The sequence below is a fragment of the Lontra canadensis genome, unplaced genomic scaffold (genome assembly GCF_010015895.1).
Source record: "Lontra canadensis isolate GAN:19392208 unplaced genomic scaffold, GSC_riverotter_1.0 scaffold1, whole genome shotgun sequence".
In the NCBI taxonomy this organism is placed as follows: domain Eukaryota; kingdom Metazoa; phylum Chordata; class Mammalia; order Carnivora; family Mustelidae; genus Lontra; species Lontra canadensis.
This window is the reverse complement of record NW_022630995.1, coordinates 22,653,405-22,725,493: the sequence shown is the minus strand read 5'-3', so window position 1 is coordinate 22,725,493 and position 72,089 is coordinate 22,653,405. Positions and strand designations below refer to the sequence as shown.

Here is a 72,089-nt window from a genome sequence, read left to right as displayed (position 1 = left end):
TATAGTTAAGAGCATGTTTTTGGGGGGTGTCTCTTTTTCTTTCCTTTGTTTCTCTTGTTTCTTAAATTTCACATGGAGCAAATCATATGGTATTTTTCTTTCTCTCACTGGCTTATTTCACTTAGCATTGTACTCTGTAGATCCATCCATGTTGTTGCAAATGGCAAGATTTCCTTCTTTTTTATGGCTGAGTAATATTCCTGTGTGTGTGGGGGGGGGTGTGGGTGTGTATGTTTTACATCTTGTTTAGCCATCTATTGATGGAAACTTGGATTGCTTCCATAGTTTGACAGTTGTAAATTATGCTTCAGTATACATAGGGGTGCATATATCCCTTTGAATTAGTGTTTCCTTATTCTTTGGGGAAATACCCAGTAGTGTGATTACTGGATTATAGGGTAGTTCTATTTTTTTATTTAAAGTAAACTCTATACCCAGTGTAGGGCTCAAACTCATGACTTTGAGCACAAGGGTCATTTGCTCTACTGACTGAGTCAGCCAGGCATCCCAGGATAGTTCTATTTTTACTCCTTTTTTTTTTTAAGGTTATTTATTTATTTATTTGACAAGATCACAAGTAGGCAGAGAGGGAGGCAGAGAGAGAGGAGGAAGCAGGCTCCCTGCTGAGCAAAGAGCCCGATGCGGGGCTTGATCCCAAGGCCCTGGGATCACGACCCCAGCCGAAGGCAGAGGTTTTAACCCACTGAGCCACCCAGGCGCCCCTATTTTTACTCTTTCGAGGAACTCCATACTATTTTCCACAATGGCTGCACCAGTTTACATTCCTACCAACAGTGCGTGAGGCTTTCTTTTTTTCCCATTCTTGCCAATACTTGTTATTTCTTGTGGTTTTGATTTAAGCCATTCTGAAAGGTGTGAGGTGATAACTCATTGTGGTTTTGATTTGCATTTCCCTGATGATGAGTGAATGTGTTGAGAGCATCTTTTCATGTGTCTGTTGGCCATTTGTATGTCTTCTTTAGAAAACATCTGTTAATGTCTTCTGTCCATTTTTTTAATTGGATTATTCTTTTTTTGTGTGTTTTGAGTTGTGTAAGTTCTTTATATATTTTGGATACTAATTCTTTACGGGATAGGTCATTTGTGAATATCTTCTTCCATTCAGTAGGTTATCTTTTAATTTTGTTGTGTTTTGTGCTGTGGAGAAGCTTTTTATTTTTGTGTAGTTCCAATAGTTTATTTTTGTTTTTGTTTGCCTTACCTTGGCAGAAGTATCTAGAAAGATGTTGTTATGGCCAGTTTCAGAGTAATTGCTGCCTGTGCTATCTTCTAGGATTTTTATGGTTTCAGGTCTCACATTTAGGTCCTTAATCCATTTTTAGTTGGCTTTTGTGTATTGTATAAGAAAATGGTCCAGTTTCATTCTTTTGCCTGTTGCTCTCTAGTTTTCCCAACACTATTTGTTTTTCCCATTGCATATTCTTGCCTCCTTTATCCTAGATTAATTGACCATGTAATTTTGAGTTTATTTCTGGGCTTTCTACTCTGTTCTGTTGATCTGTGTCTGTTTTTGTGCCAGTACCATACTGTTTTGATTACTACAGCTTTGTAGTATAACTTCAAGTCTAGAATTGTGCTACCTCCAGTTTTGTTTTTCTTTTTCAAGATTGCTTTGGCTTTTGGGGGTCTTGTGGTTCGATACAAATTCTATAATTGTTCTAGTTCTGTGGAAAACGCTGTTGGTATTTGGTAGCTATCGCATTAAATCTGTATACTGCTTTGGGTTGTATAGATATTTTAACAATATTTGTTCTTCTAATCCATGAGCATGTGATGTCTTTCCATTTCTTTGTATTGTCTTCAGTTTCTTTCAACAAAGTTTTATACTTTTCAGAATACAGGTCTTTTGCCTCCTTGGTTAGGTTTATTCTTGGGTATTTTATTATTTTTGGTGCAGTTATAAACGAGATTTTTTTCCCTTAATTTCTCTTTCTGCTCCTTTATTATTAATGTATAGCAATGCAAAGATTTCTGTACATTGATTTTGTATCTTGCAACTTTGCTGAATTCATTTATCAGTTGTAATAGTTTTTTGGTGGAGTCTTCAGGGTTTTCTATAGTGTCATGTCATCGGCAAATACTGAAAGTTTGACTTCTTGCTTACTGATTTGGATGCCTTTATTTCTTTTTCTTGGCTGATTGCTGTGGCTAGGACTTCCAGTATTATGTTGAATAAAAGTGGTGAGAGTGGACATCCTTGTGTTGTTCCTTACCTTAGGGGAGAACTCTCAGTTTTTCCCCATTAAGTATGATGTGAGCTGTGGGTTTTTCATATATGGCTTTATTATGCTGAAGTATGTTCTCTCTAAACCTACTTTGTGGAGGGTTTTTATCATGAAAGGATTAATTACCTTGTCAAATATTTTTCTGAAACTGTTGAAATGATCATATGGTTTTTATCCTTTCTTTTATCAATGTGATGTATCATGTTGCTTGATTTGCAATTATTGAACCACTCTAGCATCCCAGGAATAAATCCCACTTGATCATGGTGAATATTTTTTTAATGTATTGTTGGATTTGGTTTGCTAATATTTTGTTGAGAATTTTTGCATCTATGTTCATCAGAGTTATTGGCTTGTAGTGCTCTTTTTTGTGGTGTCTTTCTCTGGTTTTGGTATCAGTGTAATGCTGGCCTCATAGAATGAATCTGAAAGATTTCCTTCCTCTTTTTTGAAGTATTTTGAGAAGAATAGGTATTAACTCTTTTTTAAATATTTGGTAGAGTTCGTTTGTAAAGCCATGTGATGTGGACTTATGTTTGTTGGGAATTTTTTGATTACTGATTCAACTTCGTTGCTGGTAATTGGTCTGTTCAAATTTTTATTTCTTCCTAATTCAGTTTTGTCAGGTTATATGTTTCTAGGAATTTATTTATTTATTTTTTTAGTATCCATGTCATTTACTTCTGCTCCAATCTTTATTATTTCCTTTCTTCTGCTAGTTTGTGGTTTTGTTTGTTCTTTTTGTAGCACCTGAATGTGTATGGGTACGTTGTTTATCTGAGATTTTTCTTGCTTTTTAAGGAAGGCCTGTATTGCTATAAACTTCCCTCTTAGAACTGCCTTTGCTATGTCCCAAAGATTTTGTACCTTGTATTTCCATTTTCATCTTTCTTCATGTAATTTTTGATTTCTTGGTTGACCCACTCATTGTTTAGAGGCATGTTATTCAGGCTCCATCTATTTGTGCTCTTTCCAGATTTTTTCTTGTGGTTGATAACTAGTGTCATGGCATTGTGATCAGAAAAGAATGCATGGTAAGTGAGTGAAATAGAGAGAAAGAATGCATGCAATGAGTTGGGGGGAGGGGCAGAGGGAGAAACAGACTCCTGCTGAGCGGGAGCCAGGTATGGGGCTGGCTCCCTGGGACTCCAGGATCATGACCTGAGCCAAAGGCTGATGCTTAACTGACTGAGCCATACAGGCACCCCTTCCTCCTCCTCCTCCTCCTTCTTCTAAAGTAAACTCTATATCCAATGTGGGGCTCCAACTTATGATCCTGTGATGAAGAGCTCCATGCTCTACTGACTGAGCTACCCAGGCACCCTATCCATAATGTGCTTTTATGACTACAAGGAAACCTCTTTGTAATCCAACATTTTCCTCATATTTTCTTCCTCTCCAATTCCATCATTAATTTATTACCTTGAGACATTGCACACAGGTTTACTGGATCTATTAACACTGTTCAAATGTCACTACAGGCTCTAAGAATAAGTGAATTCTGATCTCAGACAGGCAATATATTGGGATGATCAATATCTAGAAATGTATCAACTGCAGCCAGATGCCACCAGAAACATTTTTCTAGATATGTCTCCTGAGGCAAGGGAAATAAAAGCAAAAATTAAACTGTTGGGACTACATTAAAATAAAAAGCTTCTGCACACCAAAGTAATCCATCAACAAAACAAAAAGGCAAGGGGCACCTGGGTGGCTCAGTGGGTTAAGTAGTTAAGTGGCTTCCTTTGGCTCAGGCTGTGATCCTTGGTCCAGTTTTGGGATGGATCCCCAAGTTGGCTTCCTGCTCAGCAGGGAGCCTAGTTCTCCTTCTCCTCTGCTGCTTCCCCCTGCTCGTGGTCTCTCTATCTCTCTCTCTCAAATAAACAAAACCTTTTTAAAAAGGCAAATACTGGGACACCTGGGTGGTTCAGTCAGTTAAAAGTGGCTACCTTCAGCTCAGGTCATAATCCTGGGGTCCTGGGATTGAGTCCCCCATCAGGCTCCTTGCTCAGTGGGGAGCCTGCTTCTCCCTCTCCCTCTGCCCCTGCTCATGTGTGCCCTCTCTCCCTCTCTTTCTCCCTCTCTTTCTGTCAAATAAATAAATAAAATCTTTAAAAAAATAAAATAAAATAAATAATAAAAAAGGCAAATACTGACTGGGAATAAATATTTGCGAATGATGTATCTGATAAGGACTTAATATGCAAAATATGTAGAGAACTTACCCAACTCAACATTCAAAAAGCAAATAATCCAATTTAAAAATAGGTAGGAGATACAATGAACAGACATTTCTCCAAAGAAGATATACAGATGTCCAACAGACACATGAGAAAGATGCCCAACACCATTAATCATCAGGAAAATGTAAATTGAAACCACAATGAGATATCACTTCATACCTGTCAGAATGGCTAGAATCAAAAAGACAAGAAATAAGTGTTGGTAAGGATGTGAAAAAAGGACTTTTGTTCATTGTTGACAAGAAAGTAAATTGGTACAGGCACTGTGGAAGACAGGATGGTGGGTCCTCACAAAATTAAAAACAGAAATAACATTATGATCGAATAATTCCACTACTGAGTATTTAACCAAAAAAACCTTAAGTACCATTTCAAAAAGGTATTGCATCTCTGTGATTATTGGAGCATCATTTACAGTAGGTAAGATAAGGAAGTAACTCAAGTGTCCATCAACAGGTAAATGGATAAAGAAGATGTAGCATATATACACATATTGGAGTATTACTCACCATAAAAAAGAATGAGATCTTGCCATTTGTGAGAACAGGGGTGGACCTAGAGATTATTATGCTAAGTGAAATGAGAAAAATACCATATGCTTTCACTTATATGTGGAATCTAGACAACAAAGGAACAAACAAACAAGAAGGAGAAATAGACCAATAAGTATAGAGAACAAATTGGTGGGTGCCAGGGGGAAAAGCGGTAGGGGGATGGGCAAAAAGGAGTGAAAGCGGGGAGCACCTGAGTGGCTCAGTGGATTGGACCTCTGCCCTTGGCTCAGGTCATGATCTCGGGGTCCTGGGATTGAGCCCCATGTTGGGCTCTCTGCTCAGCAGGGATCCTGGTTCTCCCCCTCTCTTTGCCTGTCTCTCTACCTACTTGTGATCTCTCTGTCGAACAAATAAATAAAATCTTAAAAAAAAAAAGAGTGAAAGAGAATGGAAGGTACAGGCTTCCAGTTATGGAATGAATAGGTCACTGAGATGAAAGGTACAGTATATATAATGGTATATGCTGAATATAGTCAGTGGTATCGTAATAGCATTGTATGGTGAGAGAGGGTAGCTACAATTACGGTGAACATAGAATAACATACAGGGTTGTCAAATTATTATGTTGTACACTGAAAACTAATGTAACTGTGTGTCAGCTCTACTTCAATTAAAAAATTGATCCTATTGAATATGATTTGGATAAATAAAGAAATGGGAAAAAATAGAAGCAGATTGACTACAGTGTTTGGAAATTGATTAAGGTATTAGAATGGTTTAACTTCATTCCAAAAATTCTTTCTTGATGATAGCTCATAACTGCTGATATAATTCTGCTGCCCTTTATTTTTCTCTCTCTCATTTTTTTGATAAGTAATCTCTATACCCAATAGGGGGCTCACACTCAAAACCCCAAGATCAGGAGTTGCATGCTCTACCAACTAAGCCAGATAGATGCCCCACTGCTGTTATAATTCTGATTAAAATATTTATATTCAGACAACCACTGGGATCATAATAATGGGGTAACAATATCCTTTACATTAAAATGAAGGTGAGATCATTGAGAGCAATAAGTGAGAATAATAAATGTATCTATCCAAAAGGATTGCAAAATAACCAGCTCTTTCCTATGCTTTTTCTATTCTGGGTTGAAGGATCTCGAAGCAGCCTATCGTATTACAGATATCCATGAAGCGTTGGCATTGTCTGAGGTGGGAAATGACAGGAAGATGTTCTTGTTTGGAACCCAAGTGACTGAGAACGGCTCAGAAATACCCTCCGTTATGCAAGATGCCAAAGACTTGATTGCACACCTGGCTGCAGATATGCAGTGACCACGCCCAGACCCACTGTGCAGCTGTCAATCTAAATCTCACTAGGGACTGTCGAGTGACAGGTTTGAAGCCGAAGGTTTCCTCTGTCAAATAAAAAAATAAGCCATTTCCTATTTTCTTAATGCATGACATATATAAAGGATAATGTTAATTGATTAGGAGCCTCTCTGTGTTTAGATTTCAAACTTTAAAAATATTGGTAAAATAATATATTTGGGGGGATTTGGATTTTCACCAACAAAATTAAAGTGAACATTAGTAAGCATTCAAACCATTTGTAGTTTTTCGATGGCATGAGATTTATAGTAAAATATTTTAATAAACTACCTACCTCTTTTCAAGTAAAAATCCAGGTGTCTTTCCTTAAGTAGATTAACTTAATACTGTAAGGAAAGAAATATCAGGATAAGGCAATGAGAAAAGTAAACATTATCAGACATACATAGAAATAGAAATTAATAGCATTTAGAAAGATTTAGAAAAGGCTTCTCTTTTAAGAGCCTGATATATACTAGAACAGGAACACTGAGGATTTGATTTTTAAATACTTGAATTTTGCTCTTATACATAGATAAGCTTTCTTCACTAGAAATATTTTATGATAACTCTGTTCATCTACAAACATGTTATAAATCCAATTTTTAAATTTAGTGTCTTGTCTTGATTTTTAAAAATAAACAAACAAAGGGCTCCTGAGTGGCTCAGGCGTTTAAGCATCTGTCTTTGGCTCCGGTCTTGATCCCAGTGTCCTGGGGTGGAGTCCCACATCAGGCTCTCTGCTCAGAGGGGAACCTGCTTCTCCCTCTCCCACTTCCCCTGCTTGTGTTCCCTCTCTCATTGTGTCTCTGTCAAATAAATAAATAAATAAATATATTTTAAAAACAAACAAAAAGACTTCAGTTTCTAGTCAGTATGTAAGAAGCTCAGAAGCTGCCCCTCCATTCTAACAAGTAAAAAGCTAAACAGACTAAAAATCAACAACTCTTCTAAGATCCATAAGAGAGATGAGGACACAAGGCAAACCCCTGCCCCCGAGACTGAAGAAACCAATACGAGAATACAGAGAATAACAATTTCCTGGAGCAAAGCTTCATGAGTGGAAACCAACTGTGGGAACCAGTGCCAGGGTGGGAAAACCAGAACTGTGATTGACAAATTGCTGGAGATTCAGATGGATGACTATGAGTAAAAACTCTAGGGGATCCAGGCATAGTGGGGTCCCTACAATTTTGTGAGTCTTAGCTCCACAGGTCTGATGAGGATCCCACAGCAAATATCTGGAGAAAAATCCCCTAGTGCTTCCAGAAGAGGGAAAAAGGAACCATTTAGTAATGTTCCAAAGCACTCTTTCTTTATTAACAAGGACTGTCTTCACGGAAAACTAGTGAACCAGAACCTAACTTCCTGAGGTATTATCAAACCCTAACCGGGGGAAGAGAAATACCCAACTCCAGCCCATTCTAGGCATTTTGTCCCACATAAGCAAAGAAGAAAACGAAGGCAGACATGTGAAGTTCATAGTCCAGAGGCACAGGCTCACTAAAAGACTAAGACCAATCACAGGACTGCAGAACACTTCTCCCTCCCACACCTCACCACCACATTACTGAAGGTCTGTTTATAGCAGTTTCTTTTACTTAGTACATCATGCTTGGCTATCAAGGAAAAATTATAAAACTTACATAAAGCCAGTGGGATGGTTGGTTGACTGTCTGACTCTTGATCTCAGCTCGGGTCTTGATCTCAGGGTTATGAACTCAAACCTTGCATTGGGCTCTGTGCTGGAGGTGGAGCATACTTAATAAAAAACAAAACAAAACAAAAAACAACCACACAGGAGAGACATCAGAACCATATGCAACATCAGGGGGAAAAAAAAAACAACTCAGAACAGAATATCTAGGGACTGTAGGACAACTATTAAAAATGTAAGATGCATGTAATGGGAATACCAGAGGGAGCAAAAAGAAAAAAAGAGATAGAAGAAACATTTGAAACTATAATGAGTGTGCAGATTTCCCCAAATTAATGCTAGGCATCAAACCACAGATCCCAGAAGGTCCAGAACACCAGTCAGGATAAATGCCCCCAAATTACACATAGACGTCTCATTTTTAAACTGCAGAAAATTAAGATAAGAAAAATTAATCATGAAAGAAGTCAGAGGATAAAAAACCACCTATAGAGAAATAAAGATAATTACATTGTACTTCTTCTCAGAAACTATGCAAGTAAGAAGAGAGTGAGTGAAACATTTAATATGTTGAGAGAGAAAACCCACCAACCTAGAATTCTATACTTTGTGAAATTATCCTCAAAAGTAAAGAAGACTTTCTCAAACGAAAAAAAAATCAAGGGGGGCACCTGGGTGGTTCAGTGGGTTAAGGCCTCTGCCTTCGGCTTGGGTCATGATCCCGGAGTCCTGGGATCAAGCCCCATATCGGGCTCTCTGCTTGGCAGAGAGCCTGCTTCCTCCTCTCTCTCTCTGTCTGCCTGCCTCTTTGCCTGATTGTGATCTCTGTCAAAAATAAATAAAATCTTTAAAAAAAAAAAAGAAAAGAAAAAAAAACAAGGGAATTTGTTACCAATAGACCTGCCTTGCAAGAAATGTTTAAAAGAAGTTATTCAGAGAGAAGGAAAATTGTAGAGGTCAGAATTTCACATCTACTTAATTAAAGGAAGAGTACTGGAAAAGAAATAAGTGAAGGTAAAATTAAAACTTCTATTTCTATTTAATTCTTTTAAAAAAAGATTTTATTTATGTATTCAGCATAGAGAGAGAGAGCATAAGCAGGGGGAGTGGCAGGCAGAGGGAGAGCCAGAAGCAGGCTCTCTGCTGAGCAGGGGTCCCAATGTGGGGCTTGATCCCAGGACTCTGGGATCATGACCTGAGCCGAAGGCAGACACTTAACTGACTGAGCCATCCAGTGCCCCTATTTCTTTTTTATTTTTTAATATTTATTTATTTATCTATTTGAGAAAGATATTGAGCATGGAGATGGGGAGGGGCAGAGAGAGAAGCAGACTCCCTGCTGAGCAGGGAACCTGACACTGGGATAGATCCCAGGACTACTGGATCACGACCTGAGCAGACCATGCCTAACTGACTGAGGTACCCAGGCGCCCCTGATAAAAGGATTTGTTCTGCAAATCCTTCCTTTTAAAATTTGGGATTTGTGGCAAAATAAAAAACAAATTGAGTGAAGATGATTACCCCTTTGAATATTAGCACATAACCTCCACTATCTAGTATTGGATTGAAATAAAACATACTTAAACTTAGGCATTTATGTGCAAGATGTTAATTGCCCTCTGAAAGATGAGATGTTAGAGTGATACTTTAAGGTTACTGACTTTCTCACCTTCAGAGTTGCAGAATAATGTTGAATAGTGTCACATCACAACAGCCACTTGGGTTTCTAAGGTCAGTCAGACCTTCCTTTATCTGCCCTATGGAAGCTGGATCGCCCAGTGATTCAGGATTGTCAGAAACCCTGGATTTCAGTCTCAGCCCTAAAGATTGCCAAGTACCGCCCTTTGGACAAATCCCTTAACCATATTGTGTCTTGGTGTTCACTCTGGAAAAGGATTAAATCAAATGCAGATTACTTCCAGCCCTAAACTCTGATTCTATCTCTTCTTTAGATTTTCTAAGGTAGTTGGGGGTATATATAAGTTCCTGGATACTTATTTCAAAGGTGATGCCAAAAGCTTTTTGGATAGGGAATGATAACTCTGTTCAGTCTTGTTTTTGTCACACTCTGATTTTAGCTTCTGCATTTTGGTAATAACTGTTGTGGCTGGAGTTTTTTCCCTCAGTGAAGAGCTATTGAATGGCAACATGACGGTGGCTGCTTGATGCTAAGGATGATTAAAGCAGGGACTTGAGGGGCGTCTAGGTGCCTCAGACGTTAAGCATCTGCCTTCTGCTCACGTCATGATCCCAGGGTCCTGGGATCAAGCCCCACATCGGGCTCCTGGCTCAGCGGGAAGCCTGCTTCTCCTTCTCCCACTCCCCCTGCTTGTGTTCTTTCTCTCGCTATCTCTCTCTCTCTGTCAAATAAAGAAATAAAATCTTAAAAAAAAAAAAAAAAAGCAGGGACGTGAGATGCTCTCCGGCTAGCAAGGGAAGTATATATGACAAAGGCGTTCCTATTGAAATGACACTCAGCCAAGACAGGTTGTCGAAGAGGCTGCTTGATTGGCTGCCAGTTTTCCAATAGGGCCTCATCAGTGGCATTCATTACCTTAGAATAATGACCATTGCCAGCTTCCCAGGCTCAGAAACTTTAAGTGTAGTTAGCACACAAGAATGAATCTGTCTTTTCACTTATTGATTTAGTCAACATTTATTGACCACCAACTATATGCCAGAACTCTTGCAGTTAAAATGATGGAAATTCAACTTAGATTTGTGTGTGCCAAAAAAAGGCATTTTGGGAGGGGCTCAGTATACCGGAAATCTAAGGGATGGGCAGATTCAGGAGTTCGGAGATAACAAGGCTGTCTCTCCATCTCCTGGTCCTGCTAACTTCTCTTTGGTTTCATTCTCAGATTCCCTCTGCAAGGAACTGCTCTCAACACTAGGCCTACAACATCCTTATAGCTCATGATCCCAGAGTAAAATGGATCCTCTCTTTTAATACAGCCATCCAGCAAATCTCATGGAGGGGAGACTGGTTCTGCTGAACTCACATATTGATCTCTGAACCAATCCCTGTTGCCAAATTGCCCAGACCTCGTGGTGGGGTGGAGGTCAGGATTAACCCCCTCAACCGTGTGGAATGAGTTCCCCACAGAAATAATGGGTTCTACTTTTAGAAGAAGGAGGAAGGGATTCTAGGCAGGAAAACAACAGAGAGAATGATAGCTGTTCACAGCTGTCCACTCTACTTAGCACTGAGCATGCACCAACTACCAGGACAGAGACTGTCCCTGTCATCAAGGAGCTTATATTCTAGCTATGGAGGCACACACAAAAACAAAAAAGCAGATGAAATAATTATAAATTGTGTTGAGGCAAGGATCTGAGATAGAAAGTAATGGCAGGCAGAAACATTTTAAAAATTACTGTGGGTTGGAAAGACTTGAGTGGGTGATATTTAAGCCAAGCCCTAAAGGATAGAAAAGAGCCAGTATGTGAAGAAAGGGAGGAGTGGGCTCCAGGCAGTGGGGAGAGGTGTAGTGAGATGCTGAAATGGGAAAGAGTTTGATATGTTACAGAAGACTGAGGAGGCTGGAATGTAGATAGCAGGGTGGGGCAAGCCCACAGTAGACTGGAGAGAGAGAGGCAAAGACCAAGATCTTGGGGCATCTTGTGGTGCAAAGCTTGAGATTTATTCTAAATAGTTTGGAGGGTCGTGATTGTCATTCCACCAGTTTGAGGGCACTTCAGAATCCAGAGACATGATTGTGGCCTGGACTGGCATTGCTAAAAGGACATGGAAAGAAAAGAATTGATTAAAAACACCTTTGAAGGATGAACTTGAGTTGCTGGTGTACCGGAGGTAGGGAGAGGGGTGAGAGAGACAGAGAATCCAGATTGATTCCTAAATTTCTCCTGGGAAAGATGTAAGTCAGTTTAATGAGATCGGTGTATAAAATCAGAATGCAAATAGGTAACTGTGATATGGACCAGAATTAATTCTGTGTGATCCTAATCTCTCCCAGTAATCGAAATCCCTGCGAAGCTGGGTCAGGTCAGAAAGGTGCCTGGTGAGCATGGATCTGATGTATGGTGGTGGCATCAGGTCACAGATCCATCTCGAGAGGGCCTGAAGAACTGGCCGTATGTAAGGTTTGCAGTCTGTTGGCTTTGCGCTCTCTCCTCTCTGCAATTTTTGAACAGACATAACCACTAGGATATGATACTTGAAGGCATTCCATTTAGTGGTGGACTAGTACAGATTTTGGAGTGCCTTTTTAAGGTGAATTTACAGAACTCTTGCCTCATTGTTCACGTGTTGAGTTAAAACACTTTATTTCTCATTTCTCCAAGTATTTGGGATATAATTCTTGAATTTCCATACAGTACTGCACATGTTTATATCATTTCTGAGGGAGCAGATTTCCTGATTCAAATATGTCACTCTCTTCTCATTCTTCTAGATGACATCCACAACCCAAATATTTCTAACTTTTTGCATCTGTGAGACAGAGTATGTCCAAGGAATACCCATAGTGTGCAAAAAGTGTACTTGGGTTCATCATGTACTTGGACAGATTACTTATTCTTGAATACCTCTAGTGTCTTCTACCAAAAACAAAAACCCCACATCAGGGAAACCCTACCACTTCTTTTCTCCTCTACCATATCATCATGGCCATGAAAATTGGCTAAAAGCACTCCTCCAGATTGGGAGAGGGCCAGATGACTTACCTGTTAAAATCTCTTAGTCTAATAACGATTTAAAGGGGGGGGGGAGTTTGCCAGGTACAGGGCTATAACAATTCTGGTATATTGTATTTAAATACAATTGTACAATCTTGTACATATGTATGTATGTATGTATTTATTCTCACCATAGCACATACCACAATCTTATACTTAAATACAATGATAATTACAGGGTTTATGAAAAACAATGATTTATAGTGCACTTTAGTAGACAGGTGCCATGTAATGAAACACAAGTTGTGGATGAACGTCTTGTTCTTGTAATCCCGTGTTTCTCTGTGACTGTGTGTAGAACTTCATGAAAAGAAAACTTAAAAAATATGAATTTGAGGGGCGCCTGGGTGGCTCAGTGGGTTGAAGCCTCTGCCTTCACCTCAGGTCATGATCTCAGCGTCCTGGGATTGAGCCCCGCATCCGGCTCTCTGCTCAGTGGGGAGTCCGCCTCCTCCTCTCTCTGCCTGCCTCTCTGCCTACTTGTGATCTGTCTGTCAAATAAATAAAATCTTAAAAAAAAAAATCTGAATTTGAGATTTTTCCTGAATATTAAGTTTGGACCAGATGATATGTTGGTGTCGCCCATCTCTCACACCCACATTATGACTGTTGTGCATTTATTAGAAACTGATGGCAGTCAATCTTAGTGATCCAGGGCCTTAGAATATTACCCCTCCCAGCACGGTTAAGGAACAAAGGCCTCTGGAGAACCGGTGCCACAGACCCTCTGAACCCAACAGGGACCTGGTTCTGCTGTCTGAGCGGTGCCATAACTAGACCGGAAGCTGCTATGTTGTCCCCAAGGCCTGGGTAACGGGAAGCACTCCAGAGTCCCTGCCCTTAACCCAAGGAACAGCTGGGTCAGGAGCCTGCCTGTTCCTTTGCGCAGGCGGGCGCCTAGAGCGAGACGCGTCCCCTTGGCAACCGGAGAAAGTGTGAGGAGGGCCCCAGAGCCCGCTGCTTGGGGTGGGGCGTGGGTGGGGCATGGGTGGGGCATGGGTGGGGCGTGGGTGGGGCATGGGTGGGGCGTGGGTGGGGCGGGGCGTGGCCCCTTCCGCTCCGCAGAGGACACAGAGCGCTTCTGCGCCCCGCCTCGACGATCAGCGCGGTGCGCAGCTGGAGCTTCTAAGCACTAATGGAGAACGAGGAGTTTTTAGACTCCTCTGCCTTTCCGGATGGGCGTGGCGCGAGAAAAATATCCGCTCCCTCCGAAGCCCTTCGGAAGCCCTTAGTACTGAGGCTCCTGGAGGCGCACAAGCTTGAGGGGCCTGAGGAGCGGGAGGAATCTGAGGAACCGGAGGAGCCGGAAGAGGCCAGCAAGCAGAAGCCCCGAGACCAATGGGACGAGTTTGATGAACCCGAGGAGACATCTGAACCCCACGCGTCCTATGAGCTCCACGAGCCCTATGAGCCCCATGAACCCTATGAGTTCCACAGAGCCTACGAGCCTCAAGCACCCCGCAAGCCCCGTAAGCTCCGTGAGCCCCGTAAACCCCAGGAGTCCCATGCTCCCCGAGAGCTCCACAAGCCCAACGAAGTCCAGTTGCTTCCCAGAGCTGCCGCCATGGTGATCTCCCCTTCTCTGGTGACCTCCCCTTCCCTGGTGACTAGGATCCCGCCGAAGATTCCGCCATCTTCCCTGAGCGGTAGGTGTGGGGGCCCCTCCCGAGGCACCCCGCCACCCCACCCTGTCTGGAACTGGAGTCCGAATGTGAATGCTTGCGTGCAAGAGCTCGCTTTGAAGAAAGATAATTTTGGGGTCATTTACCTACTGCTTTGCAGTCATCTATCTTTGGATCATATGTGACTCTGATGGGTAACTGAGGACTTTGGTAAATGAGAGAAACTGAATTTCTTCACTCTCTCCTCTCTTCCCCTGATGACCTCCTAGCTGTCCTTGATTATTCACGGTAACTTCTTTTTGAAGCTCTTCTTGATTCTTTCCTATAGTTAATCATTGCATTTACTCTGGGTTGCCACTTTGAACATTATCTCTGTTACAGCACTTAAGATGCTCTTTCTCCCCAATTAAAGGGAGGTATCCTTGAAGGGAGGATATTTTCGTCAGTGTTTGGCACTTAGTGGCACTCAATAAATGCTAGATATTACATTATTAAAGTTGTAGGGACAAAATACTCATTGAGCAAGAATTCAAAGTGTACTTGCTAAATGTTTACGGTCCTCAACAAGTTCACAAGATACCTTAGAGGGCTAGTGGGTCTTGGGTATAAATATACCTTGCTCTAACCACCTTGGTTCACTTAGGACTTTTCATTGATGATCCCACCCTAAACAATTCTTTGTCCACACTGGGCTTCCAGTACCTCAGCTGACCACTTTTAATCTCATGTTTTCCTTGGCTCCTCTTTATTAGCCTCCATTTTGTGGTTTGTCTGTTGACTCTGGCTGTCTGTTGACTCTTGTTCTCCAAGCAAAACCCCAACCCTGGTTAAACCTAACCATCCATCCTCTGCCTACACCTGAGCAGCTGACTCTTACTGAACAAAATCCCACAATGATAACGGTTTCTTTTACTTCAATTTCTTGACCACACATCTTACTGGTTGCTTGATACTTCCTAGCTAGCCCACTTTATTCATCTGGTAAATTCTCCTAATCTCTGAGAAGATAACTAACTGTCCTCTTTACTCTCCTCCAAATGTTACACTTTCAACCCCCCAAAACAGCTAAAGACTGTCTCCTATTTTATTGAGGAAATAGAAACAGTCATGAGCTCTCATCTTTTCTTTTTTTAAAAAATGTATTTGACACAGAGAGAGAGGACAAGCAGGGGGAGCAGCAGAGGGAGAGGGAGTAGCAGGCACCCTACTGAGTGGGGAAACACATGCAGGGCTCTATCCCATGGTCTCAGGTATCCTTGGGACCATGACCTGAGCTGAAGATAGACCCTTAACCAACTGAGCCACACAGGCACCCCGAGCTCTCTTATTTTCTTACCCACTAATCTACTTCTTTACCTAAATATACACCTATGTATTCTTTTTACATATTTCAAAGAACAGTTGTGCCTTTTTCTGTGAAAAGCAAAGTCCTCCACTCTGCTTTGGATTTTGTTTTTGTCTCCTGAAGAATTTTGTTCTTGCCATCATCCCCCTTCTCTCCTACAGATTTAATTTCTCCATTTCGAATGCATCAGTCCCATGAATGCTGACTTATACTCTATAAACATATTCTCAAGAAAAAAACCCTTGATCCCATGCCTTCTTCAGACCCCTCCTTCTCCCACCATGGCCATCATTTTTCTGTTCTTTCATTGCAGAACTTGTCCAAAAAGTTGTCTATACTCACTCCCATTTTCCCACTCCTTATTCTCTCCTCAACCCACCTAGTTAGCTTTATTTTCCCTCCACTCCACTGAAAATGCTCTGATTTACTGCCTTTCTCTCCACCACCAACCCTGTTACCATGCATGGAGATTTCAGTATCCATATGGATGATTCACTTGGCTTCTCAGTTCTTTGACCTCCTCACTTTGAATGATGGTGTCCTTCACCCCATCTTGGGCATCTACTTCTCTAGCCTTTGTAATGTCAATTGCTATGCTGTTTCCAAAATTTCTGTGTCAAGGGCTCTAATCTCTAACCCTGCCCTATCTTTCCAACTCACTCACTCCTCCTTGTACCCCCTCTTTCAATTCTTCAGCTTCAGGATGACTTTTAACCTATTGATGCTATTAAACTTTCATTATGTATCACCACCTTTTGTCTGCCGTCTCCCTTTACTCACTTGATAGTCCATGGTCCACTAATGGAATCACTCCCTTGCAAATATGCTTACCTCCCTTGTTTCCCTCTGTCATTCTTGCCCAGTTAATTCAGTTCTTGCTTGCACTTGAAAAGCAATGACAAGAGAAAAACAACTATGCTGGTTTTATTTTTTTATTTTTAAATTGTTTTAAAGGTTTTATTCATTTATTTGACAGACACAGTGAGAGAGGGAACACAAGCAGGGGGAGTGAGAGAGGAAGCAGGCATCCCACTGAGCAGGGAGCCCAGCAAAGGGCTTAATATGTGGAGCTTAATCCCAGGAGTGGGGGGTGGGGGATCAGGACCGGAAGGCAGACCCTTAACAACTGAGCCACCCAGGCATCCTGCTGACTGATTTTAAATTAATGACTTTGAAATTCAAGTGGGCTCTCAATGCTGCTTGGCAAACATACATTTCTCCTGTCAACTCATTTTCCAACATAGAATCTATCAAATTACAAGCATCTGTACATATATAGTCTGCCTTTTCTCCTGTTAATGATGGATGAACTGTCTTTATTGCTATGCCATTCTCTCAACCTGTATGTTGGATCCCATCCTATTAACTTTAAGCTCTTTGCTCCTAAAATTAGCATCATTTTATTTTCTCTGCTGGGTTATTCAGCACATGAACATGCAGCAGTAATTCCCATCTTTAAACAAAACACCCTCCCTTAATCCCATGTGCCCCTCCATGTACCACTCCTATTTTTCTGCTACTCCTTAGAGAAAAATTCCTCAAAAACAGTTGTTATTATTTCCATATCCTCACTTCTCATTCTCTTAAGAACCACTTTAACATTCTTCTCTAACTTGGCTGAAGTTGCTCTTGTTGAGGTCATAATGACCTCCGCTTTGCCAAAATCAATGGTTAATTCTTCATCCTCATCTTACTCATTTGACACATTCACTCCCTCTTTCTTGGAAGTCCTTCTTTACTTGCCTTCATTGTCTTCCTATCTCATCAATTTTATCTGATTCAGTTTTCTTTGAGTCAGGAACTTCTCTTCCTAGCCTCTAGGCTGAAGTGAGAGATGGCTCGTTTTCTCAGATTCTTTAGAACTTTCCTTGTTCCCTAGGCAACATCCTCACTTCCATGGTTTTAATTGTATGCTGGTAACTTCTCAAAATTTTCCCTTGAGTTCCAGAGTTTTCTAACCAATTGTCTATTTAATATCCCCACTTGAGTACTTAGTAGGCATGTAAAATTGAATGTGTCCTCAATTTTGAGCTATATCGTGACTGAACACTTATCAACATCTAAAACTTCATCATCTTTCTTTTTTTAAAAGATTTTATTTATTTGACAGAGAGATCACAAATAGGCAGAGAGAGAGAGGGGGGAAGCAGGTTCCCTGCTGAGCGGAGAGCCCGATGCATGGCTCTATCCCAGGACCCCAAGATCATGACCTGGGCCGAAGGCAGAGGCTTAACCCACTGGGCCCCCCAGGTGCCCCTAAAGCTTCATCATCTTTATAAGCCACTATCATCTCTTGCTTGATCCACTACAGTAGCTTTCAGCTTGCTCTTGCTTCTACTCTTGCCCCATTCCCCCGCCCCACTCCAGTTTATTGTTCAAACGGCCATCATGGGTCTTAGAACATAAATTAATTATATGCAACTCTCCTGCTGTCATCCGTCGAGAGGGGGTTCTCATCTCACATGGTTGGTAATCTAAAGTCCTCAGCAACCCTGCAGCCCCACATGATCTGGCCCCTACCTGCCTCCCCATTCAAATGTCCCACCATCTCTACTCTCCAACCACGTGGGCCTCCTTGCTCCCACCTCACAGTCATTTCATTTGACTTTTCTTCTGCCAGGACACCCTTCCCTCAAGTATTTGTCTCCTTATGAAGATATACCAGATCACTCTATCAAAAAGAACACTCTCTAGCCTGCTCCTTTTCTTTAAAGTACTTGTCTTACTGACTGTACAATATTATGTGTCTGTTTGTTTACTGTTTAGCTCACAGAGGGCAAAACCTTTTCCACTGTTTCATCCTTAATTCCTCAAGTAGTGCCTGGAACAAGTTAGGACTTAGCAATTATTGTTGAATGAACAATTTCTTCATTCAGTCTCTATCACCAAGTGCAATGGTTCCTTCTCTGTCCTTAGGGTTGTTAAGAAAATTAATTGAGTTAATACCTGTGAAACATTTAGAGGCAGATTGTGGTACTGGTAGGTGCTTAGTAGATGTTAGCCATTATTAGTAGTGGTGTTAGTATTTTTATCTTATTTGACCTCTGGGCAGCATTTAATACAATTGACCACGCCCTTCTTGACACATATACCTCTTAATCTTGACCTCTGTGACACAACAGTCCCTCAGTTTATCACCTATGTGACTGTTTGCTTCTTGGGCTCATTTGCTGAGCCCTCCCTATTTTCCTGAACTCTAAGGAGCGCCATTCTGACCCCTTTCCTGGTTTTTTTTTTCCACTTTTCCCTTCCTGGCTGTCATATGTACACTTAACAGCTTTAAATAGCATGTCTGTACTGCTGCCTCCTAAATTTACATATTCCAGCTCTACTCTCTTTTCCTGAGTCCCACACTCATGTATTCAAACTGCCTACTGGACATCTCCATGGATATATCATAGGCATCACAAAAATAATATACTTTGAGATAGAAGTCTTGATTTTCTCCCAGTCTTGTTCCTCTTCACTCCTCCAACTGAATGCTTCCAGAAAATGGCAAATAGATTTCAGGGGAAACACACAGAATCAGGGAGACTACTTGAGAAGCTCATCTAGAAATCCAGATGAGAAATGGCTATAATCAGGGTGAGGGTGTACCGATGGAAATGAATGAATTCAAGAAATAGAAAAAGTAACAACTTGCATTGGATGCATTTGATTTGAAGGTGAAGGAAGGGGAGTTAGGGAGCAATAGTGGATTTTTGGGGGCTTGATCAAACTGGATGATATTTTATAAAGTAAGGATGCCACCCTTACTATATAATCCTGCCTGTGGCTTCCCATTGCTCTTAGGATAAACCAGACCTTTGCAGGAGTCTGTAGAATTCTGTGGGCCCTCTGACCTCACTCCCTTCCATTTCTGCCTGCTTACTCTGCCCCAGTCATACTGGCTTCTTTTCTCTTCTCTAAAAGGCCAATTCCATATTTGTCCCTGCTTCAGAATCTGTATTTGTGGTTTCCTCTCCCTAGATGGTTATTATTTTTCCAGAATTGTCTCATAATTATTTCCTATTCAGGTCCCAGTCCACATTTTTATTTTCTTTCTTCTTTTTAAATTATTTGTTTATTTATCTGTCTGTCTTCCAAGTTTTTATTTAAACTCCAGTTAGTTATGGGGTGTCTGGCTGGCTCAGTTGGTGGAGTGTGTGACTCTTGATCTCTGGGTTGTAGGTTTGAGCCCCACATTGGGTGTAGTGATTACTTAAAAAAAATTTTTAAGGGCGTCTCGGTGACTCAGTTGGTTGGGCAACTGCCTTCGGCTCAGGTCATGATCCTGGAGTCCCGGGATTGAGTCCTACATTGGGCCCTGCTCAGCAGGGAGTCTGCTTCTCCTGCTGACCTCTCTTCTCATGCTCTCTCTCTCTCAAATAAGTAAATATATTTTTAAAAGATTTTATTTATTTGACAGATCACAAGTAGGCAGAGAGGCAGGCAGAGAGAGGGGGGAGAAGGCTCCCTGCTGAGCAGAGCCCAATGCGGGGGCTCAATCCCAGGACCCTGGGATCATGACCTGAGCTGAAGGCAGAGGCTTTAACCCACTCAGCCACCCAGGTGCCCCAATAAATAAAATCTTAAAAAAAAATTTTGTAAATCTTTAAAAAAATAAATTCCAGTTAGTTAACAAATAGTGTAATATTAGTTTCAGGTGTAGAATTTAGTGACTCAGCACTTCCATACAATACCAGGAGCTCTTCACAAGTGCACTCATTAATCCCCATCACCTATTTCACCCATCCCCCACCCATCTCCCCTCCGGTAACCAGCAGTTTGTTCTCTATAGTTAAGAGTCTGTTTTATGGTTTTCCTCTCTCTCCCCACCCCATGTTCATTTGTTTTGTTTCTCAAATTCCAAATATGAATGAAATCATATGTTATTGGTCTTTCTCTGCCAGTCCACATTTTAAAAAGGTGGGAAAGCCTAGTCTTAGAGGGCCTTCCCTGTTCATGATGTCTGTAGAAACCCTCTCAGAAGTAGCTTTATGATGAGACTCTCAAAAGTTTTCAGACTTGGCTTTAGAAAATACTGTTTGTTTTTTTTAAAAGATTTTATTTATTTATTTGACAGAGAGACACACAGCGAGAGAGGGAACACAAGCAGGGTGAGTGGGAGAGGGAGAAGCAGGCTTCCTGACGAGCAGGGAGCGGGATGTGGGGCTCAATCCCAGGACGCTGGGATCATGACCTGGGCCGAAGGCAGATGCTTAACGACTGAGCCACTCAGGTGCCCCTAGAAAATACTACTTTAAAATTTCTTATCTTACCCATTTGTTTTTTAGATTTTAGATTTTCCTTGTTAAAAATCCCATCTTTACTGGGTGCCTGTGTGGCTCAGTTGGTTAAAAATCCTATCTTTACATTAATTCCCTCAGTAAAGCTTAATAAGTGTCCAGCATATTTATACAATATTTATATAAAATCATGTAAATATTAGGAAATGTTTAGTCATCATGTCACCTTGCTTCTGCTCAATAAGATTCCTTCCTCCAACAAACATTTGTCACACATCTGCTAAGGCACTCTTTGTGCCCTGTGGGGCTGTAAAGATGACTGACACATGGCAGTTTGGTTGTGTGTATATTTTAAAAATGTATATTATAGAATAGGGCCCATCATCTATCACCTGACTAGTGTATCATCACCTAATCTTCAGTGTCCCTCTTGAAATTTATAGAGTACTTACTATGTTCAGGGTGTAGACACTGAGCCTTAGATAAGTAAGACAAGGATCCCATCCTTGAAGGACTGTCAGTGTGGTTGGGGAGGCTGAACACATCTGTAACAATAACACATCCACATAGCATACAAAGTAAAGCAGATTGGAGTATCCCACAGCACAATCACTTAATTTCCTGAGTTGAATGGCAATACTAACCTCTACTTTTAATGGAGAAGAAAGACTCAGAAAAAAATAGGACCAAAGTATTCATTTAAGGTACTTACATAAAATAGGCTGAAATAGAGATTAAATATTTACTCTCAAAGTATACAGAACTAAGAGTACTTCATTTGGGTTTTATTTGTTTGTTTATTTATTTATTTATTTATTTAGGCTCCATGCCCAGTCTGGAGCCCAGTGTGGGGCTTGAACTCACAACTCTTAGATGAAGACCTGAGCTTTGATTGAGAGTCTGATGTACTTAGCTGACTGAGCCACCCAGGCTCCCTTTAATTTGGATTTATAAGGGATTAGGGAAGTGATTTAAAAGAAAGAATCTCAGGCAAGAGTGGGAGTATGGAGGGAAATCATATTGAGTAAACTTTTAATTTAAAACTGTTTTGAAATTTGTAAGACATTTACATGATGAAAAAACCAAAACAATCTTAAAAGACTACAAGGAGGGGTGCCTGGGTGACTCAGTCCCTGAAGCAGCTGCCTTTGGCTCAGATCATGATCCCAGGGTTCTGGGATCAAGCCCTGCATCGGGCTCCCTGCTTGATGGGAAGCCTGCTTCTCCCTCACCCACTCCCCCTGCTTGTGTTCCCTCTCTTGCTGTGTCTCTTTCTGTCAAATAAATAAAGTCTTTAAAAAAAAAAAACTACAAGGAAATGCTGCTTTCCTACTCTGTCCCTCTGTCCCCTTTTACAAGTAGCCACTTTCATTCATTTCTATGCATCTTTATATAAATACAAGAAAATACTGTACAAGCTTATGTATGTGTTCCTCCTTTCTTACCAAAGAGTAGCACATGCTATCCTCTTCTTCACTTGACAGTATAACTTCCCAAATAACTACATAGGGAGTTTCCTCATTTAAAAAAAAATCCAATGCTTCATATTTTATGGCATAGTTGTGCCACTACAAGTTTAACACCTCATTTGTTCCAGGATGTTGCTGTTATTACAAGCAATGTTGTAATAGATAAACGTGTACATGATGTCATTTAGTACACATCATACAGGTGTGCCTTTAGAATAAATTTCCAGAAGTGGGTTACTGGAGGGTAAACACACCTGGAAATTTTTTTTTTAAAGATTTTATTTATTCATTTGAGAGAGAGAGCATGAGCAGGGGAGAGAGTCAGAGGCAGAGGGGCAGACTCCCCGCTGATCAGGGACCCCCCCCCCCAATGCGGGGCTCAATCTCAGGACCCTGGGTTCATGACCCGAGCCAAATACAGACAGTTAACCATCTGAGCCACCCAGATGCCCCACACCAGGAACTTTGATTTAAGAAAATGGCCTTTCATGAGAGTCGATGCATTTCGTACCCCCAATGAAAGTGGCAATGAAAGTGTCTGTTCTCTTACAGACTCACCGTTGTCGTGTGTGGTTGAACTTCTGGCTTTTTAATAATTCAATTGATAAAAAACTAGTGTGTCAGTTAAGTTTTAATTTACATTTATCTTACTATGTGAATAACATTAAGCATCCTTTTTGATACATATTTTTTCATGTCCTTTGCCTAATTCCCTTTGACTTGCTAGGTATTTTTCTTACAAGGAGATTAGCTGTTTGTCTAGGATATGTATGACCTGGGTATTTTTTTTTTTTTCTGTTTGTTTGTTGGTCTCCTTGTTTTCACTTGTTTTTATTTCATTTTATTCTGCTACAAAAATATTTTTATGGTAAAATCTGTCAATCATTTCTTTTATGGCTTCTGTTTGGAATCATAATTAGAAAGGCCTTTTTCCACTTCTAGGTTATGAAGGAATTTCCCATGTGTTTTCTTTTATAATCTTTTTTTCCTAAAAACATTTACATCTTTGATCTGTTCAGAATTTATACTGATGTTTGGCGTGATTTATACATCCAGCTTTCTTAGCAGCTACCCAAGTTGCCAGTGCTATCTTCACATAGATGAAATTGGGTAAAAAAGAACATGAAAAATAGATTTGAAATAAGAGAAAAAAGGTCACAAAAGTGTACATGTGAGAAGAGGCACAGCTTCATAGTTAGCTGGAGAATGTAACAGTTTTGAGCTCTAGTTTGCACAGAAGTCCCTGGTTTCTGTTGCTGTTGTTGTTTCACCAGATGGAAGGACTTGTCCTTTCTGCCTCTGCCTTCTCAACCTCAGTCTCCTATCTCTTGCCCATGACCTTGAGCTAAGACAGTGGGGAGAGCACAGTGCTCTCAGTAGTGATGGATCACATGGCTTATTACATCATATTGAAGAACATCCCACTGTCTGTTTACGTTGTCATACCCAACGTGGAAGTGACTGCTTCACGGCCAATCTCTAAAACAATAGCACACATAGAGCAAGCACAGATTTTACTTCAAAAAGCCTTGAAAACTAACTAAAGTAGATCTTACTGAAGTATCTTACAGGCAAGTAACTGTACCATCGATCATAGAGTGAAACCTACTAAAAATGTTGAGACACCACTTTTCCAAGTCCCAATCCTCATGACAGCTAATCTCCAAAAATACCTCTTCTATTTCTCTCAAGTTCCTGCTTGCCTCTCTCTTCCCTCTTCCTGTGCGTGCCCCCTAGATCTCTTCTGAGAGGGGCTTCCTGCCTTTTCTTTGTAGGTCAGTGGTACCCCATTCAGTACAACCCAGGGCTCTAGGCTGAACATCTCAAACGTGGGCTCTTTAGGAGGCAGAGTGGAGGGCCAAGTGGACATTTCATCCTTCTGTATTACAAAATGCTTTACTCTGCTTGCAGTGGAACTCACAGCGGAGAGTGCTTCATCATTGCCATGAGGGAAGAGCGGGTTTCATGAGGTTCTCTCCCAGCAGATGGCAGCCTTTTCCATCAAATGGCTTGGATCATGGCATTTTTTAGCTGTAGGTGGCAACGTGAGTGGTGTAGTTTGTGTGATACAGAATAAAATACAGACATTTAAAGGGCCTACTGCAGCCATAATGTTCTGATTATCTCTTAGAGGGGGCTGGTGTTCATCATTTTGCTCAAAATCCTTTAGGGACTTCCTTCTGGTAGCATTTAAATAAAAGCCTGACTCCTGCAAGGCTCACTGGGATCTGGCCCAACCACAAATCCTGCTGTCCTTGCTTGCTCCCTTCCCTCCAGCCACCCTGACCAGCTATCTTCCTGTGTCTTTTGCTTGATTCCACCTCAGGACCTTTATACTTGTCATCTCCTCAGTCTGAAATGCTTTTCCTCTGTCTCCTGGTTAGAGGCAGGATTTGGTTTCAGCCTGTTTGATTCCAGAGTCAGTAGTCTTACCCATTAAACCTAAGCCTAAAATTGTCTGCTTTGAAAAATACCAGTGCCTGTGTTCCATCTCCAAAGATTGTGGCCTAGGGTGTGACCGGGGCTCCACAATTTTTAAAAGATCCGAGAGTGGTTCTAACGTGCAGACAAATTTGGAAACTGTTTTAACAATGCTTTGCTTGGGACGTTAGCCACCTGAGAGCTATTCTGTCCCACCAATTGGCAAAATAACATCAAAAGTATTTCTAAAATAAAGAGTGCGAGGGGTACCTGGGTGGTACAGTCAGTTCAGTGTCTGACTCTTGATTTTGGCTCAGGTCATGATCTCAGGGTCATGAGATTGAGCCCTTCATCAGGCTCTGCACTGGGTGTGAGCCTCTTGAGATTCTCTCTCTCCCTCTCTGAGCTCTGCTCCTCTCTCCCTCTGTTTAAAAAAAATTAAAAAGTACAATCTCTGCCTATGGGAGAAATGTTATTCATTCATATTATCAGTATTTGTAGAAGTGTTTTTAGGATTGATTCAGTGTTTTAGTGACTCTCTGACCTGTGTATAGAAGCTGGGGACCAAGCTTGGTGAAATACTAAAAATCCACGGGACAAGTGTTGCATCTGTGATGGGTAACAGGATGACTGGGCACTAGGGGAGTATTTGTAGACCACTCTCCCCTTTTCCTTAGGTCTGAGTCAGGTGAGCCTTAAAAGGTAGAGTAATAGATGGGGCGCCTGGGTGGCTCAGTCAGTTGGGCATCTTACTCTTGATTCCAGTCCAGGTGTTGGTCTTAGGGTCTTTAGACAGGGCTCTGCATCAGGCTCCATACTCAGTGGGGAGTCTGCTTCTCTCTCTCTGTCTCCCTCTCCCTTGGCCCTCCCCCCACTTGTCTGTGCTCTCCTCTCTAAAATAAATAGATAAATCTTTTTTAAAAAGTAGAGTAATAGAAAACATCCCAATTCAAAAATTCCATCTTTTTTTTTTTTTAAGTTTGTAACCTATCTACTACTATGCTGTAAACTCCTTGAGAGATGAACTTTTCTTACTCACTTTTATTCTCTCAACACTGGCATCATGCTGCGCATAGTAGAAACCCAGTCACTACTGGGTTGCTGTGTTTCCTGCAGTGCTCCCACATTGACACTCTGAAGTTGTCACTAATGATTCTGATCACCACTCATCTATGATATGCAGGGTACTTCACATATATATCACCAATCTTTATACAGACACACCCGTTACCTTCCTATCTAAAAAGGGAATCTGGGTCTCAGAGAAGTTAAGCAGTTTGCCAAAGGTTGTACAGCTTAGTACCAGAACTGGGGTTTGAGCTATGTCTGTCTGATACCCGAGCACACCCACTTTCCTTTACCTAAAATACTTCAGAGGGTAGGCAGTGGTACTTCAGAACTCTCAGATGTGATTATAAATTCCCAAGAAAAAACTGGAACGAGCTGTTCTTCTGAGGCCTACTATAATAGGCCTTTACGTAACTTGGCCCATATGATCTGTGTTCTCCCACATTTAGCAAAAAACATGATTTTTTTTAACTGGGCTTGATGCTGAGCCCCAGTGTGGGGCCTGAACTCATGATCTTGAAATCAAGACCAGCCAAGATCAAGAGTCAGACACCTTACCAACTGAGCCACCCAGACACCTGGGAACATGATTTCTTTTAAAGATTTTATTAATTTATTTGACAGAGAGAGTATAAGCAGGGGTAGGGGCAGAGGGAGAGGGAGAAGCAGACTTCCTGCTGAGTGGCTAGTCCAACGCAGGGCTGGATCTAGGGACCTGAGATCATGACCTGAGCTGAAGTCAGACACTCAACCAACTGAGCCATCCAGGTGCCTCTGAACCATGATTTTTAATTTTCTTAACCATTTGTTCTGTTTTGGACACTTAAGGTGTATCCAATTTTCCACTGATACCACAATGAACATTTCTGTGCATAGATTTTTGCTTTGCTTGGAATAATTATTTTTTAAGATTTTATTTTATTTATTTGAGAGAAAAAGAGAGGTACAAGCTGGGGGAGAGGCAGAGGGAGGGAGAGAAGCAGGTTCCCTGCTGAACAGGGAACCCGATGTGGGGCTGGATTCCAGGACCCTGGGATTATGACCTGAGCCAAAGGCAGATGTTTAACTGACTGAGCCCCCCAGGTGCCTCTTTAGAGTACATTTCTACAAGTAGAATTACATTAAGGATATCAGCCTTGCTGACTTATACTTCCAAATCATTTTTCATAAAGTATACTAGTTTAGGTTTCCACAGCAGTACAAAAGAGTACTCATCTCATCTTACCCATCTAGTTTCATTATCCTCTGCAAAACTCTCTCTTTTTTTTTTTGCTAATTTTAACTTACATTGTTTTAATTACAAGCAAGAGTGAACTTTTATTTGTATATCTTTATATGTGTGTTTATGTCTTCATATGTGAATTTAATTTCTTTCCTTTGTCCATTCAAGTTTTGACACATACCTTGGTATTTTTCTTATTCCTCTATACTTTTATAATCTCAGTTATCAAGACTGTTAAGCCTTTGTCATATTTGCTGCCAGATATTTTCATTTCCTTTTCAGGTTTTACTTTTTGGCACATAAAAGTTTTAAGTTTTAAATATTTTAATTTATATTAAATTAAATATTTAATTGTATTCTCTTGTCACCTTTAACTCAGATTAAAATCTAGTGATTAAGTAGATATTCTCTTATTTTAGCTCCAGTTTAATTAAAAAAATATTTAACTCCTTGATTTACCTGTGATTTATTTTGGTACATGGTGTGACATATTTAACTTAGCCATTCCCCTAGGTACTTTTCACAGTCTCTTTTTTATTGATTTGTGATGTTGTCTTTATCACATCTTTGTTCTTATCAAATCTAATATTTGCTTTAACTTTTCTTTTCGTAGAACCTGGTGTCTGTGGCATTGCAAGAAAACGGTAAGACTGTAGGGATAGTAGTATTCTCCCCGACTAGCTAGCTGAAGGGGCAGACTCCATCTGGGGCATCTGAAGGAAAAGCCTATCTTGGGGGTTCCTGTGCTTTTTCTTCGTCATAAGGCCATTTTTTCATGACAGTTCCTGTGTAAAAAGGAAATGAGAGGTAAACTGATTAAGAAGTGAGATGGGGAAAGAAGATTGAGATGCAGGAGAGCTCTCCTCAGATTCCTCAGTGTTTTACTGGTTTGCTAAATCCTAGGTGTATGTCATATTCTGGGTTTGAACCTTTAAGGGACTTGGGATGCTGCATTGACAATCTCATGTCCAGATTGTGTGAGGCTCCGGGTCATTGTATCTCCATCTCGCCTTGTCTCTATTTCAAGTACAGTAGCTAATGAAATTTCGAGAAAGTGCTCGCTATGGAAAAAAGAAGGCCTGTATGTATAGTACACAAAACAGATGCCTCCTGAAAACTGGTGCTTACTCTTTGTTTGGCTAAGAATGGAGTTAGAAGAAGTAACAGAGTAGAATCATTAAAGAGAAATACCAAAGATTAATATCAATGGCTCATCTAGATGAGAAGTAAATAATAATAATTTCATTTGTATCCATTCTTTGAATGAATGGATTAAAACATTCATATTTGTTGTTATTATTTAACATTCACAATTATTATTTAGAGTTTTTGGATTTCTTTTTTTTCTCCCCAATCCTTGAGATAAGGAGAGCTCTCTCTCTTTTTCTTTTAAAGATTTATTTATTTGAGAGTGAGAGAGTGGAAGCATGGGCAAGGGTGGGTAATGGTAGAGGGAGAAGCAGACTCCCTGCTGAGCTCAGTGCCCTATGCGAGTCTTGAGCTCAGTGCCCTATGCGAGTCTTGATCTCATGACCTGAGCCAAAACCAAAAATCTGATGATCAGCTTACTGAGCCACCCAGGCACCCCTAGAGTTTTTTGGGTTTATTTGCTATGCTTTCTAGTTTGTTTTTCCTCCTCAGCACTTACAGGAAGTAAATAGTACCACCTTATCTTTATTTAATGCTTTGCAGTTAAACATTTTTCATTTTTCTCACAAGAATCCTAAGAAGTTCATAGGGCAGATATAACCAGCGAGATTTTACTGAGGGAAAATGAAATTCAGATAAATTATGTCACATTCTCAAGGTTTTTTGGTGGCTGAATTAGAAGAGCTGGTAGAACTAACATTTACCGAGTATTACCAAGTACCCACTTAAAATACCACACCACTGCAAATAAATGTATTCTGGGTGAGCAAACTCTCCTAACTAGACAGTGAAATAGTTTATACCTGATAAGTATTATACTTAAAAAAAAGACTGTGAAGAAAGTGTTTTATTTGGGTGGTTAATTTGGCTTGATTCTATGAGAAAACTATGCTATCTTTATTATTTATTCCTGTCATCTAAAAAGAATCTTGTTAAAAAAAAAAAATCTGGTTAACGGAGTATGCTGTGCCTGATTGTTATGGAAGAAAATATTTTCTGAATATAAACAACATAGTTAAATGTAGGGGTACCTGGGTGGCTCAGTGGGTTAAAGCCTCTGCCTTCAGCTCAGGTCATGATCTCAGGGTCCTGGGATCAAGCCCCGCATCAGGCTCTCTGCTCAGCAGGGAGCCTGCTTCCTCCTCTCTCTCTGCCTGCCTCTCTGCCTACTTGTGATCTCTGTCTGTCACATAAATAAATAGACTCTTAAAACAAAACAAAACAGAAAAAACAAACAACATAGTTAAATGTAAAAGAGCATTTGACTGAGAGACTTGTTTGTATTACCCCAAAAGTTTAGACCTGCAATCATTTCCATAATTACTGCTACATAAAGGTATATTTATTGTTCTGCACCCAAGGTAAGGATTTCAAAAACTTTCTGAGCTATTGGCAAACTATAGGAAACTAATAATCAATGAAGACATGGGACAGCAATGTAATCCTCATTAAAAAAACAAAACAAAACTTAACTTTCAAGAGAGAAAACCCTTCAACCACATTCTTTTGTTTCCGTCCAGGACCCTGACTACACATTGTGAGGTAATGAAGGCGTGAAAGAAGGGGGAAACCGTGTTAAGATGAAGAGACAGGGTGGATTTGTGCTGACATAATTCACAAGAAGTGAAAGAAGAGGATAGGTGATAGTCAGACCTCCACTAAGAATTAGCAAATGTTAATGAGATTATTTCCAGTTGAAGTCACAACTCAGTTAACATGTCAATAGGAATAAATGAGGAAACTGTCATTGGTCTATAAAACAATACATTTAAAAAAACTTTATTTAGCTAGTGAAAAAAGGTAGTGAGAGAAACCTTGGCTTGGAAGTGATGACAGAAGCCAGAAGCTCACTTGTGTTCAAAGATTAAGGTACATAAGATGTTTTGTCTGCAACTCGGGCTTTCTTTTTCCTCCACCTAGCCATCCTCCCTGGAAAGTTGGCTCATGCCACGCTGAATTGATGAAGCCCTTCTTCTGCTGAATAAGAATGTAGATTTTTTACCCCCCAATTGACAGTATCTTCCTTGTTTCTAGATGTTAACAGGAATGACTTGGGGGTTGCATTATATCAGTTACATAGCTGATCACAAATGTTTTACCACCAAAAAATATTTTGTTTTTCTCTACTCACAACCACAATCTCATGTTTTGAAAGATTTTTTTGTTGTTGTTTACAAAACAAGCCACATTTATTATTTTTTAAAAAAATTAAGGGCAGATGTACATATAATCAGACCCTCCAATCAGCATGAAGTAACATGGAGATGATATAGTTCAGAAACAAACTGGGTATTTGGGGTAGCCTCTACAGCCTGCCTGTGGGTGGTGTAGGATGCCACTTGACCTTTTGAATTATTCTAAAGGTTGTGGACCCCCATTATGATCCTCATAGGTCCCTTAAGGATTTGAGAACTTTGGACTGGGAACTCATGAATTAAGCAGCATAGTCCTGAGGGACTAAAAGCAAATAGTTTAACTTCAATAGCAAAGGGGGAAAATTAGAAGAGTCCAGAGTATTAGACATAAGGGAAAAAAGAGCATGGAGGTGAGGTACCATTCTTACTAACTTTAAACCTGTGTTTTGTCTAGAAACCTATTCAAGTGATAAAGGTTTACTGACAGTTCCATGATTTTCCCTTATAAGCAATTAAACTAAGTTTATATTTACTTTATTTTTTAAAGATTTATTTATTTTAGAGAGAGCGCGTGCCTTTGCGAATGCTTGCACGTGTGTGGGGAGGTGCAAAGGGAGAGAATCTTGAAGCAGATTTCCCAAAGCATGGAACCTGACGCAAGGCTCTGTCTCTTGACCCATGAGATCATGACCTGAGCTGAAACCAAGAGTCAGATACTGACTGTCTGACTGAGCCACCCAGGTGCCCCTAAGTTTGTATTTTAAGCCACTAAACAATTTAATTTAAATCAAATAGCATTTGCTGAGCATTGACTATATACATGTTGTGAGAGGGCAAGGAAAAAGGAACTAACATTTATTGAATACTTCATGGTTAGAAGTTGCTAGGCATGCAACCCTTTGAGATGGACACAGATATTTTCATTTATAGATGAGACTGACCATACTGGCCTCCTATTGTTTTGTAACTTAAAGGCTGAAGCAGCACAAATGAATTAGAGGAACATGGAAATAGATAATCTGATTTAAGGATTTAATCCGCCTTGCCTCCTCCCACTCTTCTAAAAGGAGCTTCTTGAGGCATTAGTCACCATTTAGTTAGGGAGACCATGTCTTTCACATAAGGATCTGCCCACACTGTGTCAGGCCTGAATCCTACCTGACACCATGGCCAGTGCTTATTTCAAGACAAAGACCCCACTGAAGAAGAACTATAGGCCAATATCCCTGAAGAACGTAGATGTAAAAATTCTCAACAAAAATGTGATGACTTACTTTACTTGTTACTTTCAGTAGCAAATGAAATCCAACAGTACAGTAAAAGAATCATTCGCCACGATCAAGTAGGGTTTATTCCTGGGCTGCAGGAATATATAAAACTATATGGGGTTCAGTATTCACAAATCAATGAATGTGATACACCATATTAATAAAAGAAGGGATAAGAAGCATATGATTCTCTCAGTAAATGCAGAAAAAGCATTTGACGAAATGTTGATTAAAACCTCAATAAAGTAGGGATAGAGGGAACATACCTCAACATCATAAAGGCCATATACAGAAAGCCCACAGCTAATATCTCCTCAATGGGGAAAAACAGAGCTTTTTCTCTACAGTCAGGAGCAAGACAGGAATGGATGTCCGTTTTCACCACTGCTATTTAACATGGTACTGGAAGTCCTAGCCTCAACGAGCAGACAACAAAAAGAGAAGGCATCCAAATCAGCAAGGAAGAAATAAAACTTTCACTATTTGCAGATGATATGATACTCTATGGAGAAAACCCAAAAGACTCCACCAAAAAATTGCTAGAATTAATACATAAATTCAGCAAAGTCATAGGATATAAAATCAATGTACAGAAATCTGTTGCATTTCTATATACCAATAATGAAGTAACAGAAAGAGAAACCAGGGAATCAATCCCATTTATAACCATAAGATACCTAGGAATAAACATAACCAAACAGGTGAAAGATTTGTACTCTGAAAACTATGAAACACTTATGAAAGAAATTGAAGATGACTCAAAGAAATGAAAAAAAAATTTCATACTCATGGATTGGAAGAACAAATATTGTTAAAATGTTTATACTATCCAAAGCAATCTATACATTTAATGCAATCCCTATCAAAATACTACCAGCATTGTTCACAGAGCTAGAACAAATAATCCTAAAATTTGTGTGGAACCACAAAAGCCTCCAAATCACCAAAGCAGTCTTGATTAAAAAAAAAAAAAACCAAGGTGGAGGCATCATAATTCCAGACTTCAAGCTCTATCGCAAAGCTGAAATGATCAAGACAGTGTGGTGCTGGCACAAAAGCAGATGCATAGATCAGTGGAACAGAGTAAAGAACAGAATACAGAACCACAATTACATGGTCAACTAATCTTCAACAAAACAGGAAAGAATGTCCAGTGGAAAAAAAGACAGTCTCTTAACTAAATACTGCTGGGAAAATTGGACAGCCACATGCAGAAGAATGAAACTGGACCACTTTCTTAACACCATACACAAAAATAAATTCAAAATGGATTAAAGGCCTAACTGTGGGACAGAAAACCATCAAAATCCTAGAGGAAAACACAAGCAGTAACCTCTTTGACACTGGCTTTAGCAATTTCTTACTAAATAAATGTCTTCTGAGTCAAGGAAAACAAAAGCAAAATGAACTATTGCGACTTCATCAAGAGAAAAAGCTTCTGGGCAGCAAAGGAAACAATCAACAAAACTAAAAGGCAACCTTTGGAATGGGAGGATATACTTGCAAATGACATATCTGATGAAGGGTTCGTATCCAAAATTTATAAAGAACTTACCAAATTCAACACCCTGAAAGCAAATAACCCAGTTAAAAAATGGACAGAAAACATAAATAGACGTTTTTCCAAAGAAAACATCCAGATGGCTAACAGATACATGAAAGGATGCTTAACATCACTCATCATTGGGGAAATACAAATCAAAACTACAATGAGAGGGGCTCCTGGGTGGCTCAGTCATTAAGTAGCTGCCTTCCGCTCAGGTCATGATCCCAGAGTCTTGGGATCAAGTCCCGCATTGGGCTTCTTGCTCAGTGGGGAGCCTGCTTTACCCTCTCCCACTACCCCCACCCCCTGCTTGTGTTCCCTCTCTGACTGTCTCTCTCTGTCAAATAAATAAATTAAATCTTAAAAAAAAAAACTACAATGAGATATCACTTCACACCTGTCAGAATGATTAAAATCAACAACACAGAAAGCAACAGATGTTGGCAAGGATACAGGGAAAAGGGAATCACTTCTACGCTGTTGATGGGAATACAAACTTGTGCAGCCACTCTGGAGAACAGTTTGGAAGTTCCTCAAAAAGTTAAAGATAGAGCTACCCTATGGTCCAGCAATTGCCCTACTCGGTATTTACCCAAAGGATGCAAAAATGCTGATTCAAAGGGATACACGCCGCCTGATGTTGTTTACTGCAGCATTATTAACAATAGCCGAGTCATGGAGAGAACCCAAATGTCCATTGACTGATGAGTGGATAAAGAAGATGTGGAATGATGGAATATTGCTCAGCCATCAAAAGAATGAAATCTTGGGAGGAGAGGTAAGAGGATGGAGTAGGAGGGGCACCCTGAGCTTGCTTCTCCCTTGAACACAGCCAGATCAACATATCATTTTGAACATCTAGGAAATGGAGCTAAGGATTAAGAAAACAGTCAGCACAATTAGAGAGAGAGCATGTGGCAGATGCTTGTTTTGGAGCCATGAACTGGAGGAGAGAAAAGCCACAGGGCTGCGGAGGGAAGGGAGCCCTTTTCTTGGAGAGAAGACCGAGAGGGGAAGAGAGAGCAGCACGTAGGGTTTGCACAAGGCATCATGGTGCAGGGATCCTGAGTTATACTGGGAGAAAATGTTCTCCTTCCTAGAGTACATTTGGAAGAGGGCATATTGCCTCTGCAAGGACAAAAGATCCGCTGGGTGCCACTGAGTGGCTGTTCCACAGCCTGGGACAGGTGTGCACAGAGTTGTGCACAGAGGGCAGATACCTGGTCACAACTCTTCACTGTGCTTCATTCACCATACACTCCACGCACCTGTGCGGCCCTGCAACTGCTTTTCTGGGACTGAATGGTGCCCGTCTGGCATACTTATTCTCTGGGGGAGGGGAGCAGGTCCTCACCTTGCTGGGTCCTTTAAGATTGGGGGTTTTGAATCCCAGCCAGAGGCCGGAGATAAAACACAGAACTGTGGCGCTGGGCATGCCAGCAGCCTGGGACCAGACAGGTTGAAGACGGGTCTGACGGAAACCTGGGACACAGGAGGGGAGATTATTCACTCTTCTGTGAGGGCCTCCTGAACAGCCATGAGTTCCCCCTACCTGGGGATGAGAGAACGGGCAGATGCCATCTTCCACAACACGCAAAAGACAGAAACTTAGGCAAAATGACAAGGCAGAGGAATTCTCCCCCCAGGGATTTGCTCAAAACAGATAGAAGCAATATACCTACCTAAGAATTTAGGATAGCAGCATAAGCATACTAGCTGGGTTTGCAAGAAGCATAGAAAACACCGGAGGAACCCTGTCTGTAGAGATAAAAGACCTAAAAACTTGTCAGGCCAAAATAAAAAAATGCTATCCCTAAAATGCAGAACCAACTGGATGTAATCATAACATGGACAGGAAAAGCGGAGAATCCAGTAGGTGATATAGGAGATAAAATCATGGAAAGTAATGAAACTGAAAAGAGGAGGGAAAGAAAATTATTAGATCATGAATACAAACAGGGAATTCAGCAATTGTACAAAGCACAATAATACCCATATCTGAGGAGGAAGAGTGGGGAGAAAGGGGCAGAAGTTTTATTTGAGCACACTGATTTGAACATAACTACCCTAATCTGGGGAAGGAAATAGGCACTCATGTCCAGGAGGCACAGAGAACTCCCCTCAAATTCAACAAAAATAGGTCACCACCAAGACATATCATAGTGAAACTTGGAAATATAAAAAGAATGAAATGTTGCTATTTGCAGTGATGTGGATGGAGCTGGAGATTATCACACTAAGCAAAATAAGTCAGAGAAAGACAAATACCATATGATTTCATTCATATGGGGAATTAAACAAAACAAATGAACATGGGGGGAAAAGAGAGGCAAACCATAAAGCAGACTCTCTCTCTCTCTCTCTTTTTTTTTTTCCTTCCACAAAGCCATCTCTTAACTATAGAGAACAAACTGAGGGTTGCTGGAGGGGAGGTGGGTGGGGGATGGGTTAAATGGGTGATCGACATTAAGGGGGGCACTGATTGTGATGAGCACTGGGTGTTGTATGTAAGAGATACATCACTGAGTTCTACACCTGAAATTAATATTACACTGTATGTTAACTAACTAGAATTTAAATAAAAACTTGAAACCGAAAAAAGGAAATCTATTAAAGAGTTCAGGCGAGTTTTAGGGAGAATGCTTTTCCTTTTTGTATTAGAAGCACCTACCTTGAGTAATTTTCTTGACCTCTTGCCTTATTATCCCTTTATTAGACTTTCCAGGGGGGCGGGAATGACTTCTATTTGATGGAGTTGTGTGAGAGAGATGCCCCCTTCTGGGTCCTCTTTCTTTGGGACGCCTGTCTATGGTGAATGAATGATGTTTGTCATATGCTTTCTGTCACATAGCAAACTTAGCCCCTGCAAGGGAAGGCTTGCAGTGGGGGGGGGGGGACAAGTTTAATTCAGGGATGTCAGGAATCCACACGACTCTCTACAATACCATTTCATCAATAATAGAGAAAGTATTTTTGTTCCATGTATCTGACTTCTGTTAGTTTCTAACTGTGGGCAAAAAAGGATTTGGGCCCTTCAAACTCCAAGCAAGTACATACATAACTAGAGTATGAGTGCAGTAGCATAGGTGGTGTATTAATCTGTGCAGGGCAAGCAATGCTGCGGTAACACAATGGAAGGCTCTTAATGCAGTAATGACTTCATGCAGTAAGAGTTTGTTTCTCCCTCACGTCACAGTCCAGTGTCAGATGGCTGGCCTCTTCTATTAGCTATGCCATCTGGAATATATGGCTTCCAGAGTCACTGCAACAGGGGAAGAGGGAAATGGGGGAGGCACACTAGCTCCTAAGCTCCTAGCTTGCCCTGGAATTGATACTCCACTTTTCTGCTAAAGTTGGATGTAACTATTCACATGGCTCTAAACAAGGGAAGGCCACCTGGTGGCTCAGTTGGTTAAGCTTCTGACTCTTGATTTCAGCTCAGGTCGTGAGCCCAAGCCCCATGGAGGGCTCCACACTGGGCATGGAGTCTGCTTAGATTCTTTCTCTCCCTCTCCATCTGCCCCTTCCCCTTCTCTAAAACAAACAAACAAATAATAAAAATAAAAAATTAAACAACTGTTGTGGATGTTGGGGAGGGTACATCCTATGGTGAGTGCTGTGAGTTGTGTAAGACTGATGATTCACAGACCTGTACCCCTGAAACAAATAATACATTACATATTTTTAATTAAAAAAATTAAGCAACTGAAGGGAGGCTTGGAAATGTGGAGGAACACATATAGATATAGATATAGATATAGATATAGATATGTGTGTGTGTGTTATATATATGTGTGTGTGTGTGTGTGTGTGTTCAGAACAAACAGGGAAGGTTCAAAAGAGCAGAGTAGGGAAGAAAGGGGGCTGAGTGGTACTCAAAGCATATTTTGCCTATTTCATAGCTTTCCCAAAGCCAAATACTCTGTCTGAAATTTATCTATGCAATCTCCTCAGAATCCAGTGCCGTCAGGCCATTTACAAATTAACTTGGTTTGGGAATTGAGAGTTTTTCCCATGAAATGTGCATTTTATCTAAAGTCTTTTGGAGACAATAAATTATTGGTTTTATTGCATATTTATTGTCTTTGTTTCACTATGTTCTATATTATCATGACTTTAGGAGTGAGAATTTTGGGTCCACAATATTTTTGAATACTTTGAACTTTCAGTACTCTTCAGATCACATCAAATAGGGCTCTGGGTTCCCCCCCTCCCAAGATGGGATTTGTTTGAGTAGGAGTTATCTGATATAATCATATTTAAATATGGTTAAGCATTCTCTCTGAATTAATCAGTTGGTATTTGTTAATTTATTTTCTAGGAAGAGAATCCAAGGTCTTTCTAGACCCAAAAAACAATGGGGAACCCCAGATAGGTAAGGCAACATCACATAGTCTTGTTTGGGAGGACTGTGTTCCCTACATTAAATAGGTAAGTATTATTTTTACTTGCCCACTAACCTTGCATCCCAGGTTTATCCACTCTGTCGTCAACTGGACCCACTGAACCAATACTGTCCCCTCAGTTAAGTCAACACATGGAAGGCTACCCCGAAGTCAGTGTTCTCAAATTAGTCTGCATGTGGAATCACCTGGGGACCTATTAAAACACTGATACCTGGGCCCCATTCCCCAGAAATCCTGATTTACTTGGTCTGGAGTCCAGCCTAGGCTTTGGGAGTGTAAAAAGCCCCCAGATGATTCTAATAAGCAGACGGGTGTGAAAACCACTTTGAAATTCTTGTGTCCATCCTTTGGATTCAACTTTGCTGCTTCTAACATACCGTCTCTAAGCCTCTGCCTAGAGCAAACCTCTTCTCTAGATCTCCGGCCAGTAGGACCTGGTGACCTCCCAGCCTTGACCACAGGACCCCCCCTTTTCTTCTTTGTCTCTTGAGGAAAGCTTTAATTTTTCCCTTTTTTTTCCCCCTGATCTCCTATTGTTTTTTAAAAAATAATACACTTTATTTGTAAAGCAGTTTTAGGTGTAGAGAAAAACTGGCCAGAAGTACAGAGAGAGTTTCTGTATTACCACCACTCCTCTCGTTTTTCCCATTATTGACGTCTTGTGTTAGTGTGGTACATTTATTACAGTTGGTGAAGAAATATTGACACATTACTCACTAAAGTCTGTAGTTTACATTAGGGTTCACTTTTCGTGTTGTACAGTTCTGTGGATTTTGACAAATGCATGCCGTGTATTCACCATGACAGTATTATGTAAAATACTTTCCTTGACCTAAAAATCACCTGTGCCCTATTCATCTCTTTCCCTCTGTGCTCCCTTCTCCAAAACCCTGGCAACCACTGCTCTTTTTACTCTATCTACAGTTTTGATAGTTTTTCGATACTGTCATATAGTTAAAATGATACAGTATATAACCTTTTCATATTGGCTTCTTTCACTTAACAATATATATTTAAGGCTCCTCTGTGTCTTTTCATTGCTTGGTAGCTCATTTCTTTTTAGCACTGATGAATATTCTGTTATCTCGTTGTACCATAATTTGGTTATCCATTCATCTATTGAAGAATACATTGTTTGCTTCCAGTTTTTGGCAATTATGAGTAAAGATGCTATCAACATTGATGTGCAGGTTTTCATGTAGATAAAAGTTCTCAACTCATTTGGGTAAACACCTAGGAATGCAATTTCTGGATCATATGGTAAGAATGTTTTAGCTTTGTAGGAAATTGTGAACATCTTCTGAAGTGTCTACCAATCCCACCATCAATGAATAAAATACTTCCTGTTGTTCCACATCCCCACCAGCCTTTGGTGTTTTGTATTTTGGCCAGTCTAAAGGTGTATCGTTGTATCTCTCTCATTATTTTAATTTGTAATTCTTTGATGACCTGATGCTGAGCATATTTCATATGTGTTCAACTCTTTTGCACTTTTTAATTGGGTGTTTTTCTTAATGTTGAAATATAAGTGTTCTTTGTCTATTTTGAATACCAATCTTTTATCAGATGCTATAGACTGAATGTTGATGTTCCCCTAAAATTCATAAATTGAAAACCTAATCCCCAACATGATGGTATTAGAAGGTAAGGCCTTTGGGAGGTGATTTTTTTTTTTTTAAGATTTTATTTATTTGTCAGAGAGAGAGAGAGAGAGTGAACACAGGCAGACAGAGTGGCAGAGGGAGAAGCAGGCTCCCTGCGGAGCAAGGAGCCCGATGCGGGACTCGATCCCAGGACGCTGGGATCATGACCTGAGCCGAAGGCAGCCGCTTAAACAACTGAGCCACCCAGGCGTCCCCTTTGGGAGGTGATTTAAATCATAAGGATGGAGCACCCATGAATGGGATTAATGTCCTTATGAAAGAGACCTCAGAGAACTCCCTTGCTCCTTCAGCAATGTAGGAATACAGCGAGAAGATGCCTGATTGTGAACCAGAGAGCAGGTCCTCACCAGGCACCAAATCTGCTGACACTTTGATCTTGGACTTCCCAACTCCCAGAATTGTGAGAAATAGATTTCCAGATTGAGTTCCAGATTACAATATTGTAAGATTGTCAGATGTCAGATATGTGTCTTTCAAGTATTTTCTCCTAGTCTGTGGCTCATCTTTTCATTCTCTTAGCAGTGTCTTTTGCAGAGCAGAAGTTTTTAATTTGAATGAAGTTCAACTTATCCATTTTTCTCTTTCATGGATCATGCTTTGGTCATATTTAAAAATGAGTTGCTAAAGTTAAGTCACCTAGATTTTCTCTTACATTACCTTCTAGAAGTTTTATAGTTTGGGGTTGTACACTTAGAGCTATGATACATTTCAAGTTAATTTTTGTGAAAGATGTTTCTAGATTCTAGATCTGTATTTTTCCATTGATCTCTTTGTCTATTCTTTCACCAATACTGTTGTCTGATTACTGTAGGGTTATAGTAAGTTTTGAAGTCAGGTACTGGCAGTCCTCTGATTTTGTTCTTCTTTTTCAATATTGCATTGTCTATTCTGGATCCTGTGCCTCTCCACACAAATTTTAGAACGAGTTTGTGAAAGAATATCCACGATGTGACTTGTGGATATTCACTATCCCACAATGATTGGGATTGCACTGGATCTGTAGGTCAAGTTGGAAATAACTCACATCTTGACAATATTGGCTCTTGGTATCCATGAACATGGACTCTCTCTCCATTTATTTAGTTCTACTTTGATTTCTCTCACCAGAGTTTTGTAGTTTTCTTTATAGAGATCTTATACTTATGTTGTTAGATTTATACCTATGTATTTATATTTTTTTGGTGCTAATGTAAGTAGTCTTCTTTTAGTTTCAAATTCCCATTGTTCATTGCTGGTGTATACAAAATCAGTAGAATTTGAATATTAATGTTATATCCTGAAACTTTACTATAACCTGAAAGTTTAATTTTCAAAGTGCTTGTTTTTAAAATTAAGAACATAATATTCTTTTTTTCAAATTTTTATTTATTTTTTAAAATTTCTTTTCAGTGTTCTAGAGTTCATTGTTTATGCACCACACCCAGTGCTCCATGCAATACGTGCCCCCTGTAATACCCACCACCAGGCTCACGCAGTCACCACCCCCCAAAACCCTCAGTTTGTTTCTCAGAGTCCACGGTCTCTCATGGTTCACCCCCCCCTCCAATTTCCCCAACTCACTTCTCTCCATCTCCCCATGTCCTCCGTGTTATTCCTTATGCTCCACAAATAAGTGAAACCATATGATAATTGACTCTGCTTGACTTATTTCACTCAGCATCATCTCTTCCAGTCCCGTCCATGTTGACACAAAAGTTGGGTATTCATCTTTTCTGATGGAGGCATAGTACTCCATAGTGTATATGGACCACATCTTCTTTACCCATTCGTCCATTGAAGGGCATCTTGGTTCTTTCCACAGTTTGGCGATCATGGCCATTGCTGCTATAAACATTGGGGTACAGATGGCCCTTCTTTTCACTACATCTGTATCTTTGGGGTAAATACCCAGTAGTGCAATTGCAGGGTCATAGGGAAGCTCTATTTTTAATTTCTTAAGGAACCTCCACACTGTTTTCCAAAGGGGCTGTACCAACTTGCATTCCCACCAATAGGGTAAGAGGGTTCCCCTTTCTCCATTTCCTCTCCAACACATCTTGTTTACTGTCTTGTTAATTTTGGCCAAGGAATATAATATCATTTAAATTGTCTCTTTTTCGTGGATGGCTACATACACATATACATTGATGAGATGTATGCATTGATAAGAGATGTGTTAATGAATATTGCTAGAACTGTCAGTAATCTTAGAACACTCCTCTCCAAATTACTCCTATTTGAAACCATTAAAAAATTTGACTTTATTAGGCAATTGAGCTCAAAAAAGTTAAGTAACCTAGAGTGCAGGTACCAAAACTGGGATTTGAATCTATGTTCATTGCACACAAAGCCCATTTACCTACATTATATCACAATGGCTGTTTTAGAAAGGCGTGGTCCCTTTGATAGCATAGAGAATTAGAATCAAGAAGATTGATTTGGGGCTATTACAATAATGCAGGAGAGAAATAATGAAGTTTTGTCGTAAGAGAGTGGCTTTAAGGGTTATAGGAAAAGTTAGAGGCAAGATAGAGATGGATAGGACTTAGTAACACATGAAGAGACTGGAGGGAGAGGAGGAGTCAAATATGATTTATAGGCTTCTGGTTTTAGAAATAAAGTGGAAAATGTTATTATAACTGCAAAAGGAAATATGAGAGGGGGACAGATTTGGGAGGAAGGTACATTTTGTCATATGGGATGCTTTTGAGACATTAGTAAGCATTTGGAAATATAAATTAAACACTCAGGAGAATACTTGAGAATTCTTGGAGATACTATTTTGGAAACATCAGTACTTAGCGATACTTTTTTTTTTTTTTTTAAGATTTGTTCATTTATTTTAGAGAGAAAGAGAGCATGAGAGGGAGGGGTAGAGAGAGAGGGAGAGAGAGAATCCCAACTAGACTTCTCACTGACTGTGGAGCCCAGCACAGGGCTCTATCCTATGATCATGAGACACTTAACTGACTGAGCCACCTAGGTGCCCTATGGCCAAAATTTTCAAGCAGATAATGATCTTGTAAAGGTTCAGTCCCTAGAAGTCATCATCAGGACCATATATTTTATACTGACATAATTGCTGTGTCTAAAGTACCTTTTGCTTTGAATTTGAAACAATGAATACAAAACCAATATACAGGGTTGAACATTGAACAACACAGGTTTGAACTGCATGGCTCCACTTATACCAGATATTTTTTTTTTTGATAAATACAGTACAGTACTTAAAAGTATTTTCTCTTCCTTATGATTTTCTTAATAACATTTTTTTTTGCTCTAGGTTATTTTATTGTAAGAATACAGCAAAATACGTGTTCATTGACTGTTTATGTTATCAGTAAGGCTTCTGATCAACAGTAGGTTATTAGTAGTTAAGTTCAGGGGGAGTCAGAAGTTCTATGCAGATTTCCAACTGCATGGGGTGAGTGCCCCTAACCCCTCATTATTCAAGGGTCAACTGTATATATGTCACCTCTGCTTCCTAATCCCTGACTGCCTTAGCCTTTCTCCACCAGAGGTTTGGTATTTACCCCTAAGAAGCTTTTCCCTTTTTCTATTTCTGGCCAAGTCCCATTGTCTTTTTTTTTTTTTTTTTTCCCATTTCCATTCTTGATGTCTAAGTTATATTTGATGCTTTCTGTGTATTTGATGCATCTTCTTTTGAAATCTTCCTCTCCCATTCCATGGTGCTCTTACCTCTTTCCACCAGTCTTCTCTTTTGGAAACAAAGTTACTATCTTCCCCAAAGTCGCTCCCACTCTGGCCCTTGTCACCTGAGGCCCTGACTTCTGCTGTAGCCTCCTCTTCTCCCTGTGGTCATTGTCTCCTCTCTCCTTTGTTTTACATCACCAGCAGGTGAGTCCCCAGTTTTCACCATTCTTTCATTCATCAGACTGTGACAGGACACCTGTCATGTACAGCCCTAAACTGTCCTGGGGGAAATCTCCGAAAGATTAAGTCATGCTCCTTCCCTTCGGGTGAACTTACAGGCTGGAGCAGCAAGTGCTCTTTGTCAAAATTGTGGAGGACCTTGTAAGCCATGGTAAGGAGTTGGGAGTCCTTGTTAAAGACTCTTTAACAAGGGGGTGACTTGATTGGATTGGGGTTTAGAAAGATCACTCTGGCAGTGATGGGGATGATGAGATCTGGACAAGGAAAGTAGCAACAGGGATAAGGAGAAATGGACAGATTTAAGCCATATTTAGGAAATGAAATCAGCAGAATGTAGGGGATGGGAATATTAATTCATTCATTAATATTTCTAATGGTGACTGGCTGATGCTTGCAAAGTAGAGAAATAAACATTGTATACAAAAATATAAAGTTAGAAAAAACAGGGCCTTTTAAATAGTTAAGCTCAATTTAAGTGGCAATTTCAGTTATATGCAAAGTTAGGTTACCAAGGTACCTTCTTCTTCTTTTTTTTTTTTCATTCAACCAAATATTTATTGAGGGCCACTATGTGCCAGGAACTATTCTAGGTACTGTAAAGTTAGGTTACCAAGGTACCTTCTTCTGACACCTTCTGCCTTCCCTACCCATTGTAACAATGTTACTTAATTATTTCCCAACATGCCTCTGTCCAAACATGCCTTGACACGTACTTGATGATTTCCATTTCTCAGTTACCCCAACATGCAATATGCCTCATTTCTGGAAATCTGTGCCTTTCACTTTCTTCCACGAAGCCTTTTCAGGTGAATCCCTCACTGATTCTCCTTTTCTCTCCACCCTCTCCTCAGGAAACATGCCTAAGATCTGATGTCAGTACATAGCCCACTGCCTGGCTCACAGTATTTCACAAATGGGAGCTACTAATGTTACCCTGATCCTGTTTGATTTTCTGACCCCCTGGTATAGGGCTTCCCTCACACGGGAGCTCAGTGTTAGGTAGATGGCATGCCTCTTTTATGTTGACCTGATTATAAATTACAGTGTTAATTATATAATGGAAGAAACAGAACTCTTTCAGAAAATAGGTTCGTTTTTGGTCACCATGTTTTAGGACAGTAGGTAACACAATCTTCTTTTATTTTTATTTTAACTGTATAAGTAATTGACCTGTTTTTAATGACTGGGAATTGTTAAATTCTGTAATAGAGATAGTTCTGGAAGTGAAGTAAAATCAGTGTGGAAGCCATCATGAGCCATTTCTAAGATGTTCATTAGTAGTGAATTCCTTACCATTTGATTTTTCTGCTTTTTAACAGAAAACTGGTTTGGGGGAATCAAGATCCTATTTGCCCTATCGTCCAGATCGCTTTGAAAACTCAGCTGACCAAGAGACTAGAGGAGCTTGCCCATCCCAAAGAAGTCTCCCACCAATATGTACCTAACAGGTTAGTGTTTGTGTGTTATTGGGTTACTTTATCAGGAGTCCCTAAGGAAAAGGAACATGGAACCCAGCCCTTTTAGCTGAAAGCCGTAAATTATCCAATCTGTAGTAAAAAATTATTGAGGATTAAAGATTCTATATATTTCCTAATCTGATGCTACAGTAAACCTTTTCCAGAGCAAGACTAATATTTAGCTATTGCTAACTTGTATTATATCTTATACTGTTTTGGCTTACCAAGATTTTGAGGGGTTTTTGTTTTTGTTTTTTAGATTTTATTTATGTAAAATAAATAAAATTTATTGGCTCAGTTGCTAAGTGTCTGCCTTCTGCTCAGGTCTTGATCCCAGCGTCCTGGGATCAAGCCCCATATCAGGCTCCCTGCTCAGCTGGGAGCCTGCTTCTCCCTCTCCAGCAACCCTGTGCTTGTGTTCCCTCTCTTACTCTCTCTCTCTCTCTCTCTCTCTGTCATAAATAAATTTTAAAAATCTTTAAGAATAAAAAATTAATGCATGAAAAAAATTTTTTTTAGATTTTTTTTTAATTTATTCGACAGAGAGAGATCACAAGTAGGCAGAGAGGCAGGCAGAGAGAGAGGGAGGAGGAAGCAGGCTCCCCACTGAGCAGAGAGCACGATGCGGGGCTCGATCCCAGGACCCTGAGATCATGACCTGAGCCGAAGGCAGAGCTTAACCCACTGAGCCACGCAGGTGCCCCTGCATGAAAAAATTTTTTAAAAAGATTTTATTTATTTATTAGAAAGAGAGAGTGAGAGCAAGTGGTGGGGAGGTAAAGAGAGAGGGAAAGAGAGAATCTCCCGTAGACTCCTGCTGAGCATGGAGCCCCACATGGGGCTTGATCCCATGGCCCGAGATCATGACCGGAGCCAAAATCAAGAGTTGGCTACTCAAGCCAGTCACCCAGGTGCCCCTTGGATTTTTTAATAAATTGGCAATATTAGGCTGGGATATGTACCATCTATAACATTGTTGTGCATGAACTGTTTATCTAGGCAGCTTCTGGTGGATTTTGTATACCACCAAGGGCTTGATTACCATTAGTTAATCATTAGATGTAAAGGTAATAATCCATACCCATTGCCAGTTGGCTTTTAGTGCATGTTTGTTGAATAACTAGGCTTTCTGCTGGTTGGTTCTTTGAAGAAAGACTGTGGGGTGGGGGAGGGAATGAGCACAAGTAGTGAGGGAGGTAAAAGTAATAGAAAAAGGTGTAGATACCATTATTTATCTGAAGTTTGTTTTCTAAGATAATCAAGGCAGCCATTTTTCACCTCTTTTTGATTACAACTTTAGTCAAAAGTCAGCAAACTTTTTCAGGAAGTGGGTAGATAGTAAAGTTGACCACAAAGTCTCCCTTGCAACTACCCCAACTCCACTATTGTAGCAGGAAGCAGTCACAGATGTTATGAAAACCAGCATGCCTGTGTTCCAATAAAATTAAAATTTTTGTATCTGTGCCTGTGAGGGTTATTAGTCTGGATTTTTCTTAAAGTGTCTTTGTGGTAATGCCTTTGTTTCTTGTAATGTCTTTACTTGTTTTTGGTAATTCTGTTCTCATAGAATCAATTGGAAAGTATATAGAATTTGCGTTTCTTGTTTATGTATTTCATAGAATCCACAATGAAGTCATCTAGGTCTGGAGTTTTTTGGTGGAAAGATTTTTTTAAAAGTTTTCACTTTAATTTAATTAACGTATACTGTATTGTTAGTTTCAGAGGTAGAACTTAGTGATTCATCAGTTACATATAACACCCAGTGCTCATCACATCACGTGCCCTCCTTAATGCCCATCCCCCAGGTAACTCATCCCCCCTCCCCATCTCCAGCAACCCTCAGTTTGTTTCCTAGAGTTAAGAGTCTCTTACAGTTTGCCTCCCTCTCTGTTTTCCTCTTATTTTATTTTTCCTTCCCTTCCCTATGTTCATCTGATTTGTTTCTTAAATTCCATGTATGGGTGAAATGATATGATATTGGTCTTTCTGACTGACTTATTTCACTTAGCATAATACCCTCTAGTTCAGGTTTTTAACTATAAATTTGATTTATTTAATAGGTATACAGCTGTTATGAATATGTTAAAATAACGCTTGTTAAGTGAGGCATGGGGGTCACAGTTCAAGAACAGACCATAACAGAAATTGAAATAGAGAAAATAGAGTTCGTTCCTCACAGATCCTAGTAGTACGTGGCATGCCTCGAGGAGTCACACGTGAAGTTAAAGCAGGTTGCAGAGAGAGGCAGGACCCGGCCCATGCCTCATTAGGATCTGCCTCGGGAGTGCTTTGGGCTTCCTAGGCCAAGGCCAGACTGGTCAATTCAAACAAAAGAGCAGGGTTTTGGTAAGCTTCTTGGGACTCATATCTAAAGGATGCATAAAGAAAGGAATGCATTGGGAGTTGGGAGACTGTTGGTCACAGGGCTGTTGGCGAAGTCGTATCAGGAATGTACATGAACTTATGACTCGGTGGACTGGTATCTAGGGCATGTGCTTGTGACATGGGGGCTAAGGTCAGTTTAAGGTGCCTGGAGGCTGCTTGGTCAAACAAAGCCGGTGCTGCGGCAGCAAGGCCATGGAATTGCTTAGGAAACTTGCGACAAGGGCCCTTCAGATTATATCTTTCTGAATGAGCGTTGGTAGTATGTGTCTCTCAAAGAGTTTTATCTATTTCACCTAAGTTTTAAATTTCATTTTTGAAGATTTTGTTTATTTGACAGATCATAGGCAGAGAGAGGGAGGAGGAAGCAGGCTCCCCACTGAGCAGAGAGCCTGATTTGGGGCTCGATCCCAGGACCCTGAGATCATGACCTGAGCTGAAGGCAGAGGCTCAACCCAGGTGCCCAGGCCACCCAGGCGCCCTCACCTAAGTTTTAAAATGTGTTTGCATAAAGTTGTTCATAGAGCCTTTAATTTTCCTTTTAATATCTGTGCAAACTCTAGTGATTGTCTCTGAGAGACTAAAAAGGTATTTGGTTTTAAAGGAGCAAATTTTCCTTTTCCATTAGTTATTTTTTGGTTATTTATTTATTTATTTATTTTTAAAGATTTTATTTATTTATTTGACAGAGAGAGATCACAAGTAGGCAGAGAGGCAGGCAGAGAGAGAGAGATAGGGAAGCAGGCTCCCTGCCGAGCAGAAAGCCCGATGCGGGGCTCTATCCCAGGACCCTGAGATCATGACCTGAGCCGAAAGCAGAGGCCCAACCCACTGAGCCACCCAGGCGCCCCAGAAAGAGAAGCAGATTCCCACTAAGCAGTAGCCCAGTATAGGACTTGATTGGAGGAGCCTGGGATCATGACTCCAGCCAAAGGCAGACACTTAACTGACTGAGCCACCCAGGCCCTCTTTTTGGTCATTTAAAAGAACACAGTTTATTACAGAAAATTAATCCACTTTGGAATAGGATATTAGAAACCACCTGGAGCTTGAGGGCTGCAACCATTTCTGATTTCTCTCCATGTGGAAAATGGCTCAGCAATAAAGGGGTAAAATGTCATACCTCCTCCTAGGCCTGGAGTTGGTGGTCAGCATTAGAAATTACTGTTACTGGAATTCATACTTGTTTCACTCAGTTCTTTTCTCTTCTGTAACTTCCAGGGCTCAATATTACTACAGCTGCGGTAGAGAGTCTGTAATTTGGGAGATCCCTTCTCCTGCCCTGTTGAGCCGACCCTCCAAAAGGATCCAGAAGCTGGCACAGCCCAACAGATTCAGGAAAGAATATCTAATAAATAGGTAGAGTACCTTGATAATCTCCATAAATTCTAATTAAATTTCATTAAACCTCACAATATCTTTCTTATTTTAGTGTATGTAGTTTCATAAACTAGAAGTCAACTTGTGGTTCAGAGGATCAGGGTGAAAACTCAACTGTATGTTGCATTTGTCAGTAATCAGAGGATCATTACCAGTAATTATATTTGTGGGTTTTGTTTGTTTAGAGAGAGAGAGAGACAGCACGCATGAGCAGGTTGGGACAGAGGCAGAGAAAGACGGAGAGAACCTCGGCAAGACTCCCTGGCCAGAATGGAGCCTGACTTGGGGCTTGGTCTCACGACCCTCAGATCTGAGCTGAAATCAGAAGTCAAGACACTTGACTGAATGAGCCACAAGGCGCCCCACCAGTAATTACCTTTGACTCAAATTGTGGTGAAACTAAAATTCACTCTGAACTTAGCATTGTCAGCCAATTCAAAGGAAATAGGCAAATGAAACATTATAAATTTTTGCAATTTGTAGAACTTGATGTTTCTATGACTTTTCAGATGTTTTTCCTTTTGCTTTGAATGCTGAATTTCTCCTTGTCTTTAAAAGACAGCTTAGGTGGTACTTCCACATGGGAGCTAAGATTGTGATATGGTTGTTGGAAAAATGTTAAGTTGCATTAATGGAACAGCACTGCTGTCTAGTACTTTAGTTAAGACGCATTAAGTGTGTGTGTTCACTTATGGAGGTTATGCCTTAAGAAACTGATAATAAATCTGAGACTATTCAGAAAGAGCTGAGTGAAATACTAAGGCCTCTGGAAACTATGTTGCATGAAATATAGTTAAGAGAAATGACATGTTTAGCTTAGAGAACAGACCGAGGAAGCAGTGGTAGCTGTGCTCAGATATTGAAAGGGTCAGTGTCTGAACAAGGGAAGGAGGAAAAATAAAATTACTTCGTGTTGATCCTAGAATTAGATCTAGAACAAGGAAGTTACAGAGCAGCAGGTGTCAGCTAGGTGTAGGAAAATCTTTCGGACCAGCTCTCCAGTAATGGAAATGTTTACCTGGAGAAGTCAACTGCCACCTTCACCCCAACCCCTGAAAATGCTCATTCAAGCACAGGCTGGAATGATGAGTTTACATGGATTTTAGAAAAGATTCCTGCATTCATAGAGAGATCAAGCTGGACAACTTGGGTCTTTTTCCGTCATAGACTCCAGCAAAAGAGCCCCAATTCCTCACACAAAATTTCTTTGTTTGCTTATTAGTTTGTTCAACAAAATCTGATTTTGTTAAAATATACATATAATTTGATAATTTTAGATCTATATTTATTTATTTATACACTTATATATCTGTATATATAATCCAGAGGAATTCTTTGTTAATGTCACAACTTTTTAAAATTAATTTATTTTTAAAATATAAGTTCAGTTAATTAACACACAGTGTATTATTGGTTTTAGAGGTAGAGGTCAGTGATTCATCAATCTTACATAATACCCAGTGCTTATTACATCACATGCCCTCCTTAATATCCATCACCCAGTTACCCCAGCCCCCCACTCACCTCCCCTCCAGCAGCCCTCAATTGTTTGCTGTAGTTAAGAGTCTTTTAGGTTTGTCTCCCTCTCTGATTTCATCTTTTTATTTTTCCCTCCCTTCCCCTATGTTCCTCTGCTCTGTTTCTTAAATTCCACATATGAGTGAGATCATATGATAATTGTCTTTCTCTGATTGACTTACTTTGCTTAGCATAATACCCTCAGTTCCATCCGTGTCGGTGCAAATGGCAAGATATCAGTTTTTTGATGGCTGGGTAATATTCCACTGTATGCATAGACCACATCTTCTTTATCCATTCATCTGTCTATGGACATCTGGGCTTCTTCCATAGTTTGGCTTTTGTGGACAGTGCTGCTGTAAACATTGGGGTCCTGGTGCCCCTTTGGATCACAATTTGTATCTTTGGGTTAAATAACCAGTAGTAATATGTCACCACTTTTTGAGAGACCCGAGGTTGTTGTTTCATATAAGTGAAACCTTCTTGAATCCTAGAACTTTCTGTACTTCTGTTTCCCTACTTTCCTAAGGAGATTTATTTGCTTGAATTCGTTCATTGGCTTGAATCTTTATTATGAACATAAACTCTTATATTTCAATATGGAAAACCTCCCAGGAGCTGTTCAAGGATGAAGCACAGTTTTTCTTTAGACTAAATATTCTGACTTCTATGCTTTTAGATTATTAGATATTTGCTTATAGTTTTCCTGTCATTTTTTTGGGGGGGGGCAGGGGAATGGACTCTAACCTCTTTTTGAAAACTTTAATTCCAGTGTAGTTAGCATACAGTGTTATGTAAGTTTCAGGTATACAATATAGTGATTCAGCACTTTAATATATCACTTAGTGTTTACCAAGATAAGTGTACTTGTAATCCCCTTCACTTATTTCACTCCTCTGCTCACCCACGTCTCCTCTGTTAATCACAGTGTGTTCTCTGTTAAGAGTTAAGAGTCTGGGTTTTTTATTTCTCTCTCTCTCTCTTTTTTTTTTTACTTTATCATGTGCTTTGTTTCTTAAATTCTGCACATGGAAGAAGTCATATGGTATTTGTCTTTCTGTGACTGATTTATTTCACTTAGCATTATACTCTAGATCTATCCATGTTGTTGCAAGTGGCAAGATTTCATTCTTTTTTATGACTGAATAATATTCCATTGCGTATATATACCACATCTTCTTTAACAATTCATATACTGATGGACACTGGGCTGCTTCCATAATTTTAACTAGCCTCTTTTTTCCCCCAATTCTATGCATTAGAAACAGATAACTAAGCTTGTTAGAACTGTGTGAAGGGGAAAAAAAGCAAGCGTTAAATGAAGACACACAGGGTCTCCATTAAATATATTATATGAACTTGGACTTTGTGTCATATATTTTAACTGATTCACTAGAGGAGCTCAACAGCAGACTTGAATAGTTGGAAGAAGGAATCAGCAAACTGTAGGATAGGTTAATTGAGGCTATCTGAGGAACAGAAAGAGAAAAGAATGAAATAAAATTAACAAAGCCTCATAAACAAGTTGAATTTATCACAGGAATACAAGAATATATTGGAATCAACAGACTACAATCAACATAATACATCAAATTAATAGAATAAGAAAAGCAAAACCATGTGATCACTTCAATAGAGTCAAAAAATCATTTGACAAAATTCAACACAAGACTGTCACAATAAAAATTCTTAACAAACTAGGTACAAAAAGGAATTTCCTCAGCCTGATAAAGGGCATCTACAAAAAGCCCACCGCTAACATAATAATTAATGGTTAAAGACTGAATGATTTCTTCCTAGGATCAGGAATAAGACAAGGATGTCAGCTCTCTCCACTTCTGTTCAGCATCATACTAGAGATTCTAGTTAGAGCAATTAAGCAAGGAAAAGAAGTAAAAGGCATTGAGGTTGAAAAGGAAAAACTAAAACTATTTCTAATTAGGAAGGCACAGAATTTAAGAGCAATATACAAAAAAACAATTGTATATCCATTAGCAATGAGCAATCTGAAAATGAAGGTAAGAAAACAATTCTATTTGTAGTAGCACCAAAAAGAACATTATAATACATGTAATGCCATATTACTCAGTCCTAGAAAGGAAGGAAATTCTGACACATGCTCCAACATGGATGGACCATGAGGACATTAAGCTAAATGAAATAAGCCAGTAACAAAAAGACAAATACTGTACAATTCCATTTATATGTGGTAGCAACTGTAGTCAAATTTGTAAAGAAAGAAAGTAGGATGATGGCTGGCTGGGACTAGAGGGTAGGGGAAATTAATTGTTTACTACAGAGTTTCACAAGATGGAAGAGTTCTGCAGAAGGGTTGTACAACAATGTGAATGTACTTAACACTTAAGAATGGGTAAGTTGGGGGCCCATGGGTGGCTGAGTCCGTTAAGCATCCAACTCTTGATTTTGGCTCAGGTCATGATTTCATGGGTCGTAAAATTGAGCTCAGTGGGGAGTCTGAAGATTCTCTCCCTCTACCCCCTCCTACTTGTGCTCTCTTTCTCTCAAATAAATAAATGTTAAGAAAAAGGATGGCTGGGGCACCTGGGTGGCTCAGTGGGTTAAGCCGCTGCCTTCGGCTCAGATCATGATCTCAGGGTTCTGGGATCAAGTCCCACATCGGGCTCTCTGCTCAGCAGGGAGCCTGCTTCCCTCTCTCTCTCTCTGCCTGCCTCTGTCTACTGTGATCTCTCTGTCAAATAAATAAAATAAAAATCTTTAAAAAAAAAAAGGATGGCTAAGATGGTAAATTTTATGTTATATGTGTTTTACTAAAATTAAAAATAATAAAAACCAAAATACTTAGAAGAAGTTCAAGGCATGTACACTGAAGGCTACAAACATTGGTAAAAGAATCAAAGACTGAAATGAATGGGAAGAAATTTCCTGTTCATGAATTGGAAGTCTTAATTTTGTTATGCTGGTAACTCTCTCCAGACTGATCTACGTATTCAGTGCAATCCCTGTTGATATTCCAGCTGCCATTTTTGGTAGAAATTAACAAGGCAATTCTAATTCTAATTCTTTATTATAGAAAAGGAAGGGACCTAGCATAACAAAAAAAAGTCTTGAAAGCTTATTTGAAAGCTTGCTTATTTATTTATTTATTTTTAAAGATTTATTTATTAGAGAGAGAGCACGGGCACAAGTGAGGGGAGGGGCAGAGGGAGAAGCAGACCCCCCCCCCCCCCGTTGAGCGGGGAGCCCAGTGTGGGGCACTATCCCAATACCCTGGGATTGTGACCTAAGCCGAAGGCAGATCCTTGACCAACTGAGCCATCCCGGTGCCCCCGGAAACTTATTTAAGAGTTACAGTAATCAAGACAGCATGTTACTGACGTAACAATAGACATGTAAATCTATGGGATAGAACTGAGAGTCCAGAAGTTAACCCTTATGTTTATGGTCAATTTATTTTTGACAAAAATGCCAAAAAAAGACAATTTAATTGGGGAAGAATGGTCTTTTAAACAATTAGTGCTGGGATAACTGGACATCCAAATGAAGTTAAACCCCTACTTCACACCAAAATTAATTTTTTTAAAAGATTTTATTTATTTATTTGACAGACAGAGATCACAAGTAGGCAGAGAGGCAGGCAGAGAGGAGGAAGCAGGCTCCCCGCTGAGCAGAGAGCCTGATGCGGGGCTCGATCCCAGGACCCTGAAATCACGACCTGAGCCGAAGGCAGAGTCTTTAACCCACTGAGCCACCCAGGTGCCCCCACACCAAAATTAATTTAAAGTGGATCACAAGGGCACCTCGGTGGCTCAGTCAGAGGAGCATGTGACTCTTCATCTCAGGGATGTGAGTTTGAGTCCCACACTGGGTGTAGAGATTACTGAAAAATAAAAATATCTTGGGGGTGCCTGGGTGGCTCGGTCAGTTAAGTGTCAGACTCTTGATCTCAGGTCCATGCTGGACGTGGAGCCTACCTAAAAATTATAATAATAATAAAATTTAAAAAGTTAAAAATCTTAAAAAATAAAATGGATCACAGACCTATAAATATAAGAGAAAAAATTATAAAAACCCTTAGAAAAAAACATAGACCTCAATCTCTGCGACCTAGGCAATGGTTTCTTAGATATGACAACAGAAATAAGTGACAAAAAATAATAAATTGGATTCCATCAAAAGTAAAAACTTTTGTGTCTCAAAGGACACTATCAAGAAAGTAAAAAGACAACCTACAAATTGGGAGAAAATATTTGAGAATCATATCTGGTAAGGGATTAATATTCAGAATGTATATATATGTATACATATATATAATTTTTAGAACTGTACAAAAAAAGTAAATATAATTTAGAAAATGGACAAATGATTTGAATAGATACTTCTCCAAAGAAGACATACAGATGAACAGAAGCCACACATGAAGATGCCAAATATCATTAATCATTTTCAAAATACATATTAAAATGACAAGATACTACTTCAAACCTTTTAGAATGGCAATAATAATAATAATAATAATTAATAGAAAGTACTACATATTGGTGTGGATGTGGAGAAGTTGAAACCATCATATATTGCTGGTTGGAATGCAAAATGTGCAGTTTAATTGGAAAACCACTTTCTAGCTCCTCAAAATGTTAAGAATAGAGTTTTATGATCAGCATTCTATTTCTAGGCATGTACCCAAGAGAATAAAAGTATATGCTCACACAAAATTTTGTACTGAATATTCGTAGCAGCATTTCATAATTGCCAAAAAGTGGAAACAACTCAAATGTTCACCATGGATGAATGGATAAACAAAATGTGATAAATCATTTGATGGACTATTATTCCGCCATAAAAAGAATGCTGTGCTGATATAGGAATCTTGAAAATATGCTAAGTAAAGGAAGCCAGACACAGAAGGCTACATATTTGTATGTTTCCATTTATTTGAAATTTCCAGAATAGGCAGATCCATAGAAACAGAAAATAGATTGGTGGCTCTGGGCACACAGGGTTAGGGAATGAAGTAATGGAGAGGAACTGTTAATCAGTATGGGGTTTCTCTTTGGGGGGATGAAAACATTCTGAATTTAGATAGTGACAGTATTTACACAACTCTGTGAATATGTTAGAAACTACTGAGTTGTACACTTTAAAAAGGTAAATTCTATGGTATGTTAATTGTGTGTCAGTTTTAAAAACTAACAGACTACCCCTAGAGTGCAATCATATATTTATTTATGAAAAACTTTTTTCAAATTAGGTTTGTAGGTTTGTTGGTTGATAGATTTTTGTACCAGGAAAGGAATATGTGGGGAACAGCCTGTGAAAATTGGCTGAGTTGCTGGGAGTTATGACCAGTACCATCTCAAGCTGCACTGCAGAGGAGACTGGCTATCACAGAGGGGTCCTTGGTGGTAGCTGGAATTTTTATCTCAGCAGTTTAATACGAAGTTTTGGTAGGAAATGAAGTGTTTTTTAAACTGCAAGTCTCAATCCATCAGGGTATCATGAAACTGATTCCAGGTTTTTTTAATGAAATCAAATGAAATTTTAAAAATCTGAATACCTTGCTCAGAGCAAGCACTGTTTCATAATAATTTTGTTTTAGATACATGCACGCACACACACATACACACACACACACACAGATTTACATGTACTGTATCACAATATAACGTCTTACTGTGGACCATAGTAAAAAAAAATTTTTACAAAATACCAATATGGCAGATTATGGTAATGATTATGGGGGAAAAGTTTTCTGAAATAGGAAAAATTATACATAATTGATCAGAGGTTGAGTATAGCAATGAAAAAATGCAGTTATTTTTCCTCCAATGATTTTAATATTTCATGTTCATTTGCATATAGGCCCTACAGTGATTACTTAACAAGAGATTCTCTTCAAATCTCTTATCCTTCTGCCCGGATATTACAACTCTCTATAGCCAAAGCCACAAATCCAAACTATGTTCCTCCAAAAAAGGTAAGTGGGTCCATGTGAAACACTTCCTAATTGATTTTGTAACAACACATTTATAACTGTAACATGCTCTCCTCTTATTTCTAGGTATATTTGACTTTTCTCCCTTTCTATTTTCTCCTCTCATCAAATAAACTTTCTGACTACCTCCTCTATGCTACTGTGTCACCTAGGATTTGATCAGAGAAGCAGAACAACAGTGCAGAATTAGACCTTAGGCAAGTATGGAAGCTGATATGGAAGTCTTTGGAAGGCTTTTTTGGCTGTTGGAACTTGGGTCTGGTTATAAATCTAGAAGCAGTGAGAGATAGTAGGGATAGATCAGTAGTTAACTGGAAGGAATCTACTTCAGGGGAACCTATTATAGGTTCTTCAGGCAAGGGGACCCTAAACCCTTCAGGCAGGGGGAAAAATGGCTAGTTGTATTAGTAAGGAAGGCTCAGGAGTATTTAGGGGCTTAAAGTCCCTAGCTTTGTTGGAATATGCTCATATATCCTTATTCTAGTTTTCAAGGTCCTATTCCTTCCCAACTGTTGCTCTAACTTTAACACAGGAGACCATACAAATTTGGTAATTCAGTTTGCACTGCAATTAACCCACTCACAGAATTAGATTGTGAGTTCGGTTTTCAGAATTTTCAGCCCTATGGCCATGGAATATAAGGGTATTTTTTAGAGAAATTACAGAAACTTTCTGGTCCCTTACTCAGACATTAAGGTGGGAACTTCAAGGCCTGAGCCAGTCATTTCTTAACTGACTTTTCTCTAGTGCACTTCAAAACAACCAGCTAGGGATGCCAGGGTGGCTCTGTTGGCTAAGCGTCTGCCTTCAGCTCAGGTCATGATCCCAGAGTCCTGGGATCGAGTCCCATATTGGGCTCCCTGCTCAGCGGAGAGCCTGCTTCTCCCTCTGCTTGCTGCTCCCCCTGCTTGTGCTCTCCCTCTTTCTCTGATGAATAAATAAATAAATAAAACCAAATAATCCCATTATACTCCTTTATTTCACTAAAATAATTTCTGGCAGCCCCTGCTTGGTCACCTGAAGTCTTGTTTTTTGTTTTGCTACAGCATGCTGTGGACTACTAGTATTTTTTTTTTTTCTTTCACTACTGGCAGTAGGATCATTAATACCTTTAAATCCAGTCAGCTCAGAAAGCAAATTCCAGATAATCTAGAATCAATACAGAGAACCAGTTCTTAAAGTTGTGATTTGGCTATCTGTTACTTTCTACCAATGCACCCCCAAACTTAGTGGTGTAAAACAATAAGCATTCTATTATACTCAAGGATTTTATGAGTTAGAAATCTCTCAGCTGGGATATCTCTAATAGCTTGTTTGTCTGAAATGGTAGAGGGCTGGAAGTTCCTTCACACCTACCTTGGTCAGCTAGAGCTGCTATAACAAAATACGATAGACTGGGTGGCTTGAAAGACATTTATTTCTCATAGTTCTGGAGACCAAGAAGTCCAGGATCAAGGTGTCACCAGATTCTTGTCTTGGTGAAGGTTCTCTTCCTGGTTTGCAGACAGCCACCGTCTTGCTGTGTGCTCACATGACTTCTTTGTATTTGCACAGAGAAGGAGTTCATATCTCCCTTCTGATAAGGACTCCAATCCCACCAGGAGGGTTCTACTCTCATCACCTCATCTAAACCTAGTTATCTCCCAAAGGCCTAATATTATCACATTGAGGGTAAGGACTTCAACATATGAATTTGAGGGGGACATAAACACTCTGACCATGACAGCATCTGTATATGGGGTTGAGGCTGATGTGACTTAAAGGCTAGACTCAGTTGGGAATATTCACAGAAACATCTTCTGGGGCCTTCCCATGTGGCTTAGACATTTTTCAGCATAGCAGCTTTATTCTGAGAAGTAGTATCCTAAAATGGAGTATTTCAAGGGTGAGCATTCCAAAAGAACTAGGTGGCAGCTGCATGTTTTTTTTTGTTTTGTTTTTGTTTTTGTTTTTGTTTTTATGATTTGGCCTCGGAAGTCACATAATGTCACTGCAGTCATACTCTGTTGATTGATGCAGTTACAAGTCTGGCCAGAGTCAAGGGGATACGGATACAAACCCCACCTCTCAACAAGAGGTGGTAGAAAATTTAAGAAAAAAACCTTGGTATCCTTGAGCACGGTTTTTGTATATGGAATAGACTGTTCAGAAGTATGCTCTTGATTTAAATAATTCACAGTCCATCTTTAAAACTTTAAATTAAAAATCTGTTTCTTTCTTAGGCTTTTAGATTTAGCTTGCAAGTTTTATGACTGTTTATAATTCTAGCAGTCCTAACAATAACCTTGAAGAGTCCTGAATAATGTTTGATTTGGTTTCTAAGCATAATCAAATACCTTCAAATAATTAAAATTATATTTATTAATATTTTAATTTGATTTTTTTTAATTACCTTAATTATTTTTTTTATTTTCAGTATAACAGTATTCATTGTTTTTGCACCACACCCAGTGCTCCATGCAATCTGTGTCCTCTCTAATACCCAACACCTGGTTCCCCCAACCTCCTACCCCCCGCCCCTTCAAAGCCCTCAGATTGTTTTTCAGTTTTCTTTTTTAAGCATTTTACTTCAACCATCTACATTAGCAAACAAATTTTCAAATATTAAATAGATTTTTAAAAATTGAATACATCAGGGACGCCTGGGTGGCTCAGTTGGTTGAGCAGCTGCCTTCGGCTCGGGTCGTGATCCCGGCGTCCTGGGATCGAGTCCCACATCGGGCTCCTTGCTCATCAGGGAGCCTGCTTCTCCCTCTGCCTCTTCCTGCCATTCTGTCTGCCTGTGCTCTCTCCCTCTCTCTCTCTGACAAATAAATAAATAAAATCTTTAAAAAAAAAAAATTGAATACATCAAATTCATAAATATGGTGAACTTAAAGTTTCAATGTTATCAGAATGACATAAACTTAAGATTTCAACTTAATGTTATAATTCTAAGTCAAATACTCATATGTTTCAAGTTGCCATTGTAAGGTGATCACTCTAATGGCCAAATTCTCTTAAACATCGACATGCTTTTATTTTGTTTTGTTTTGGTTTTTAGTAAGCACTACACCCAATGTGGGGCTCAGACTCATGACCCCAAGATCAAGAGTCATGTGCTCCACTGACTGAGGCAGCCAGGCGCCACCATGCATATGCTTTTAATTTTAATAATATAAACATACTTTTTATTTTAATAACAATTTCTAATTTACTGAAAAAATGTAAGAATTAACATTTTGTTCCATTTGTTGTATCATTTTCTCTCCTCCATATGGGGTATGTGTATCAATGTGTGTTTGTGGGTGTATTTAATTTTTTCTGAATCATTTTTGAGAGGTACCGACATCATACACCCATTTTCCTAAATATTTCAGTGTGTATTTCTTAAGAACAAGATCATCATCTTATGTAACCACAGAATTATTATCAAAATCAGGAAGTTTAATAAATACTATATCTACTCCATGGTCCATGTCCAAATTTCCTCAATTCTTGCACACACTTATTCCTTTTTTTTTTTTTTAAGATTTATTTATTTATTTGAGAGAGAGACAGAGCATGGGGAAGGGGCAAAAAGAGGGAGAGAGAGAGAATCTTAAGCAGACTTCTTGCAAAACACAGAACTCGACACAGAGCTCCATCTCACAACTCTAAGACCATGACCTGAGCCAAAATCAAGAGTCAGATGCTCGACCAAATGAGCCACCCAAGTCCTCCATTGCACAAACTTACTCTTTTTTTTTTTTAAGATTTATGTATTTATTTATTTGACAGACAGAGATCACAAGTAGGCAGAGAGGCAGGCAGAGAGAGACGGGGAAGCAGGCTCCCTGCTGAGCAGAGAGCCCGATGCGGGACTTGATCCCAGGACCCTGAGATCATGACCTGAGCCAAAGGCAGCGGCTTAACCCACTGAGCCACCCAGGCGCCCCGGCACCTGCAATTCTTAATACAAAGTATTAATCCTATTACTTAAATTCTCTTAACTTTTTTACAGTTAATGCTGAATCTTCCAGAGTTTTAAAATACACATGCCCATGAAGGAAGCCACGTTACTCTCATAGGTACCTTGGGTTACTCGTCACCAGAGACTTTGGATGGATGAACTGTAGAAAGTCTCTTTTTTCAAGATTTAATTATTTGAGAGACAGTTCAAGAGAGAGAGAATGAGCAGGAGGGAGGGAGAAGCAGGCTCCCAGCTAAGCAGGGAGCCTGACGTGGGGCTCGATTCCAGAACCCCAGGATCATGATCTGAGCTGAAGGCAGATGTTTAACTGACTGAGCCACCCAGGCGCCCCTGTAGAAGGTCTTTTAACCTCTGTGAATGTCATACTTTGTCTCTTCTTATGGTGACTTTGACAGAGACTGCAACACTTTTTTTAAAAAGGTTGGTTTCCTAGCTCACTTAGTTGCTATCCATCATTCTCTCTCTATTTACAGATGTCCGCAGCTCCTACTCAGACTGATCGAAAAGATTTTTAAAATCTTTGACTCAAGAGATTTTGCCTTTGAAGACTCTTACTTTATATTTAGCAGATATCTTTGAGTCTTGACCACCTGTACTCTGCATATCTCACGTGGCTTTGTCTAACTTACTGTCCTAATTTATAAGGTCATTTTACCAATGTGTCCCTCCCCCATCATTCTCAATCTGGTTATTTTCTGAGAACAAAAATTTGAGAAGTAAAGTTACCAGACGAAGGGTATGAACATTTTTGAGGTGATTCATATATTATCCCAAAATATGTTCCAACAAAAGTGATTTTGATTTACATATTCGCTTGGATTATTTGGGCTGACTTTCACACTGCACTCTTGGCAACATTAGATATTATTTATTTTATTAAATATTAAATATTTAAATACAAATTAAAAATGCTATCTCATTAATAAAATTCTTCAACTTCTCAGATTGCTAATAAATTCAATAGTTCCCAACACTTATTTACCTATGTAGTTTCCTTTCGTAAACTTTTGTCTATTCATGGCTGTATTTATTTTTCTAGTGGTCTGTATATTTTTTATTGATTCGTAACAGTTCTTTACATACTAGAGATATTCTTCACCATATAGATATGTATTTTTCCCAGCTTATATTTTAAAATTCTGGAGTTATAATTTATATAAAATGCATAGATCTTAAGTGTATAGTTTAGTGAGCTTTTAACAAATGTATATATGCATTCAATAACCACCTCAATCAAGATTCAAAATACTATCCCCCAAAATTTCCTCCTGTTTCTGGTTAATCCCACTCTATCCCTGTCCTAGAGCCAACCACTTCCAGAATCCTATCACCATAGATTAGTAGTATTTCTTATTCTTTGTAGGTTAATATAAATTTATATTATTTCTTCCTCTTAAATATTTGATAGAATTTATCACTGAAGCAGTCTGGGCTTAGTGTCTATATTAACTAGAAGTACTAATTAATCATTTCCGGTGAATAAAGCTTTGTCTCCAATAGGCTCTGGAAAAATAAAAGAAATATATGACAACTCCTGTTTTCAATTAAGGCTTATAATAAAAAAGGAAATAATCATTTACTCAATTCATTAAACACATAGTTCTTAATCAGTTATATAATACAGGATACAATAAGAATGACAAAATGGTTCCTTTCCTTGAAGTAAATTTCAATTTAGAAGAAACCATAGACCTATAGGTAAATAATTAAGATTATTTGGTACTCATAAAAGAGAATAAATAAAGTATTGAGAGATATCAGAGGAAGAGTGGGAAAATCCAAGAAAGACTTTCTTATCATGGAATTGTGCAGACAAATAAGACTTTAGATTTGAATCCCAGCTGTGCAACCTATTCACAATAAAAACTTAAATAAATTTCTGAACTTCATATAGTACCTTAGTTTCTCCATGAGTGAAATACAAATAAAAATGATACCCTAGGTGAAGAATAAATGAATTAGTACATGTAAAACACTGTCAGCATTAGTATCATCATTGTCTTAACACAAAAAGAGATTCGCAACATACCTTGTATATTGTTTTTCTGCCCACAGTAAAAATCCTGTTTTATTTCCAGTTATTGATTATATTCCCTCTTAAAGTCTTGTGGTAAGTTTTGAGTTTGAAATACTCGTAATTGAAATAGAAGACCATATAAGTTGAGTACATTTCCACAATTCAGATAGTTAGAAATGACTTGGGGGACTAGCACAGCATTGTCTATGGAGAATGTGATTCTGCCTTTCTTCCTCTTGGCTTTGGTTTCTTTTTCTTACCTGTTCCAATTAGAAGAGAACCATTTGAGTTCATTTTAATACGGGGATTTAATATGGGGATTTGTGATAATATGTGGCCCTTGGACAAATCACTTTATTTTCAGTTTTTTGGTGTACAAAACGGGGCTACAGTTGTTTTTCTTTGGGTCCCAGTTTTGAGTCCCAGTTTCCAAAGGCCAAAAACAGAGCTCTCCCTTTTATGGTGTTCTCATGTAGCAGGTCTGAGCCTATCCTCTTGGCTGAGTTTTCATTCCACAAATCAGCATTACTGTTTATCTCTTAGTCAATAATTAATGTTGCCATTTCCTCCCCATCTTTAGTTTAACAGTAAGTTCCTGAAAAGCTGGGTTGAAATTCATACAACCTAGTTTGAGAAAGATGGAAATTGATCCTCTTAGCTATGACCATGGTTTACTGCAAGACTCTCATCTTTTCTGCGGGATTTGTTGAGAAGTCTGGTCCAGAGGTCAGACAGTTCTTTGGAACCTTGATGGAGATGGTATTTATGATTTAATACTTACAGACCCTATTTTGTTTTTCTCCCCTAGATTGGAACCGAGATTTCAGTTCCTGCCCTGGCTGCTGTTGCAACTCCAAGAACTATAGACCTTGCCCATCCAAGGATCAAGATAGAGGGTCTGTGCTTTGAAAGAGAACAAAGTGAACTGCCCATCCGTCCTGTAAGCCGCCACTGCCTTGGCATCCTTCACTTCATTTTTTGGTTGTTTCTCCGGTGCTATTTTGCTACTATAGGGCATAGGCCAAAGTCATTGGGAAAGATAGTATTGAAAGAGTGGTCCGTGGCATGAAGAAGACCTACCTGGAAGTATGTTGAGAGACTGAGGATAGAGGGCAAAGATCATGAGCTTTAGAATCTGTAAGAGCTGAGTTCAGATTCTAGCCTCACCACTAGCTCTGTGATGTTGTGACAGTGTTCCTGAACCTTATTTATTCATTCAAATATTTGAGGGCTTACTGTATGCCAGCTACCATTCCCAGTGAACAAGATGGAGGGAGGCAAAAAATAAGTAAACAGATAAGGTCAGGTATTATAAGTGCGATGAAGAAAATAGAGTAGGAAATGATTGACTATGGGTGAGGATGGGGAATAAGCTACTTTATATATGGTAGTCAGGGAAAGCCTCTCTAAGGAAGGACTATCTGGTGTGAAATCTGAGTGACAAGGAGTCAGCTAGGTGAAGGTCTGAGAAAAGAATATTCTAGTAAAGGGAAGAGCACGTGACAAAACCTTGAAGTGGGGATGACCTTGAAGCTGGGTGGAGCAAGGTGAGCAAAGAGATTATAATGGTAACAGTTCCCACTGGGAGGAGTTGTGATCTGAAATCACTGAGAAGGAGTTGGTGCTCAGCATAGAGCACACTCAGTGGCTTCCCTCCCTCTTTCTCCTTGACACTCCCCTCAATTCATTATAGTGCCAACTTGGTGCCTAGTCCCCACTTAATTTTCAGTAAGTATCTAGTGACCATGTTGCCAAGGAGGTTGGATAAATTTTACCCTCTGAGAACTGAGGATATAATATGCAATTCTGTTAGGAAAGAAAACTAGCCTGGGATTCAAAACCCCTCAGGAAAGCGTCTTGAGTTTGCTAAAATGACTTGCCTTGTGGCCCTTGGACAAATCACTTTATTTTCAGTTTTTTGGTGTACAAAATGGGGCTACAGTTGTTTTCTTTGGTTGCTAGGTTTGTTTGGGAGTTTATGAAAAAATCTTTTAAAAAAGCGATACCACTGTGGATAATCATACTCTTAGAACCCAAAACAAGTCTGTACCAATGCAAAATAGTACTTTCAGGGCTGCGGAGGGGGTGTTTTTATCCATCGTGATTCTTTCGAGTGAGCATTTAAGAGAGAGAGACCAGGAGCTATATGTCATCCTTCCAATTTCACCAATAAAGCAACATAATAGAAAGGCAACCTGGCAGGTGTGATTTTCAAAGTAAGAGCAGAAGGAGTTGATCAGTCAGTCAATCAACATATATTCCACACCAGTTATGCACTTACTCTAGCTTTTGGCAAACATGTACCTCTTTCAAGAAGTTTAAATTCTAATGGGGAGAAGCAGACAATAAACATACTAACAAAGAGATAAGTGCACAAAGTGGGGTGTTAGTATGTACTATAAAGAAGATTGAGGGGTGCCTGAGTGGCTCAGTGGGTTAAAGCCTCTGCCTTCGGCTCAGGTCATGATCCCAGGGTCCTGGGATCGAGCCCCTCATCGGGCTCTCTGCTCAGCAGGGAGCCTGCTTCCTCCTCTCTCCCTGCCTGCCTCTCTGCCTACTTGTGATCTCTGTCAAATAAATAAATAAAATCTTAAAAAAAAAAAGAAGATTGAGTAAGTGTTCTGTAGAGGAGGGTTATCAGAAAGGTTGATATATTTTGGATGGTGAGGATGTCCTTGAGACTGTGATGTTTGAGTCTAGAGACTTGAATGAGGAAGAGGCAGCCATGACACCGTTGAGGGAAGAGGATTTCAAGCAGAAGAGCTAGCAGGTGCGAAAGTCCCAAGGTGGAAAGGGCTGGGCCTGAGGGGTCTTGTGTGGCAAGGCTCATCGTGATGAAGGTGGGGAGGGGAGGGAGATGAGGTCAGAGGAATGGGATAGCAGTCAGATCACGTGGGGCCTTCTAGGCCACAGTAAGGAGTCTAAATATTATTCACAGCAAAATGGGAAACTGTTGGAAGGTTCTGGACCCTGAGAGTGACATAATCTGACTTGGGCTTCAGAAAGTACATACCTCATAGGGTTATTATGATGATTCAGTTGGAATGATGTAGGTGCCCCACTTAGAACACTGTCTGGCTCATGGAATGCTCTCATTAAAATGCTCATTCTCTCCGTCAGTAATTGGTATGTGAAGGCTAGATCGTACAGAGCAAAAATGGAAACAGGAGACTAATGAGGAGTCTGCTGCAGTGATCCAGGAAAGAGTCCTGGATGGTGATTCAGTTTGGGCCATCATTATAAAGAGAGGGAGATGGGAAAATTGGGATCTATTTTCGTATCTTGTTCTTCTACTATAGATATCCCGTGCTGCCTTGCTATACAAACCTACCCCTCGAATAATAGCTCTAGCTAAGGCCAGGCTTCTTCATCGAGATTATCGACCTGACCGTGATGCCCACTGGCCAGTATCTTATGCCGCTATCCATTGCAAACTATCTCCCAGAATTCAAGAACTAGCCAATCCAAATAAAAGGTATGTCAAATTTATCACTAAGATGGGACAGGAAAGCTGGGGGTGTGAGGGAGGGGGAAAAATTAACCTAATAAGACCAAAGAAAATAATCATAGAAATACAAGAAATGTTCAAAAACATATCACTTGTTATATTAATTGTGACAAATCTATGGTCTTACCATAAATATAAGACAGCAGTTAAAGGGTTCATGGACGAGTACTGAAACTTAATCTAGGAAACAACTCTGTAAGGATGGATATGGGATTATTTATCTAACATATTGTTAAGTAATACAAGTTCATAACAGAGCACACAATGCTAAGAGTGTTCTAAGAAAACAGGTATGTGCCATATGTTTGCTTGCATGTGCCTATAATATCTCAGAAGAGTATGCAAGAGGCTAGTAACAATGTTTGCTTTTGGGAGGCCCGAGGGAACTGGGATGGGAGCAAGATTTACTTTTTTACTAAATAGAGCTTTTGTGTTTTTCCATATCTTTGCATCATGTGTGTTTATGACCTACTTGAAATAAATAATACATTCAACAAAGAAGAAAGGGACTCTAATTCCTGTTTACTTTTTAGAAGATTTCTTAACTTGCCTGAATCTCAGTTCATATTGTTTCCTTTATGAGATAATGCCTGATCCCCCTTTTAAGTATCGTCAGGAAAACCTAGGAGAAGCTGAAAGAGTCGTAGAAGTCTTCAGCTCGGGGAACTGGGAATATGTTCATTCTTATATAATCTTTTTTATATTTTTATAATGTGTTTTGCCTTTTAAAGAAATAAAGTTCAACAGCAATGAAATGAAGCTCTTTCTCTGTTCATTGACAAAGGAAAGGGAAGCATAAGGTGAAGGTGTCAGGGTCTACCCCAGTGGCAAAGTTATTATTTGGTGGGAAGGTGCTATGGGTGGGAACTTCAAAAATTTGATTTCTTTTAGGCCACCAGAGGACTGCTGGGCTTGTTTTAACATTGTCACATTATTGAAAAATTTCCAGAATTAACTTTCTGTGGAAAGAGCCAGGGCTTTGGAATCTGATAGATACATGAATCGGGATTTGACCACAGGTCATTATTATAACTTCCCTGAGCCTTCATGTCCTTATCTGTACAATGGGGGTCATGACACCTGTTTCATGGGGCACTTATGAAAAATCAAAACAGAATAACACCGTAGTTCCATTTTCTGTTCACTTTTTTCAGGTCTCATTCTTTTTCCCCCATTTCAGGTCTCCTGTGCATATTATATATTACGATCCAGATGTCTTTAAAGTCAAGCCAGCTGCTTTGAAAAGTCAGTGTTCTCCAAGGATCCACGAGCTGGCAGAGCCAGTTGTGCATTAAATACAGAAAGCCACATCAGTCAGACTCTAGTTATGTGTCTACAAAACATATTAGGTGGCTTCGTTCCCTACTCTGATCTCATCACCTCGTATTCCCGCAACCTCTCCAAACCATGGAGACCTCCAGGGAACACCACTGTGACCATCAAATAGCAATTCCTGGTGTTACCTGCAGTCATGTCTTTAGCAGATTTGGAGACTCGAGCACACAATAAAAGAGAAGCTGAGAGCCTGCCTTATCCTTGCTATATCTCCTCACAAGCATCTTGGCTATCTCATTGCTCTGGCTGACCTGAGCAAACACTTCCTTACGTTTGCCGACTTTGTTTTTCTTTGCCTGGAGAGATCCATATTCCCCAGCAGCTGGTCTCTGCTCAGTCCCTGCTCTAGTAAGTCCTGGGAACGGGAATAATTCTTTGTGTTGCTTTTCCAACCTCCCCTCCTTAACGGAGAAGTAACATGGAAATGGTGAAGCCTTTTGAGATAACTTGAAATGCTTTTCATAATCTGCAGGTGAAATTTAGGGAACAGGTTACCTTAAATAATCGCCCCTGCCCCAATCTCTGTTCCTTCACTCAGGCTGCATCATTTATCAGGAATGACAGAAAAAGCAAGGTATTTGGTAAGCATTGGATTCTCTGTCAAGTTACATCTGCCCAGAGTTTTTAAAATTTAATTGTTTTATTCTCTTCATGGATCAGTATTTTACAAATGAAACTAAGCTTTATGACATATTTAGATTTACATGAAAATGAACTTATCTGATAACTGGTTTTACAGTTGGCTGAATTCTGTCTCCAAAGCTTTGTGTTAAGGAGATAACTAGTGTTATAGAGAGGCAATATCATGTAGTAATTTTGAACTTGCATTTCGGAATCAGGCAGACCTGGCTTAGTCTCCCCTTGGATCATTTATGCCAGGTATGTGATTTTGAACAAATTTCCTAACCTCTGCCCCCACCCCGTGCCTGTTTCTTTATGTGTAAAATGGGTTCCTGCTGCATTATTGTAAAGATTAAATAAGAAAATTATGGGGTTTCCTGAGTGACTCAGTCAGTTAAGCATCCAGCTTGTGATTTCGGCTCAGGTCATGATCTCAGGGTTGTGAGATTGAGCACCACATCCTGCTCTGCACTCAGTGGGGAGTCTGCTGCTTTCCCTCCCTCTGCCCCTCCCCCCATTTGCACTCCCTCTCTCTCACACTCTCTCTCAAATAAATAAATCTTTTAAAAAAAGAAAATCAGGTAAAGTATGAATTGGGAAAAAATTGTTTACAAATTTAGCTCCTGTTATCTTCTAAGAGGGGGAAGGGATAGTTCGTATCAATGGGAAAATAAAAACCTTTATGGCTTGATTCATACATTGAGTGAATGTTTGTTGAGTGTCTTTGCTTTGCCAGGTACTGTACCAGGCATTGGAGATAATCACACTAACCCCAGCAGATGTGGGCTCTGCTCTCATAGGCTGTTGAGCCAGTTGGGAGAGATGGATGTAATTCACACATTCACGAATGTAAAACTACACAGGTGGCAAAGTGCCATGACAGAGAGATTATAATGCTGGAAATAACAGAATAGAGAACTCTGACTCCCTTGGGAGGGCAGAGGAAGATTTCTTTAATGAAGGGATAATTGGGCTGGAATCTAAAAATTGAGTAAGGTTAACTAACCACATGGGAGATGGGAAGTCAGTCCAGGTAGTGGGAACATGTGTTTCGTGGACATTTGTTGATTTGGGAGCCATCCTGCATCCATTTCTCCTCCTCCTGATAAGAACTCCCAATTTGCTTTTGGAGAATTACTTTGTCTTCAGTGTTTATAGCTTTACTGGTACTTTTTTAAGAAAATTATTTTATTTATTTGAGAGAGAGAGAGCGCGCGCAAGCCCACAAGCAGGGGGTAAGGGGCAGAGGGAGAAGGAGGAGCAGACTCCCCACTGAGCAGGAAGCCCAAGGCAGGGTTCAATTCCAGGACCTTGAGATGATGACCTGAGCCAAAGGCAGAAATTTAACCGACTGAGCCACCCAGGCGCCCCCAGGGCTTTGGAGCTTAAGCATAGTGGTGCAAGGGGCGGGTGTATAATCGGAGCTGGTATTCCCCGGTAGCAGCGTCCTGATGAGACTTCATTCTGTTCCTACCCCGAGTCCCTGGAGCTGCCGTGACCCTTCACCTACTCCTTTGACTCAGCAGGTGCTGCAGCCTTCTAGTAAATCCCCTGTGGCAGGTGGACAGATGCAGTGGGCACTGAAAGAAAGCCGGTTTCATTCGAACAGAGGTAGAAATGGGGTTGCACGATGCAAGAGGAGCAGAAGGAGGGAAGCCAGACCACGCAGGGCCCTGGCAGCCATGTTGAAGACTTTGCTTTTTATCCTAAAACCCGTGAAACTTGTTGGAGTAATGTACACACAGGGATAATGTAACCAGGATTGCCATTTGAAAAAACGTCCCTGGACAAATAAATCAGAAAGGAGACAGTAGAAGTAGGTGGACCAGTTTAGGGGGCTATTTAGTAGGTTGGACGAAAGAAAAAAACAGTTTGGTGGTACCATAGTAGAGATGGAAAGAAATGACAAACTGACAAGAGATTTGAGGAAGTGAATTCTTATGGCATTTGGTGATGGGTTGGATATGGTGTGGGAGAGAGGGAAGCGGTTAAGAACTCCTGGATTTCTAAGTTATGAAATAAGCTAGAAGTGTCTGAATACACAAATGGACAATGGCCGGGCCGTTATGACAGTAGACTCTGGCTTAAAGCCTTCGCAGCGATCACCAGGTTAGGGACCTAAACCGCAGCCCCTGTAGCAATTAGCCTGGAAGGGTCAGGATCTGGTCAGTGGTCCTTACCGCTGCCAACTTTTGCCCCCACCTCCAAGTCAGAGCCAACCAGAGAGAGCCAAATGTACTCCCCAGGCCAGTCACACAGCATGCCCTATTTCTGGTTAGCTCGTCTCTGAGCTCCCCACACCAGCAGCCTTTAATCAGAGCATGCCCAAACCTCCTCCTTGTCCCCTGTAAAGCTTTAACACTCTGTCTTTGAGTCTCTGCCAGATGCAAGCAGCGACGTCTGACTCATAATAGCAAGCTCTAAATAAATAGCCTGGTGTGTCCTCATTTGGGTAATCTTGATTTCCACAATTTATCCCTTCAGTGGGAGAGGACCAGAAGAGGAAACTGGAGAAGCATGTGTTCAGTTCTGGACACTTAGATTAGAAGATGCCTTTCCGATGCTTTGAGCTCAAAGGAGATGCCAGGTGCCGGGCTATCTTAAGACTTGCTTGGTTCCTGGGCACTTTTGCCCTTATGGGTTCTTCCTTATATTAATATGAAAAATTACATTTTATGACTGTTTGTATAAAGATGGACATACTAATATTGCATATTTAAAATATTTTTTTAACTGAAAGTTTCTTTTTCCATTCTCATTTAAAGCTGCAACATTTTTGTGAGCTCCTAAAAATACTGTGAGCTACGGGCATTGGGCCTACTGTCCCCAATAAGACAGATGGCCCTGTTCAGGTAGGCAGTTCATATATGGGTCTGTGTTGCTGTGAGTGGACTTGTCTACTGAGGATTAACAGGTGCAAGTCATCTCTGTCAAGTGTGGTTGAACCTGGGATGGAGGCGGGGAGAGATGAGGGACCAGGAAGGTATGAACCCTGACTTGGTATTTGCTGATATTGAGGAATTGCTAATTATACTTAGGAGGGTATTTGGTATGGGGATTATGCTTCCAAAAGCAGTCTTCTAGAGGTGTGGGCGAAGGCACTTGTGTATGAAGGGATAGCCAGAATTTGCTTTGAAACAGCCTCAATAAGGGAGTGGATGAGAGTGTGAGTTGATTGTTGCAACTAAGTGATGGGGACAGAGGGTTCATTATAGCATTCTCACTTCTATTCAACGTCGTGCTTCAAGCTTTGCATAATAAAATGCAAAGTGGAAGGGGAGCCAGGATGGACAGCGACAGGTCTCAGCAGAGGCTTGGGGTCCTGGGCAATGCAGAACTGCCCCAACACTGAAACTTTCAATCAGGTCTGCTTTGCTCCCAAATGTTTGGTGTCATGGCTGTTTAAGGGGGGGAATTCAAGGCAACGTGTCTGTATCCCATGTCCAGGGATACAGGGATCCTCACCATTTTGTACATGTATCGCATGTACAAAATAGTGAGTTAATTCATAATTTGGTGGAAGTAGGTTTGTGGGGTTACAGTTCGCTGGGAATAAGGTAATGTAAGATAAACTGGTACTCTAACCCACATTCAGGGGAATGGGAGGGATTCAGGACTTTCACCAAACTTATGGTTCAGGAGGGTTTTCAAGTTAATTCTCTTTGAATGTTCAAGGGTCAGCATGCTTCCCTTGACCTCTGGGTTGCAAATGCTTGACATGTGAAATGTAAAGAATAAGTGGGAAAGAGAAGATTTAAAGATACTTGTTTGTCAACCTGGATTTGACTGAAGGAAGGACAATGGTGACATAAATGTTAAATGACTTCCTGCAGTCAGGGATCCGGGTAGAGGAGGCTGGTGCTGGAAGGAAACTTCACCAAGTATTAGCTATGCAACCACGTACAAATTCCTTGTCTTCTCAATGACAAGGGGTCAACAGTACTCACTGTTGGGATTTGAAAGTTGTCAATAAATTACACTTCTCCTTTCCCTCCCTGAGACAATTGAGAAACCCAGGCAGATGGAGTTTACAAAGGATAAAGCTATTTGGAGAAGGTGGTTTTGGTAAACCAAATGGCTTTGCCAATGTACCCCTCTTCCGGAATTGAATTGAAAACCCTCCATGGGCCACACCCAACCCCTAGGAGCAGAAAGAATGCAATTGCCCATGGCTCTGAGATCTCGAGAAGGAAGACATGCACTCCTCCTAGAATCACTAGGAGAGGAGTCACTGCTCCCATGGGTAGGAGGGAATAGGGGTTGGGCAAGGGCAAGAGGCAAGAAGTCCTTTTCTGGGGAATTTTGCCGCTCCACATGGAAGAGTGGGATTTCCCAAGGAGCTCTGGGAGATAAATGTTCGTCTGTAACACCTACCTCACTGGGTTCTTGGGAAGTACTTATCCAGGACATAGGAAGTGGGTTTTGTTTTCTCAATTTTATTAGTGGGATTAAGAAACTTCTCCTGTCTTTCTGGATAATGGGGTTTACTCCCTTTGGTGATGCCCGTTGCAGTCCCAGTGAAACCCAGCCCCTCCAGAGATAAAGTCTGCTTCCCCACGCCTTGAGGCTGGGCTGGCCTGTGTGACTTGCTTAGACTGAGAGACTGTGGCCGAAGTGACATTGTATGACTTCCACGCCCAGGCCTCAGGAAGCCTTGTGACTTCTGCTCCTGCCATCTTTGAATGCTGCCCTGGGGCTGCCTGGGAAGACACCAGCCTCCTTGAGAGACCACATGGCAAGGCTCAGCCCCCTCAGACACCCCATCTGGGCCCATCCTCCGGCTCACCCTCAACTAAGTGTCCCATGTGAGAGAGGCAA

General features: G+C 40.2%; 2 protein-coding genes across 4 annotated transcripts in view; both read left to right on the top strand.

Annotated features, from left to right (window-relative positions):
• ARL9 (ADP ribosylation factor like GTPase 9) overlaps positions 1-6,668 on the top strand; it is a 16,419-nt gene extending 9,751 nt beyond the window's left edge. Inside the window, exon 5 of the mRNA XM_032850840.1 lies at positions 6,141-6,668. Coding sequence (XP_032706731.1) covers positions 6,141-6,320 — 180 coding nt within the window. The 3' untranslated portion in view covers positions 6,321-6,668. The remainder of the gene's footprint in view (positions 1-6,140) is intronic.
• A 7,133-nt stretch (positions 6,669-13,801) lies between these two features.
• THEGL (theg spermatid protein like) lies at positions 13,802-66,838 on the top strand. 3 transcript variants are annotated; one of them, XM_032850700.1, is made up of 9 exons: positions 13,802-14,357; positions 27,700-27,730; positions 37,494-37,559; positions 44,447-44,575; positions 48,188-48,304; positions 55,706-55,820; positions 62,616-62,747; positions 65,107-65,282; positions 66,496-66,838. In XM_032850700.1, the coding sequence occupies exons 1-9, from the start codon at positions 13,847-13,849 to the stop codon at positions 66,608-66,610; spliced, it is 1,392 nt and encodes a 463-aa protein (XP_032706591.1). In that variant the 5' UTR covers positions 13,802-13,846; the 3' UTR covers positions 66,611-66,838. The 3 variants fall into 3 exon arrangements, with proteins under 3 accessions (XP_032706591.1, XP_032706536.1, XP_032706660.1); XM_032850645.1 differs by having other exon boundaries at positions 48,188-48,325; XM_032850769.1 differs by having other exon boundaries at positions 48,188-48,325; positions 66,470-66,838.
• Positions 66,839-72,089: the final 5,251 nt, after the last annotated feature.

Bases quoted from the DNA above. Each gene is read 5' to 3' on its own strand.
- THEGL (XM_032850645.1), top strand. From the start codon at position 13,847: ATGGAGAACGAGGAGTTTTTAGACTCCTCTGCCTTTCCGGATGGGCGT. The intron at 62,748-65,106 runs GTAAGCCGCCAC...CTTCTACTATAG, and splicing joins GTGAACTGCCCATCCGTCCT to ATATCCCGTGCTGCCTTGCT. The intron at 65,283-66,495 runs GTATGTCAAATT...CCCCCATTTCAG, and splicing joins CTAGCCAATCCAAATAAAAG to GTCTCCTGTGCATATTATAT.